The sequence below is a fragment of the Gracilinanus agilis genome, chromosome 3 (genome assembly GCF_016433145.1).
Source record: "Gracilinanus agilis isolate LMUSP501 chromosome 3, AgileGrace, whole genome shotgun sequence".
Lineage (NCBI taxonomy): Eukaryota > Metazoa > Chordata > Mammalia > Didelphimorphia > Didelphidae > Gracilinanus > Gracilinanus agilis.
This window is the reverse complement of record NC_058132.1, coordinates 338,364,495-338,436,583: the sequence shown is the minus strand read 5'-3', so window position 1 is coordinate 338,436,583 and position 72,089 is coordinate 338,364,495. Positions and strand designations below refer to the sequence as shown.

The 72,089-nt window shown below is 39.8% G+C and overlaps 2 protein-coding genes across 2 annotated transcripts in view; both read right to left on the bottom strand.

Moving 5' to 3' along the window:
* Positions 1-19,007: 19,007 nt before the first annotated feature.
* MUC13 (mucin 13, cell surface associated) lies at positions 19,008-46,153 on the bottom strand. Its single transcript, XM_044669161.1, has 11 exons — positions 46,105-46,153; positions 40,487-40,864; positions 36,500-36,628; positions 35,229-35,332; positions 34,164-34,222; positions 31,984-32,132; positions 29,426-29,539; positions 26,743-26,863; positions 25,072-25,109; positions 22,936-23,020; positions 19,008-19,227 (listed from the first exon to the last, which is right to left on the bottom strand). The coding sequence occupies exons 1-11, from the start codon at positions 46,151-46,153 to the stop codon at positions 19,008-19,010; spliced, it is 1,446 nt and encodes a 481-aa protein (XP_044525096.1).
* A 24,071-nt stretch (positions 46,154-70,224) lies between these two features.
* HEG1 (heart development protein with EGF like domains 1) overlaps positions 70,225-72,089 on the bottom strand; it is a 65,956-nt gene continuing 64,091 nt past the window's right edge. Inside the window, exon 15 of the mRNA XM_044669160.1 lies at positions 70,225-70,594. Within this exon, the coding sequence (XP_044525095.1) occupies positions 70,445-70,594 (150 nt within the window). The 3' untranslated portion in view covers positions 70,225-70,444. The remainder of the gene's footprint in view (positions 70,595-72,089) is intronic.

Sequence of the window (72,089 nt, the reverse complement as noted above, 5' to 3'; positions counted from 1 at the left end):
GGGCTCAGTACTGAGGAAGAGGAAGAATTGTTGTTCAGTCATTTCTGTCATGTCTAACTTTGTGTGACCCTATTTAGGATTTTCCTAGCAAAGATAGGGGAGTAGTTTGCCATTTCCTTCTCCAGTTCATTTGACAGTGAGGAAACTGAGGCAAACAGAACTAAGTGACTTGCCCAGGGTCACACAGCTAGCAAGTGTCTGAGACCAGATTTGAACCCAGGAAGATAAGTTTTTCCTGATCTGTCCAAGAGGACAGGACTAAACTGTATTTAGGGAGCTGCTTATGCATCCCAAGCAAAAGCTCACATTTTTACACCAGTAGTTTACCAGTGATGGCAAAAGTTTATGAACTGTGGAACACTATGATTTTAAAGAATGAAACTCATGGGTGTCCCAAAGAGCAAAGGAAAGAAACATGGTATGTTTAAAGAGGACATAGCATTTTACTAATAATGATTAGCATTTTAAAAAATCATAAAAGACATCATCAAGGGCATTTATGACCAGGAAAGTATGCAGGCTGGTTATGTAACAAAAATGAGGGAAATGGATGGACTGCCCAAGAATCACTGGTATCCATGGAATGTTCAAAACCCTAGTGAAAGACCTCTAGTAAATTTTGTATGTCTCTTTGTAGTTTCTCTATTGAGGAATTATGAAATGATGAAGACAAAAATCAGACTAGATGAGAACACGTAGTTACATTTATTATCTTCATGGATAGAAAGATTACCCAGGTTAACGAGCTCATGGCTCCATTGAAGAATAACCCATTGATTTTATAATTTCCTCCTTGAAAACAATGATTGACTTTTTTTTAAACTCTTACCTTCTGTCTTAGAATCAATACTAAGTAACAGTTCCAAGGTAGAAGAATGTTAAGGGCTAGGGAATTGGAGTTAAGTGACTTGCCCAGGGTCCCACAGGTAGGAAGTATCTGAGGGTCAGATTTGAACCCAGGACCTCCTATCTTCAGGCGTGCCTCTCTCTCCACGGAGCCACTCAGCTGCCCTTATGATGTTTAACTGCCATGTGGACTTCCCTCCTTGATAATATTATCTTTGAATACTTCTGTCACAGCACACTTGGAAAAAACATCTCCTGAGAATAGATAATCCTAACACTAAGGTCATAGATCTAGAAGGGACCTCAGAAGTTGTCTAGTTAACTTCTCTCATTTTATAGATGAGGAAACAGGCCCTAGGAAGTTAAGTTCATGTAGGAATGAATATCAGAGGCAGGATTTGAACACAGTCCTCTGACTGGGGTGGGAGGGGGTCAGTGATTTTTTGCCACTGCACCATGTTGCCTCTGGGTTCCAGATTCTATTTCAAGTTCTGGAGAGATTCATTTCTAAGATTCCACCACTAGTTTAGTTCTACTGAGGGAGGAGGCCCTAGCAATCCACCTTCTGTTGAACTAGCTCCATGATTTTGCTCACCGAATCTCATTGCCTTGGGTGAAAGCAGCCTGCCCAAACTGCCTCGCTTTCCCTCCCTCCTTCCCTCCTCTCTCTCTTCCCATCTCCTACCCTCTCTTATCCTCCTCCTTCTTTTATCCTTTCTTTCCCTCCCCTCACATCTCCTCCTCTCTTCTCTCTGCATTATTGAATTTTTGTTTTTGAGTTACTTTTCAGTCTGACTCTTTGGAACTCATTTGGGTTTTTCTTGGCAAAGACACTGGAATGGTTTGCCATTTTCTTCTCTAGCTCATTTTACAGATGAGGAAATGGAGGCAAACAGGGTGAAATGACCATGCCCAGAGTCACACAGTGACTGAAAGTGTCTGAGGCTAGATTTGAACTCAGGAAAATGAATCTTCCTGACTCAAAGCCCAGCACTCTATCCTCTACCCCTCCTCATCATTGAAATGGGGGTGTCTAATCCACATGGACCACAAGCATTGCCATTTTGCCTTTTGTATTGCTTCTACAAAGTACACTATGAATAAGAGGAGGTTTTGAGGGCTCTGATTTTCTTATAACCATTTGTTCCTGATAAGAAAAACTTTTCTCTCAACCTTTCAGAAGGAAATAAGACATTTTCTTGGCTAAGTGGATCCTCCTTGGAGCGGTTCTCTGAGAGAATCATTGTAATGGGATGATGAATTTGTTTGCTCATTGATACCAATACTTTGGTTTTGAATGAGTGTGAAAGCAGATTTTCTTCACTTCTTACACTGAAATAGAAATGCAGAAAAAGGCTGTTGAGCCATATCTAGGGCTGAAACATTCAAATTTCAAGTCTGAAAGCTGTGGATAACCTTAGCCTTCTCATCCAATGACTTAGTATGGCTAATAAAAAGGGGCGGGGGAAACTAAGCAAATATACTTTCTATAGATGGAAGCAATAATTTACATACAGATTGGTGTATTTTCCTTAAACAGGCAAAGGGTCAGAAGAGTACGAGTGGGTGGAATGAATCAATTGACCACGTTTGACTATAGAGACAGGTAAGGAAATCTTGGTGAAAAAAATTTTTTTTTATTATTAGACATTTATTAATATTCGTTTTTAACCTGTTTACATACTTTATGCCCCTACTTTCCCCTTCACCCCCCGCTCTCCCCCCACCCATGGCCAACGCACATTTCCACTGGTTGTAACATGTGTCCTTGTTCAGGATCTATTTCCCATTCATATCCGCCTCAGCCCATGCATTCAAGCAATTGTTTATCTTATATGTTTCCTCTCCTGCAGTCCTTCCTCTGAATGTGGGTAGCATCTTTACCATAAATCCCTCAGAGCTGTCTTGTGTCATTGCAGTGCTGCTGGTACAGGAGCCCATTACATTTGATTTTCCATAGTATATCAGTCTCTGTGTACAATGTTCTTCTGGCTCTGCTCCTTTCGCTCTGCATCACTTCCTAGAGGTCTCTCCAATTTGCATGGAATTCCTCCAGTTTATTATTCCTTTAAGCACAATAGTATTCCATCACCCGCATATACCACAATTTGTTCAGCCATTCCCGATTGAAGGATATCCCCTCATTTTCCAGTTTTTTGCCACTACAAAAAGCGCAGCTATAAATATTTTCATACAAGTCTGTTTATCTATGATCTCTTTGGGGTACAAACCCAGCAATGGTATGGCTGGATCAAAGAGCAGGCATTCTTTTATAGTCCCTTTGAGCATAGTTCCAAATTGCCATCCAGAATGGTTGGATCAGTTCACAACTCCCACCAGCAATGCATTAATGTCCCAATTTTGCCACATCCCCTCCAACATTCATTACTCTCCCCTTCTTTCATTTTAGCCACTCTGCTAGGTGTGAGGTGATACCTCAGAGTTGTTTTGATTTGCATTTCTCTAATTATTAGAGATTTAGAACACTTTCTCATGTGCTTATTGATACTTTTGATTTCTTTACCTGAAAATTGCCTATTCGTGTCTCTTGCCCATTTATCAATTGGGGAATGGCTTGATTTTTTATACAATTGCTTTAACTCCTTGTATATTTGAGTGATTAGACCCCTGTCAGAGTTTTTTGTTATAAAGATTTTTTCCCAATTTGTTGTTTCCCTTCTGATTTTGACTACATTGTTTTTGTTTGTACAAAAGCTTTTTAGCTTAATATAATCAAAACCATTAAATTTACATTTTGTAATTTTCTCTAACTCTTGCTTGGTTTTAAAATCTTTCCTTTCCCAGAGATCTGACAAGTATACTATTCTGTGTTCACTTAACTTATTTATAGTTTCCCTCTTTATATTCAAGTCATTCACCCATTCTGAATTTATCTTGATGTAGGGTGTGAGATGTTGATCTAAACCTAATCTCTCCCATATTGTTTTCCAAATTTCCCAGCAGTTTTTGTCAAATAGTGGATTCATGTCCCAAAAGTTGGGCTCTTTGGGTTTATCATACACTGTCTTGCTGACATCATTAACCCCGAGTCTATTCCACTGATCCTCCCTTCTATCTCTTAGCCATACCATATTAATTTAATGACTGCTGCTTTATAGTATAGTTTGATATCTGGTACTGCTAGGCCCCCTTCCTTCACATTTTTTTTCATTATTTCCTTTGATATTCTTGATCTTTTGTTATTCCAAATGAAATTTGTTATAGTTTTTCCTAATTCAGTAAAGAAGTTTTTTGGTAATTTGATAGGTATGGCGCTAAATAGGTAACTTGGTGAAAATTTAAAGGACATGAACAATGTTTCCCTCTCCTCTCCTTTTCTCTTCCCCCCTTTTTCTCTCTTTTTCTCTCCTCTATCACTCCATTCCCTCTGTCCCTGGGTCTCTATCTCTCTGTCTCTGTCTCTAAATCTATCTCTTTCTATCTCTGTATGGGTATGTCTCTCTGTTTCTCTCCCTCCTTTCCTCTTCTCTTTCCCCCTCCTCTGCTTTGAGGTCCTAATTGCTATAATACCAGCAAAAACAACAGCAGAAAATCAGCATGGACAGTGGGCTTCCTTGCAATCAGACTCCAGGGTTCCCTTGAGGAAGTGACTGTTGACTTGGGTCATCCTCTACCGTGTGATGAGATGATTTCATTTCTCCTCTTTTGTATGGGATGAGAAATTCCTGAAGACTCTGATTTCTTGACCAAAGTGAAGCTGAGAATTCAAATCTTAATGAAAATGGGGCTAACTCCTGGATGGTAGGGATTTGAGGCCTCTTTCCCAATTAATTGAATACCACTTGTTAGTTTTATTGTTGTTTCTTTTGGGGGGCAATTTAGTAAATGTACTCAAACCTATAATGTGAATGAGTGTATTTTCCTTTTAATATGCATATTTACAGATCTACATATAGAAATATTCCTTTGAGATTGCCCTATTGCAAAAATGAATAATATGGAAATAGGTATAAGTGATAACATTTGTATAACCCAATGGAAGTGCTTATTGGATCCAGGAGGGGGAAGGTAGAGGGGAGGGAAAGAAAATGAATCATGGAAACATGGAAAAGTATTTTTGAAATAAAAAATTAATTTAAATAAATAAATATTCCCTTGAATTCCACATGGAGTTGGGAAGGAGATAAGAATTTTGACAAACATGGGGGCAATTGAACCATTTCAATAAAGTTGTGAAAAGACACATGAGTTATGGTAAGACCTGAACCTCCCTGGGCCTCAATTTCCTTATCAGTAAAATGAAAAGGTTTAATTAGACAGTCACTAGGGTTCCTTCCAACTCTGGGGCTGTGCACCTTTGAATCTATGCCCTTTCTATTTTAAATCTTAGGCTAAATGAGAAGAGATAAAAGCTGAGCAAGAACCTCAGAAGCTGGGAGCTGTCCCTAGAACTGTTTCCCCCAGAGCAGTGGTATGAAAAGATTAGCAAGGCTGGAAACTGGAAAAGAGGTCCTCTCTCTTGTGTGTGGTAGATCTCAGGTAGGCAGTTTATTTTTGCCAATACATTCAGTTACTGTTCAGTCATATCCAACTCTTCATGATCCCTTTTACGGTTTTCTTGGCAAAGATATTGGAGTGGTTTATCATTTTCTTCTCCAACTCATTGGACAGATGAGGAAAATGAGGCAAATAGAGAAGTGACTCACCCAGGGTCGCACAGCTAGTAAGTGTTTCAGATCAGATTTGAACCCAGGAAGATGTAAGATGAGTGTATTTTCCAAGGCAGAAGAGTAGAAAAGGAGGTTAAGTGACCTGCCCAGTGTCACAAAGATAGAAAGTGTGTGAAGTAGGAGAAAGAACACTATCCACATCCAGAGAAAGAACTGTGGCAGTAGAAATGCAGAAGAAAAACATCTGCTTGATCACATGGGTCGATGGGGATATGATTGGAGATGTTGACTCTAAACCAGTAATTCCCAAACTGGGTGCCACCGCCCCCTGGTGGGTACTGCAGCAATCCAGGGGAGCAGTGATGGCCACAGGTGCATTTATCTTTCCTATTAATTGCTATTAAAATTTTTAAATATTTATTTCCAGGGGTGCTGAGTAATATTTTTTTCTGGAAAGGGGGAGGTAGGCCAAAAAAGTTTGGGAATCACTGCTCTAAACGATCACCCTAGTGCAAATATCAATAATATGGAAATAGGTCTTGATCAATGACACATGTAAAACCCAGTGGAATTGAGCATTGGCTATGGGAGAGGGGGTGGGAGGAGGGGAGGGAAAGAGTATGAATCATGTAACCATAGCAAAAAATATTTTAATTAATTAATTAAAGATTTCAAATAAAAAAAAGTGTCTGAGATCACATTTGAACTTTGGCTCTCAAGCCATTGAGCCACCTACCTGCCCACCTCAGAGACTGCATTTTGAGTAACAGTTTGAGCCTTAGCACACAGTCAAATCTCAGAAAATATTTATTATGTGCCAGGTACTTTTCTGAGAACTGAAAACACAAATACAAGTGCAATAAATAATCTCTTGACATCAAGATTTTCAGAGTTTAATGGCAAAGACATTTGAAAGGGAGCTGAAATGGGGTTCAGGGGTGTGTGGGACTGAGAGGAGTAAAGGAAGGAACAGGCTAGCCTGGGCACGTCCTCAAAATTCCACTTGATCTGGGATAAACTCACTAATCAGGCAAGGAGCGTGCAGGGGAAGAAGCATCTTCCAGGGTGAGGAGGCTGCTGGATCATGGCGGCCCAGATGGAAGAGTCAGGTGCCGAGAGTGCCCAGGTCACGCAGGTCCTCCTGTGGAGAGGAGCAGTCCTGTACCTTATACATATATTATCAGTTTTCTATATGTGAAGATCCTGATGGGATTCAGTAAAGAGCATTGCCAAATACGGCATGGATTTTTGTGATTAAATACCATCTTGGTTAATGGAAAATAATAGAAGAAATATCATCCCTCGGGGAAGGGGTGGCAAAATACTTGAAAGCATGGCTGCAAATGACAGAAGGGAGCACTAAGCTCGAGGGATCTGTGGCCTGGAATCAGAGAGGAAGAAACCTTGGGTCCTACCCACACAAAGAAGGGGGGCAGAGTTTTCTGTCAGCCTCGCACACTTCCTTACAGTTTGTTAGACTTAGAAATGTGGAAGAGAATTTCAGAGACAATCATAGGCCTCCTATCCTCATTTCTGAAGGCTTTTCTTACTTAAATCCATCAGCCTGGATGTCTTTATCTTCTGTCTGTCCTCCATCCAAGGTACCTTGTTGGACCTCCTGAGTATCTACACAGCTTTTCTGTCATTCTAGACAGTAAGATGGTGCAGTGGATAGTCAATAAGACTCATCTTTGTGAGTTCAAATCTGACCTGATACTTCCTAGCTGTGTGATCCTAGCCAAGTCATTTAATTCTGTTTGCCTCAGTTTCCTCATCTGTAAAATGAGCTAGAGAAGAAAATGGCAAACCTCTGCAGAATTCCTGCCAAGAAAACCCCAAATGGGGTCACAACTGTAAAATGACTGAACAGCAACATCTGGTGCAGGGGATAATAGAGCTCTGGACTTGGAATCTTGCCTCAAAAAACAAAACAAAACTGTATGACTCTACACAAGTCATCTAACTTTTTTCTACCTCAGTAAAATGAGGAAAATAATATCTACCTCACAAAGATATAGCAAATATGTAAAGCAAACTCAACAATGCTAAACAGATGTTAGCTATTATTATTCAGTGCCTCTTAATTGTCCAGGAACTTTTTGCCAAATTTTTTTTATAATTGAACTTTGGTTTCAAATGTCCGTCTTCCATTCTTGACGCATGGCCTCATTTTTTCCTTTTTTTTTTTTTTTTCATTATGAACTGGATTTTAAAGTACTGATTTTTTAATAGTCAATTCTACACTTGAAAATGAATTTCAACATACAGAAAGCCCCATGTCCTTTTCTTTCTATTGTCGTTTTTTATCCATTCACACTCTTCATGAGCAAAATTTGAGCCCACTGTTCCAAGAGACTAAGGTAAGAGTGTACCTTTGAGGTGATGGACAAGGATGTTTATACTTTTTTTCTTATTATATCTTTGAGGTAAATAGCCCTTTGTAAAAGCGAGTCAAATTTAAGTCATTAAGAGCTACTAGGCCACAGGCATGAGAAGTGAGGGGAAACATAGATGGCGAGGGCAGGAGCCAATAGCATTTGCTAAGACATCATCTAATCCATCAGTTTACTCCAGAACCCTGAGAGGCCGATGTAGTTGACCTCCCTCCTGAAAAGTGTGATCAGAGAAGATTTGCCCCACATAGGATTTGCCTGTTCTCAATTTTATGATTTGGGTTGGATTTTCTTTTCTCTAAATATTTTTTTTTCCCTGAAGCACTTTGGCCAATGTGTTAAGTGGAGAGTGTGTGCCAACCTTCTGGGATAGTTAATTGAGTGATTTTTTTCCTAGTTCCTGGATATCACCATCCTTGAACCAAAAAAGTCACATTCCTAGGAAATAAATTGCAATCTTTTGTTTTATACTCATCTCTACCTGACCTGAGAGAGCTAAAGGCTTTATTTATTTATTTAATGAAGGGGGATGAGTGTGGATATGTGATTTTGTCAGTGCAAAAGAACTGGGTAAAAATCCCCTCCATGAAGATGTGAGAAAATAAGTACGATAATGCACTGTTGGTAGAGTGTTCATGGGGCCAACTGTTCTGGAGATCAAGTTGGAACTATGTCCAAAGGCAGACATAATTATGCATACCCTTGGATTTAGCAATACTGTTGCTAGATCAGTGTCCCAAGGAAACCAAATGCAGAAATATTTCTTTCTTTAGATGGTGGCAAAGAATTGGGAACTGAGGAAATATCCATCAATTGGGAAATAACTGGACAAGTCATGGTATATAAATGTGATAGAATATTATTGTGTGACACATGTAAAACTCAGTGGAATTGCATGTTGGCTATCAGAGGGGGGGTGGGAGGAAGTGAGGGCAAGAACATGATTCATGTAACCATGGAAAAATTTTCTTAATTAATCAATTAAAAAAATCTTATTAAAAAAGAGTATTATTGTGCTGCAAGAAATAATGGAGGAGGCAGCTGAGATTGAGAGCCAGACCTGGAAACAAGAGGTCCTGGGTTCAAATCTGGCCTCAGATACTGCCTAGCTGTTTGATCCTGGGCAAGTCACTTATCCCCCAGGGCCTAGTTTTTTATGGCTCTTCTACCTTAGAACTGATGCTTACTATTGATTCTAAGACAGAAGGTAAGAGTTTAAAAAAAGAAAGAAAGAAAGAATGATGGAGGTGATTGTTTCAGAAAAAGCTGGGAAGACATTAATGGATGCAAAATGAAGTAAACAGAACCATCTATGCACTAAAAGCAATATAACAAAGATAATCAATGATGAAGGACTCAGTAACTCTATGACCCACCATAACTCAAAGGGCTCATGATGTAAAATGCTATCCACTGCCAGAGAGAGAACTGTTAGAATCAGAGTACGGACTGAAGTATATTTTTTTCCTTCATTTTTTTTTTTTTTGCCTCACTACCTTAGAACATAGCTGATGTGGAAATGATTTTTACATGACTTCACATGTATAATGGGGATTATATTTCTTGCCTTTTCCACAGGCAGGGGAAGGGTTGAAAAGAGGGAGAGGACTTGGAAGTGAAAATTAATTAAAAAAAAAGAAACTCCTTCCAGTAATGTGGTATGGAAACCATCCTTTAATTTAAAGGCTTTAAAACACAGTTATTGGTATCTTTTGTTTTTATTTCACCTTCATTTCCATTTGTTCCCTACTATATTGGTCTCCACTCCCAAGAGAGAGCCATCCCAGGCGCTGGAAACTAGGAGTCCACAGGCCAAGTTCAAAGCAGGCAACGGGCTACATTTGGCCAACAGACCATAGTTTGCTGACCATTGCCCTATAGATAATACTCTATAGATAGCAATGGTCATAACTATTCATAGGAGTAATAATAATAAAATTAATAGAGAATAAAAGAGAGAAAAGAGGTCAAAAACAAAAAACATCCACCACGTCCGATGGTCTAGATACCATTCCAACCCCACAGACCTCCATTTCTACAAAGAGAGGGACATTCTCATCTCTTCTTCAGGGCCAAGGCTGGTCCAAATAACTACTTAATCATTCTATTTTTATTTCTTTTAATTTTTGCTCATAATGGGATGCGGGAGAAGGGACCATGGGGGCTAGTTCACAAGAGAGATTGTTGATAAGCAGAGTATCCCAAAACTGGGGGATGTTCTCGAGGCTCTAGGCAGCCAGGGCTAGCCTCTTGGCTCCAGTTTTTTTCTGCCTGACCTATTCAAATGAAAAGCAAGGACTAGAAGCCCATTAATGCAAGGCTTTGCTATTGCTTCCATCACTTATTTTTCCTGATTTTAGGGGGAGAAGATTAGAGATAGCTATGACACCGTAAGCTTTGAAAAGTCAGGAGAGAGAATGACTAAGTAGCTCAGCAGTAGTTTGTAACCTGTTAGTTATTTATCCTCAGCCTGCTTCAGCCCATCTACCAAGGTGATTTTATTGGTTATAGCTGTTAAACTCATGCTACAGTTTCTTGGAGCAGCAGGTCAGAGCTGGGTGAGAGAGAGTCACCAAAAGTGGATGAGCAGCCCTGAAAAGGGCTCAGCAAGCCCCCCTACCACAGGTGCTGGTCCTTGCCACATGCTCAATACTCCCTGGAGTACTTTTAGAACCTTAGACGAGCAATGTAGGCACCCTCACTGTAAGTCATTACCTATTATTGTGACCATTCTGTATATTGTTTTCCTGGTTCTGCTTCTTCTTTGCATCAGTTTATAAGTCTTCCCATGTTTCTCTCTCTCTCTCTCTCTCTCTCTCTCTCTCTCTCTCTCTCTCTCTCTACTACTACTACTACTACTACTACTACTACTCTCTCTCTCTCTCCTTCTCTCTCTCTATATAGATATAGATATAGAAATAGATGTATTATACTCATCATTTCTTATAGTGCAGTAATATTCTGTTATGGTCACGCACCACAATTTGCTTAGCCATTGCTTAGCGATGAGTAGTTTCTTTCCAGTTCTTTACCACCAACAAAAAAATGTCACTATAAATATTTTGGTGCATATGGAATCTTTTTCATTTTTCTATTGATATCCTTGCGGTACATGCCTAGAGGGAGGATCTCTGGGTTAAAGGGCATAGATATGTATGTATACATATATACACATATTTATAATATATTATATATTTTATAGTATATAGTAAAATATATTTTTTAATCATATCTTACTTTCTCTCTGGAATGTCTGGATCCCCAGCTCCCCTAACAGTGTATTCATGTGCTTGTCCTCCCACAACCTATCCATCATTGACTATTAGCTTCTTTGGTCGTCTTGGCCAATTTTCAGGACATGAGATGATTCCTAAAGCTTAAGGATTTGATCTGGAATGATGGCAAGAGATTTCACGTTGGAGCCAGGAAAACCTGGGAAGAACCCTGCTTCTGACACTAGCTGTCTAACTGGGCATGTCTCAGTGCCCACGGCACTAAAGAATTAGTGGGTGAAATTCTAACTAGCCAGCTAGCTAACCAGGGCTGGTGAACTCCAATGCCCTCTTGTGGTAGAAGACAGGAAACCTCTCTCTCTGTTAGAAGACTTAAGACAACACTTTCTCACGCTGGTTTCCATACAGAATGTGGTTCTGCAGACTTGACAGGCTCCTCTTGCTTCATCCAGGGGATCCACATACCCAAAACATCGTTCGGTGATATTACACCAGCACAACATCTCACCTGCCACCTTAATGTAATTTTCTAATTTAGATTCCTTCTGCCCTGAGCATCAATCTGGGCTGTCCTAGGAGAGCTTCATGGTTAAAGGACACCCCTCATAGGCTCTGAGAAATATTTATAGAATTGAATTAGGGCGGGGCGGAGGAGAAGGGGCTATAGGGAGGCTTTCTGTAAATGTGTAACTTGGTTTTGCTGCTTAAAGTAAGGTAACATGTGTAATCCCAAAGTTCAAAACAGGAACCATGATTATGTATTAAAAACCCAAATACACAATAAGTGTTCCCTCTCAGAGTTAGCCTAGAACAAGTTCTTTGCTTCCTGAAGCTGGGTAATAAGTCTATAGGCTTCAGAGTAGTCTCTAGGATAAGGCAATCAGAGCTTTCTCCCAGATGTCAAAATTTAGAGGTGGCTCTCAAAGCTCATATTCTCCTTCAGCCTCTAGAAACCCCTGGGCTGGCGTTTAGTGGCGTGCATGCTCAGTTAAAATAGGAAGCTATCAGCTAACCAGTTCTCTTCGCTAGCATTTATTCCTCAGGAGAATGCTTCTTCAAATGCTTTTCTTGATCCCTCTTTAATTCTAATTATTTCTCTCTATTGATTATTTCTCATTTATTTTATATATAGCTTGTTTGTACGTTGTTGTTTGTTTATTGTCTCCCTCTTTAGACTGTGAGCTCCTGGCAAAGTACCTGGCACATAGTAGTGTAAGAAGTAAAATTAATGTAGAGTGATAAAATTAAAAATATCATGGTTTCAAAGGGTTTATTGAAAGCCATTTAGAAAAATGAAGCCACATGCCTATTAAGATTTAGTTCAAAAGTCAAGCCAACCAAGCCAACTCTGCCCACCAAGCTGCTTCAGCAGGAAGAAAAGTGTGTACCAATCCCGTCCTGAGCCTTTATACCTCTCTCTACTTCATTACACTTCCTGTCCACTTCATTACGCAAGAGGAATCATGGGAAATGTAGTTTTGAAAGAGTCCTAAATGTCCACAGGAAGTTTTGATCAGGGACCTCAAAATTAGTTCAAGTACTCCCAAATTTCCAGTGTTCACTGACCTACTGCCTTCTTCCTTCCCCCGGTAGCTTTTTCCTCCCTAGCCGCAGACTCAAATGTCCTGGGTTCACAATTCATGGTAGTCAGGGTTCTGGGCTCTCTTTCTCCCTGCCCCACCACTATCTCTCACCTCAGGGTGATGTCCCATTTCCAGATAGCAGCTGAATTTGTCTCACTGCTGTAGTAGTGGAATTGAAAATATGGTAATCAATATTAATAAATAGGTTGCAAAAGAGGTTTTGCAAACTCTTAGGTCCTCATGCAGATTGAAGAGTGCGAGCAAGGTTTGGAATGGAAGACATGCGGGGACAATTCTGTTTGGCAGTGAGGAACATTGGCTGGCTGGGGAAGACAGTTTTGGTTGGGGCACTGGCACCAACTGGACTGGCTGTGTGTGTTTTCTTAAGCTAAACAGACTGGAAACCCTGATTTATTCTGCATTGAGAAGGAATTCAAGAATAGGAAAAGAAAGGCGAACCCCAAGAAGATCTTTGTAGTAGCAAAATCCTTAGCAGGACTCTTTTCTCAAAACATCTTTGGTCTGAGAGAGATATTTGAAACATCTTAAAGGTTTCCTGATTCCTGTCTTTAGAAATCATCAAGAAGAAGGCAGTGAGTAAAGACAATCCTTTGCTTTTTCTGGCAATTTGAGATTTTCTCATTGCCAGGTAACTGGTAGGCCCAGACATTAGATCTACCAGGGCCAATCTGTTTGGAGACAAGGTATAGGCATTAGTCAGATCAGCATTTCATTTGGGTTTTGAATAGTTAGTTGACAAGGAGAGAGTATAACTTGTAAGATCAAAAGGCTGGGCCATGAGGTCCAATTAGAGGGATGGGGGAAGTTTAGCAACCTTAGTTTGACAGGGGCTCCTTGTATATTATCTTTTTATGCCTATTTACCTATTTTATACAAATAAATATATTTTTATAGCACCCCTTGCTCTCCAAACTAGTTGTGTGTACTGGCCTAGTCAGGACAGTAACTGAGGCTTAATTAGCAAACCCTCAGTATCAACCTCTCAGACTGACTTTATATCTTCAATTGTAATCTTATTTTTCACTGCTCACCCTGGGTAGATGGGTTTGGTGGTCCTTTACTCAGGCACAAATGCAGCACAGAAAGCCAAAGTGGTAGCAACCAATGCTCTGTATCAAAGATATTTTATTATATTCTGGGGCCCAGATAACAGCCTAGAAAAGGAGTTTTGGTCCCCATACACCTTGATTTTCAATAAGTCTTTCTGGGTCCCCTTTTCAATATGAAAGGAAATAAAGCCTGGAGCTTAACACACACACACACACACACACACACACACACACACACACACATATACATAAGAAGAAATTTTCCCAGATGCCCTATTCAATATGAAAGAAAATAAGTTCTAGAATTCACCAAGCACATATGGATAAATAAAATAAAGAGATTAAATTCTGTAAGATCATAGTTTATCACATTGTCTAGACCAGTGATTCCCAAAGTGCTGCAGCGATCCAGTAAGGCAGTGATGGCCACAGGTGCATTTATCTTTCCTATTAATTGCTATTAAAATTTAAAAAAATTAATTTCCAGGGGGCTAAGTAATATTTTTTTCTGGAAAGGGGGAGGTAGGCCAAAAAAGTTTGGGAACCACTGGTCTAAACTCTACTTGGCAAACTTCTCTGCCCCTGAGGCAGAACAAGTCTGCTCCACATAATACAAAACAAAAACACTATGATCAAAACAAGGTCTAAACAAAAATAAGAAAATAAAAACTTTAAATAAAGACTTTGTTGAGTCTGACTATCTCCATTCATGTCAAGGCTGCAACAACATAGCCTTACAACACTCGGTGAATGACATCTGTGTATTTAGTAAATAGATACTAGTCATTTCAATCAGTTGTAGCTTCTAAACAGTAGAAATCTCAGAGAAAGACAAGCTCTACATCCAGCCTCTTCATGTGGAGTCTCTTCCTCTATTGGATATCAGTTGGATAGTCCTAGAACTCAAAATCTGGGCCACAGTTCATTGATGCGTGGTGGTCAGCTTCTGGTTTTTATTAGCCTGAATAAAATTAAGGGAAGGGGGGGAAAGCAGATATAGTTCAATCTGATGTTGATTAAGTGGCTATCTTGTGTAGAATAATATGCCACAAGTCAGGGGAGACAACCTGTCCTCTTCAACCTGGAATATTCTGGAAGAAGCATGATGGAAGTATGTTCTGCTAGGTAACTGAAGGAATAAGTGTCTTTTTATTGAATGATAATCTAAAGTCTCCAGTAAGAAAAGCCAGTGATCTGGGCTACTTGCAGTTTCAATGAGGAGAACCAAGGTATTGTTCAGATAATTCAGTTCACCCTCAGAGTATGGCACAACTGCACATGCTTTGATTTTTGCTCAAATTTCTGCTTAGTAGAGATTGACTCCTCTTAGCTTTTGCAGTTGTCTCCCTGAGCTAAGAGACATCGTGTCCCTCCTGCCACAAGTTCCTGCTGGCCCCCAGCTTCCTCCTGAGTTGCTTTGTATAAGACTGCCCTGGGAATGCCACAAGGACACTGGCAGTATTTTTCCACCCAGTTTTCTTTTGGTGACTTTAAATCCTTTTGTCTGAGAGGGCCCTAAATAACTCATGTTTGGTGGGAGTTTCCAATGCTGCCCATGTATGGAGAGGTGCCCTGACGTCAGGAGTCTGCAAGTCTGTGATACCTGCATTCACTAGTGTAAAGGGATTCTGAATGACATCTTCTCTTATGAATCCTTCTAACAATCAGTCAATAAGTGTTTTTTTTAAACTCTTAACTTCTGTCTGGGAGTCAATACTGCGTATTAGATCCAAGGCAGAAGAGTGGTAAGGGTAGGCAATGGGGGTCAAGTGACTTGCCCAGGGTCACACAGCTGGGAAGTGTCTGAGGCCAGATTTGAACCTAGGACCTCCCAGTCTCTAGGCATGGCTCTCAATCCACTGAGCTACCCAGCTGCCCCCAATAAGCATCTATTAAGGACCCACTATGTGCCAAACATTGGAGATCAAATTTAGATGTCAGACAGCCTCTGTCCTCAAGGTGATTTATATTATATTACAATTCCATTCTATACAACTTATTCACAGTCAAATCAATAAAGGATATATAGGTGTATCTATATACATGTGAATAAATAGACACATGCATACATATATCCATATGTTCGTGCATACACACATACATAGTAATATATATCTCACATTTGGAGATATATTTGGAGAATATTTGGAGTATTGTACTCCAATTGGAGAAGACCATAATAGTTGGGGAAATCAAAAGAGCCCCTGAAGGACTCTGAGCTGAGCTTTAAAGAGAGCTAGTATTCCAAGAAATGGAAATGATGAGGGAGTGTCCCAGCATGGGAGATTGCCTATGCAAGGTCACAGTTGGGAGATAGAATGTGATTTATGGGGAATAACATGGAGCCTATTTTGGCGGGAGCAAAGAGTGTGTGAGGGGCAGAAAAGAAAAGAATTCACATTTTATCCTAAGGATAATGGTGTCATTGATGGAGTCAAAGATCATTGCATATAGAGGTAACATGGTGGTTCCTGTGCTTTAAAGCTAACAATTTGACAGTTGTGTGAAGGATGGATTGGAGAAAAAAAAGAATGGATGTAAGGAATCTAGTTAGGAGGCTCCTGCAATTGTTCAGGCAAGGGGTGATGAGAGCCTGGATGTGGATGGTTGAGATGTGAGCAGAGAGAAGAGGATAGATTTGAGAGCTGTTGAGGAGATGGAATTGACAGGACAACAACTGATTGAATAACAGGAGAGGGAGAGAAGAATAGAAGAGAATTCTTAGCTTGAACCTGAGTTCTCAGAACCTGAGCAACTAGAAGAATGATTGAAAGCTTTCAAAAGAAATAGAGAAGTTAGAGAAAGGGGTAGAGTTTTTTGGGGGGGGGAAGAAGATGTATTCTGTTTCGGAACTTGACTTTGAGAAGCTGATGGGACACAGAACACCTCCTTGATCATTACCTTGACATGGAAGAGGGGCTTGCATATCTCAGTGAAACTCTGAGCCAGGCAGGGCAGAGTTATCTGAATAGACAGGCTATGGAGGACATTTATGACAAAAGGTGATCCATTGGAGAAAGAAATGTCAAACCACTCCAGTACCTTTGCTAAGAAAACTCCATGGACAGTATTAAAATGATAAATGATATGACACTGGAAGGTGAATCCCTCAAGCTGGAAGGGATCCATCATGTTACTGGAGAAGATCAGAAGACAATTAGAAGTAGCTCTAGAAAGAATGAAGTGGCTGAGTCAAAGCCGAAAGGAAGCTCAGCTGTAGATGGGTCTGAAGACAAAAGCAAAGCCTAATGTTGCAAAGATCAATATTGCCTAGGAACCTGGAATGTAAGATCTATGAACCTTGCAAGGTAAGCTGGATGTGGTAAAAGAGGAGAAGGGAAAATTAAAAATCATCATCTTGGGTGAAGGTGAACTTAAATGGACAAGAATGGGTGGATTTAATTCAGATAATCATTACGTATATTACTGTGGGCAAGGATTCTTTAAGAGAAATGGAATAGCCCTTGTAGTCAATAAAAAAGTGAGAAAAACAGTACTGAGATATAATCTAAAAAGTGATAGAATAATGTCTGTTCAAATCCAGGGTAAAATGTTCAATATTACAGCAATACAAGTCTATGCTCCAACCACTGATGCCAAAGAAATCAAAGTTTGGGGGAAAGAAGATGTGTTCTGTTTTGGAAATGTTGACTTTGAGAAGCTGGGACATAGAACCCCTCCTGGATCACTTAGTTCTATTAAGACTTACTGGGGGCAGCTGGGTGGCTCAGTGGATTGAGAGCCAGGTCTAGAGACGGGAGGTCCTGAGTTCAAATCTGACCTCAGACACTTCCCAGCTGTGTGACCCTGGACAAGTCACTTAATCCCCATTGCCTAGCCCTTACCACTCTTCTGCCTTAGAATCCATACACAGTATTGATTCTAAGTTGGAAGGTAAAGGTTTTAGAGGGGGAAAAAAAGACTTACAAAATATTCTAGAAATAACACCCCCAAAAGATGCCACATTTATCATAAGGGAATGGAATGCTAAGGTAGAAAATTAAAAAAAAAAACTGGAATAACAGGCAAGTTTGGCAGGCAGTTGGAGAGATGTGGGACTAGAACTCAGTAGAGAGACAGACAGACAGATAAGGTAGGGTTGGATAAATAGATCTGGGAATCATCTGCATGGAAATGATCATTGAATCCAATGAAAGTCATGAGAACACCAAGAAAGAGCTCTACACCAAAAGAGGCCTGGAGGGGAACACTTTTGTATAAAAAATGGAGCTATGAGTGAAGAAACTACAGAGGAGACCAAGAAGGAATGTCCTCATGGGAAGGAAGAAAACTACAACAAAGCAATGTCATAAAAGTACAGAGAGAAGAGGGAATGTGTTCAATACTATCTAATGCAGCAAAGAAGTCATTAAAGATGAGGACAGAAAAGAGGCTTCTAGTCTTAATGAGAAAAGGTTCACTGGTGACCTGGGAGAAAGCAGTTTTCATCTGAATAATAATGATAAGAGACAAGCAGGAAATGAGAAGGTGGGAGGCAACTAATTAAACAGGTCCCTTTGTTTTGTTTTGTTCTAACTGATTTGGACTTTGGCTGGGAAGAGGAGAGATTTCAGATGAGAGCTTGTGGAGATGGTCAGACCACCTAAGGAGAGGAGATCTGGCCTTATTTATTGGCCATGGCTAAGGGAGAGTTGAAAAGTAGGGAGAGAAAAGTGATGTTCAATAGGGTAAAGCCACTGAAGCTAATGGAAGGGGATGGAATTAAGAGCACAAATAGAAGAGCTAGTATTGGCCAGAAGGCCTTCTCCTCTAAGACTGGAGAAATGGAAGGGTGTTGGGGATATGAGATGTGTTTGATGCTGAGTTAGAAAACCTTCCTTCCCTCTATAAATGTAACTCTTTCATAGAGTTACTTCCCATCTCTCTTTTAAAAAACTAGCCCTTACTTTCTGTCTTTAGTAACAACTCTAAGAAGAGAAAGGGCTAGGCAGATGGAGTCAAGTGATAGGATCACACAGTCAGGAAGCTTCTGAGGCCAGATTTGAACCCGTGTCTTCCCCACACCAGGCCTGGCTCTCAATTTAAGTATCCCAGTTGTAATGTCTATTAGTTAGAATATGAACATCAATTAGCTTGTGCATTAGGCTAAAGCACTCAGAAAACAGAAGGCTGTGACCAGAGAAGTCCCCAAATTAAAGACATTGGACTGGACCCTAGCCTTTCTCTCTCCCACTCTAAAGCACATACTTTACCTTGAAAGGCCAAACTGGAATGAATGGCAAATGCTTACCTAATAATCTCGTGCAGGCATAGATTTTGGGGAATAGTGGTCTTCATAGGGATTACTTCTCCCATTGCTTTGGGTGCTGCCATATTGATTAGCAGTGACCTTGGGGAAGAGGCTCCCATTGGAGGCTCCTAGGTTGCTGAATCCTAGAGTCCCCAACCTCATATTGGAGTCATTACTGATCAGACTGTCCTCTTCGTTGCTCTTCCTCTTCTTCTTTGAACTGTAATGAGAAATCTACCCTTAGAGGTCTTGGAAAGTAGAATATAAAAACAATGTAAAGGTTGAAAAAAAAACATTGAAAGATTTCAGAGGCCTATGCAGCTAAGCATTGCAGCGGAGAGTGTGTTGGACTTGAAGTCAAGAAGACTTGAATCCAAACCCTTCTTTAGATATTTACTAGCTATGTGACTGTGGAGCAGCTACACAGTGCAGTGGATAGATAGATATGGAGTCAGGAAGACTCACCTTCACGAGTTCAAAGCTAGCTTCAGACACTAGCTATGTGTGTCTGGGCAAGTCACATGACCCCATTTGCCTCAGTTTCCTCACCTGTAAAATGAGGTGGAGAAGGGAATGGCGAACCACTCCAGTATCTTTGCTAAGAAAACCCCAAATGGGGTCATGAAGAGTCAGAACCAACTGAACAACATGCGACTGAATCACTTAACTTCTCTTCAACTCAATTTCCTCATTTATAAATGAGGGATAATCAGAGTGTCTAGCTCACAAGGGACTCTAAAGAAATAACATATATAAACATATATGTGTGTCTGTATATATATGTATATATAATACATTTATATAGTTTACAAACCATAAAATTCTATATGAATATTAGCTGTTATTAATATCAGTGCAAAGATTAATTATGACCTCTGAGAACTGACGGTGAAATATAGCTTCTGGTTATTGGCAGTCAGCAAACTGAAACGCCACAATGAGGCAGATATGACCAGTCACAGCCAATGCATCAATTGGTTTTCCTTAATTGTACCCCTTTGTTACAAGGAAGGACTCTAGTGGGGAAAGGCAGAGTCATTGGAAATGGATGGCCATTAAAAAATGAGCATCAATAAAACCTTTTTATTTTTAAGAAAGGGTAATGTATAGTGACAGAATGTCAGAGAAGGAATGAACCTCTGTGATCAATGATTTCAATCCTTCATTTTAAAGCCCAGACAGAAAAGGGGGCTTATGATTGACCCCCAAAGCTAATGAGTGGTAGATCTGGGACTGGAACCCAGGTCTCAGACTAGTGGTCTTTTCAGTATACCATGGTGCTGTTCATATACATATTTTTAAAGAGTTCCGTAAGAAAGACTCAATTCAGTTCTGAAGGACTTGTGACAAAGAATGCTATCTACCTCCAGAGAAAGAACTGTTGCATACTATCTCCCACATTCATTTATTTACAGTTTTATTTTGAGCTTTTGGTTGCATACCAGTATTCTCCTATAACAATGGCCAATTTGGAAGTATTTTTTGCATGATAACACATGTATGCATAACCCAGATCAAATTGTTAACTATTTCTGAGAGTGGGGGGGGGGAAGGAAGGAGACAATTTCAACCTTGTAAGTTTAGAAAATGTATGTTGAAAATTATTATTACATGTAATTGAGAGAATAAAATATTTATTATATTATATATATATTATATATTATAAAAAACAAAAATTAAATTAATTTTTTAAAGATCCGATTCCTGACTCGTCACAATGGATTATTTGTTTGTCTTATTTTTCAGAGGTGGTAAAGTGCAACAAAAAGAGGGAAAGGTAACTTCAGTATGAATCTCAGTTCTGACACAGCCTATGTGACCCTGAGTAAGTCATTTATCTCCTCTGAGACTCAGTTTCTTTAGTTTTCAAATGAGAGGATTAGAATAGATGAGAGGAAAGAAGGAAGGAAGGAAGGAAGGAAGGAAGGAAGGAAGGAAGGAAGGAAGGAAGGAAGGAAGGAAGGAAGGAAATAAAGGAGAAATTTCATGAAAAAATGTGAATTGAGATGATAGCTTCCATTTTTTTTCAGGCTGTGTTACAGTAGGTTTGACATGAGAGAGTACAGGTTCCTGGACTCTGCTATCATCATAGTATCATAGATTTTGAGCTAAAAGGGACTTAGGAAATCATTTAGTTCACCCTTCCCTTTCCCTCATTGTATACATGAGGAATCTGAGTATCAGTGAGCTGAAGTAACTTGCCCAATGCCTACAAGTAATAGGCAGCAAAGAGGGCATGTGATGTTGCATCCTTTTGCCCTTAGAGTCAGGTCTTTTACCACTCCACCATTTTACCTGGTAATGAGATCCAGCTATTTAATGAGATATTTCATGTGGCATAAGAGGTGCTTTATACGTCAATATTCCAAGCATCTGTGATTTCCCCAGTGCCTCCAGGAATATAGATCAAATCCCCTGTATAACTTGGTAGATGGTCTTCAAGAGTTGCTATGATTAAAAAATCCACCATTCTGTAGTTGGCTGAATTATGAGCCTCTCTAGACTTAACTAGGCTAGACCCTGGACCAGAGTCATAACTAGGAGTCTCTGTATCCAGGGCAAGCTTCCCAATCTGTACACAGGGCAAGTGAGCAAGAGGCCCCTAGGAGTGGGGTGGGGGTGGAGGGGAGTTCCTAGATTCCAATCTTGCCTCAGACACTTCTTAACTGTGTGGTCCTGGGCAATTTATTTAATCCTGTTTGCCTAGCCTCTGCCCTTCTCTCTTAGAGTTGTTACTAAGACAGAAAGTAAGGGTTTAAAAACCACCAACAAAATCCCATTGTGGTCAAGGTCACAAGCTTTCAAATTCTCTACCTAGGCTGACAATAGAGCCAGTCTCATAGAAAAAGCCCAGGAATTTTCTGTTGCTCCTTTAGGGTGAGAATAGAAATAAGAATTTCCCCCCACCCTCCAAAAGGAATCAGTGGCCCCCACCAACAAATATATTTTTAAATGAATGAATATTTTTTAAAATCTTTCCTAAAGTATGCTAAATTCATGGATTTTGCCATTTTATACTGAAAGATAATTCTGTAAAGCAAATATACTGCATGGTTCTGAACCTCCAGAACACACCAAAGTCTAAGAAAGCCAGAAAGGGCCCTTTTTTGGCAGAGAATCAACTGTTTGCTAGAGAGCACCACGGGGAGCCATTGTATAGTCTGGAGTAAGGGAAAGAAAAATGGAGATAGAAATTCTGCTAGAGTTTTGAGCCTAGGATAGGCTTTTCTTTGTCAACTAAATGAAAATGCTGATAAATAACATGACATTAGAGGGTAGAGGGAAGGAATACAGCACTCAGAATTGAAATTTTTAGTCCTGGTTCTAACATATTGTGGCTCACTTGACCTCATCTGAAAAAAAAAAAGAGTCAATAGTAATTGTACTGCCTACTTCATTTAATTGGGGCGGACAGGCAGCACACTGGATAGAGCACTGGGCCTGGGACTGGGAAGAACAGCATTCAAACCCAGCCTCAGACATTTATGAGTTATATGATCCTGGGTAAGTCACTTTAACCCTGTTGGCCTCAGTTTCCTCATCTGTCAAATGAGCTGGAGAAGGAAATGACAAACCACCCCAATATCTTTGCCAACTAAATCCTAAATGGGGATATGAAGAGTCAGACAAGACTGGAAAACAAATGAACAACAACAACAAATACTTTGTCTAGTAGGTATGAGGAAAATGCATGGCCCAATGGAAAGATCACTGACTCTGGAGTCCCAGGTGTTTGAATCACATCTCTCATGCATACTGTGTGACCTAGAGCAAATTGCTAAATCTTTCTGAGCCAAGGTGGGATGGAGGTTTGGGATAAAATGAGAGGGCTGAGCTTCCGAGATCCCTTTCTGGATCTATAATATGAAAACAACAAATCAACCAAAGCCATTAGTTGTTACAGAGCTAAAAAGGAACAGTCTTTTACCTGACTACAACAATCAGAGAGATTATTGTGCCCAGGAGGATGGCCCCACCGACAGAACATACCACAGTGAGGACCAGCAGATAGTCTGAAAGAGAGAAAGGCAGCCTCATCAGTAAATACCTTTGACCTACAGATTCGCTTCTCTTCAACCTGCTCCTCTGTGCCACATTGGCCAGGAAAGCAAAACTAATTGTAGTAGCCACAGAGCAGTGGAAATTCTGACACCAAATACCATAGAAGAGAGTTATTCCAAAATGGCTCCAGTAAGTAATTTGACAGAATTGGAATATGTGGTTTTTATACCAGAATTTCTCAATATCTTGGGAGCACAGATTTCAAACTAAGACGCTTTTTAAAAAAATGAAATCCTTATCTCTGTCTTAGAATCAAAAGGGGATATTGGTTCCAAGGCAGAAGAATGGAAAGGGAAAGTGACTCACACAGCCAGGAAGTGTCTGAGATCAAATTCGAACCCAACACCTTTCTAGGTCTGGTTTTCAATTCACTGAGCTGCCTAGCTGCCCCTGAGAAGGGCACTTTTAGTCTGCCTCCCTCACATTATAGATGACAGTTCTGAGATTTGGAAATGTCTCTGTGGCTATCCCAGGTTATAGAGCAGGAAAGGAGCAAAGCTGGAACTCTAACCCAGCTCTTCTGCATCCAAGTTAAACGTTCCTTTCATCACACCAGACTGTTTCACTTGTTCCTAGTCAAGTCCTCCATGTTTCTAATAGAGCCCTAGTGAGTGGTGATGGAAGGAAACAGACTGTGGAGAAAATCCTTCCTGTCCCCAAGAAAAGAGCCACCCTGGCTTATACTGAAGTCTTGGTTTCGCTACAAAATGCTCAGGTGACCACAATAATGTTCTGGAGATGACATTGTTTGGTCGTGACAATTGTGTCCAATTTTTGGTGACCCCATTGGGGGTTTTCTTGGCAGAGATACCAGAGTGGTTTGCCATTTCCTTCTCCAGCTCATTTTACAGATGAGGAAACTGAGGAAAACAGGATCACACAGCTAGTGAGTATCTGGGCTAGATTCGAACTCAGAAAGATGAGTCTACTTGACTCCGAGCCCAGTGCTCTATGCATGGTACCACCTAGCTGCTGAGATTATGGGGATACTCACCTCCAGTCTGTCTTATCGAAGGCAACCAGAAAAGTTTTCTTTAAGCATAGTATGGATTCTGTTATTCTCCATTCAAAACCTTTGTTATTTCCTCATTTTCAAAATGAGCCCCAGATGCTTTGTCTCCCAAAATCCCTTACATGATGACTTTGCTGAATAGCCTCTGCCTCTGGCATCTTTGCTCATGTTGTATGGCTCTAGAATGTTCTTCCCCACCATCTCTATTCCAAATTCTGCTTATCATTCATTGCTCTTTTACGAGTCTGATTTCCCTGAAATGAATAAGCTGCCTCCCCCTTTAGAAACCTCATTCTCTGTTTATGCCTCTTATGATACTCTATATTATCTTTATCACAACTATTTGTATTTGGCTATAAGCTATTTGGGGGCAGCTAGGTGGCACAGTATATAGAGTATAAGACCTGGAGTCAGGAAGACTTGAGTTCAAATTTGGCCTCAGACACTTCTAGCAGGATGACACTCTTTGCCTCAGTTTCCTCATCTGTAAAATGAGCTAGGAAAGGAAATGGCAAACCACTCCAGTATCTTTGCCAAGAAAACCCCAAGTGGGATCATGAAGAGTCAGACAGGACTGAAACTATTGAACAACAAAAAAACAAGTCCTTGACGTCAGGAAATGGATATTATTCTATCAATCAATCAAATAGCCTTTGTTAAGTACCTACTATGTGCTAGGCACTGTATTAAGAGCTGGGGATACTGGCGTGTTTTTTTTTTAAGTCACTGTTCTCAGGGAACTTCTAGTCTGATAAGGCAGCTGTTATGCAAACAACTATGTATAAACAAAATGTATATAAGATAAAGGAAAGCACAAAGATCATTCATCTTTGTATCTCCTGCTTTTCATTGTGCCTTGCACAGAACTCATTTTGCTGACTTGTGTTTAACTCATTAGCACCTACTGGGAGGCTGTAGAGGCCAGACTCTAAAAGGGCACAGTATTCATGATTCTCCCATAGTAAATAATAAATTAATCATTATACTTACTGTTCTTGCAGTCTACCCCACTATATCCAAAACTGCACCTAAATAGGAATAAAAAATAGTCAAACCAAGTTTAAAAGCTTCTGGCGTTAGTCATGTCAAAGTTCTCCTCCCTCCTCCATCCTACCCTTTTTCCCTCTGAGTAGCCGACCAATCCTCTGCACCTCTGGCTAAAAAGCCTGGTCAATGCAAACATCCCCCAAATCTCTTGAGATGAACCCCTCCACTTTAAAATAATAAATTCTGTCAACCCTTTAGAAACTCTGAGTTCCTATTCTGCTCTAATATTTTCTTTCTTTCCTTCTTTCTTTTCTTCTTTCTTTCCTTCTTTCTTTCCTTCTTTCTTTCCTTCTTTCTTTTCTTCTTTCTTTCCTTCTTTCTTCCTTCCTTCCTTTCTTCCTTCCTTCCTTCCTTCCTTCCTTCCTTCCTTCCTTCCTTTCTTTCTTTCTTTCTTTCTTTCTTTCTTTCTTTCTTTCTTTCTTTCTTTCTTTCTTTCTTTCTTCCTTCCTTTCTCTCTCTTCCTTCCTTTCTTTCTTCCTTTCTTCTCTTCTTCCTTCCTTTCTTCTCTTTTTCTTTCTTTCCTTCCTTCCTTCCTTCCTTCCTTTCTTTTTCTTTTTCTTCCTTCCTTTCTTCCCTCCTTCCTTCTTTTAATCATGTTTTGGTTCAGCTACAGGAGGCCAGTCAGAGCTGGACAATAGGGATTAAAGAAGTTAATCAAGGTCACCCAGCTAAGAAGTGTCTAGGTCACATTTGAACCCAGTATCTCCTGTCTCTGAGCTTGGCTCTCAAACCACTGAGCCATCTAGTTACCCCCTGATTAATAACTCACTGTCCCCAAGAAAACTTCTGAATATCCTGGCAGTTTCCAAGTGTCCCTGTTTTCAGACAGAGATAATCTCAAGGATATTTCTACAATCTTTTTTTTTTTTAAATAATCCCTCAATTCCTTCAACACTCCCTTCTTGTTGTTTGGCTATTCTGTGTATCCAGACTGTATACCTGCCCTACCACTATGCCCTATAACAGTGGTTCCCAAGCTTTTTTGGCCTACCACCTCCTTTCCAGAAAAAAATATTACTTAGCGCCCCCTGTCACATACTATCACCGCCCCCTTACAGTTATTCACTGCCCCCAAATGCACCTGTGGCCATCACCGCCCTCCTGGATCGCTGCAACACCCACGGGGGGGGGGGGGGGGGGCGGCGTCCACTTTGGGAATCATTGCCCTATAAGAATCTCCTTCTCCCCTTCTTCCCTAGGCATCCCTATCTGAATAAGGCATCATGTTGTCCCAAATTGCAATTCCTCAACCCTGAATAAATGCCTCACCTTATGTATACTGATCTCCTAGTTGGCCTGAGGTTTTTTCCAAGTTGGCAGATCATAAAGAATCATGGAATGCCAAAGCTCACAGGAACCTTTGGGTTTCCCTAGTCCTATGCCCTTTGTGCAGGTAAGGACCAGAGGAAATGATTTATGGGCCAATGTCACACAGCTAGCTTAAGGCAGAACTGGGTCTGGAACCCAGGACTCCTGAGTCTTGGACTTCTGCTTCCCAGCCCTGAGTTCTCTTGGCTTCATAATCTGTTGTATCTATTGACCAACACCAACTTGATTGATCCCTCTTTTTGCCCGCCCACCTCTGGAGAAATAGCAGAAGATTATTCTACTTACTCCTGACATTTGCCATCATCCTTCCTGATGTAGCCCGGCAGGCACTGGCATTTTGGAAGTAGAGCATTGGGATCTTTAATACATTGCTGATGGTTTTTTTCCTCACAATCAGCGGAACAAACTGGAGAAGGCATTGCAAAAACAAGATTTTAAAGATAACACGGGCAATAACACTTTTATCCCTCAGATCTCACGTTCCCACAGTAGTTTTTAGAATTAGTTTTTTGGTTTTTTTGGTCAGGACCGGTGTTTTCCGGCGACTTGCAGTGAGGACACGCTCCTCTCAGTGCAGATCTTGTGGTCTTACACAGGAGAGCTCTTAGAGCAAGTGGTCTAACCTAAAGAACACTTGTTGGAATGTTCCAGAAACTCTGAATCACTTTCTAATATATAAATACAAAAATTGGTGGCTTATCCTTGGAAAAGAAAAAACAACCATTCATCTCTTTATTCTCTTATGTACATGTGAATGTGAATGGCTATGATTAAGTTTCTTGCCTATTAAGGATGAGGAATGAGAAGGTTTACTAAAAAGTCGAGGGGTACAGTAACCAAAAAAAAGAAAAAAGTCAAGAACTGCTGTCTTAGAAAATGTCTTTGTTAGAGTGTCTTTCATAACGGTGTGTTTTGGGTTTCATTTTGGCATTTTGGTTATGTATGAGTTGCTCTTACAATAATGAACAATATGGAAGTGGGTTTTTGCATGACAATAAAAAAATGAAAAATTAAGTTAAAATTTTTAAAAATGTCTTTTGGGGGATAACTAGCTAACACAGGGGACAGAACTCCAAGTCTAAAAATGGGAGGTCCTGGGCTCTAATCTGGCCTCAGTCACCTCCTAGTTGTGGGACCCTGGGCAAGTCACTTAACCCCATTGTCTAGCCATTACTACTCTTCTGCCTTGGAACTACTACTTAGCATTGATTCTATGAGAGAAAGTGAGAGTTTAAAAAAAAAAAAAGAAGAAATTTTCCTTTTTTTTCTGGTCTTAATTTTTTTAAATTAAGAAACAATTTTTCTCTTCTCTCTCTTCTTCCTTCCATATTAAAAACAAAACAAAAAATCTTTGTAATAAATATGCATAATAATTTGTTGGATATTTTTCCTATAGAGTTTCCTGGGTCCCTGAGAGGTGACTTGCTCAGGGTCATGCAGTCAGTATGTATCAGAAGTGAAATTTGAACCCAAGCTTTCCTGAGTCTGAGGTTAGCTCTCTAATTAGAGAAAGCACTGAATTCAGAGCGAGGAAGACCTGAATTTAAACTCCCACCTTAAGGGAAGCCAGATGGCACAATGGATAGAGTGCCAACTGTTGTAAGGAAGATTAGTTAGTAATAGTATGGACCTAGCAGGAAGGGCTAGAGAATTCCAAGATGGAATGAAGGAGCAGGAAGTAGGGCTTGTTCTCTGAGAGAGACTCCATTAGTGGTTGGCACAAACTGTTGTTATCCCTGGGAGATCTCAGACCTGCATCCTGATTCCCTGGGATCTTGAGTGGTGGTGGCTTTTAGCAAGTGCACAAGACCTGCAGAGCTGCACCAAGTGGAGGAGGGGTTTGGGACCTGGTGGACAGCATCTCAAGCACACTCTCTCTACTTGGATACCTTGGACCACCTTGGCTTTTGGCATTCTGTGATCATCTGTGGATTACTGTGAGAACCCTCAAAACCACCCTCAGGCCCTTTAGCTGTGCTGGTCAAAACTGGCTGGAACCAGGTTTGAAGCAGCCTTCCCAGAGACTCCATTACTGCTTTTTTGAGCCCTGCCTGGCCTAGGTCAATTAGAGTTAGTGTAGACAAGTTCTCCCCTTGCCCCTGTGTTTTGTCCTTTAGGGTATTAAGTGTAGAATCCCCTATCCCACCTTTATAAGTAAATCATAATTAAAACTATTAAAAAACCCTTTACCTTGCCTGCTGGTTCCAAAGACCCTGGCCTAGGGTGAGCAGAGTGACAGTAATTCAACTGCCATTCTTGATTCTTGGTCTCCTTGTCCTGGTTAGTCCTGTCTCTCATTCAACCCAGTGTGTGTACCCACAAACCATTAGGACACATTTACATCCCTGGTGCCCCAATCTCTTTAACAGTTTGGCACCCCAGATGGGACACGAACCCACAATCCCTGGCTCACAACACAACCCTGGAATCAGGAGAACTTGGGTTCAAATATGGCCTTAGATACTTCCTACCTGTGTGATCCTAGACAAGTCACTCAACCTTCTCTGCCTAGTCTTTTGTCCTTCTGTCTTAGAGTTGTTATTAAGACAGAAAATAAGGATCTTCTGGCAAATCACTCGACCTTTTTCAGCCTCAGTTTCTTTATCTAGAAAATGGGAATAATAGTAGCACCTACATTAGAGAGCATCGTATGAGATCATCTATGCAAAGTATTCTGCAAACCTTAATGTTCTATATTGATGCTAGTTACTAAGGTGACAATGCTAAGCTGCCTCCCATTCAGAAACTGAGGCAAAATGATTTGTCCAGGATCACCCAGCTAGTAAGTGCCTGAGGCCAGATTCGAAGTGACTGAGTTCAGTGCCCTATCCTCTATTCCATGCTTTCAACATCTAAAATAAAATCAGACAGAAACATCAATAAAACCAGCAGGGCCAACATGAAAGGAGAAAAAGGTTAGCCATAGAGAAATGGCTTTACTTGTTTACTATTTTTACTATTACTTTACCTGAGCAGAAAGAAGAAGGAGAGATTTGCGGTCTTGCCAGGTCTGCTCGGCATGTACATTTTAAACCATCTGTGCAATCATTGACGCAACCAGTCAGGTCACAGGTATTCTTCTCTAAAGAAGGAAAGTCAACAAATCAGTACTTATTCAGAAAGTGGTCGTGTTCATTTCTTTCATTGCAAAAGGAGCCCTTTGTGGGGGGTAGACAAATTGTCATGTTTAAAAATATATGACTGTGAGGCAGCTAAGTAATGCAGTGGAGAAAGCACTAGGCTTGGAGTAGGGAGGACATGGGTTCAGATATGGCCCCAGACTTCTAGCTGTATGACGTTGGGCAAGTCACTTACCCTCAAGTGCTTAGCCCTTGCCACTCTTCTGCCTTAGAACTGATACTGAGACAGAAGGTACGGGTTAAAAAAATACATGACTGAACTTTTTCATAGTGGGGGAAAGTTAATATGTGCCCATCCACTGGAGACTAGCTAAACAAGTTGCTGCCCAGGAACATATAGACTATAGATTAAGAAAATCCATTTTACACCATGTTAATGATTAATAAGATGGAAATGGAAGCACGGCAAGACTTGTAGGAACTTATTGTAGAGGGAAGAAAATGGAACGAGGAAAACAATGTTGGTGTTGCTTAGATGTGTCCAACTCTTTGTGACCCCATCTGAGGTCTTCTTGGCCAAGATCCTGGGGCGATTCACCATTTCCTTCTCTAGGTCACTTTTTATAGATGAGGAAACTGAGGCAAACAGGGTTCAGTGACTTGCCCAGGGTCATATAGCTAGAAAGGGTCTGAGACTGGATTTGAACTCAGGAAGATGGGTCTCCCTGATTACAAGCCTAACACTACACTATGGCATCACTTGGCTGCCTGGTCCCTAATAAATGCTTACTGATCAATTGATTTTTGGAAAGAACCACAACACCACAATAGAAAATGGATGCCATAAAATTATAATAACCAAACTTGGTCCTCAGGAAGAGATATGAGAAGGTACATTCCCCATCTTCTGGACAAGAGTTGAGGGACTATGAATGTGAACAACTGAATACTGCAAAGAATTTTTGTTAGGATTTTTCAATATATTGGTTGCTTTGGCTGAACTGGTTTTATATTTTCATTTTTTATTCCTTGTAAGGGGTGGCTCTTTGGGAGAAGGAGAAGAAAATTTGGAGAAATTTGTAGGTGGTGTGTCAACAAACAATTTTAATAAACATTCATCTTAAAAATATAAAATGCATTTTAAAAACACACCTGAGAGACTCTTCCTTATTTGTCATTTCATTTAAAAGCATCCTTATGGAGGCTATGATCTTAACATAGACCAGATGGCACAGGAGATAGAGCCCCAGGTCTGGAGTCAGGAAGATCTGTTTAAATCTGGCCTCAGACACTTACTAGCTGGGTGACCCTGGGCAAGTCACTTAACCTGTTGGCTTCAGTTTCCTCATCTATAAAATGGGAATAACATTAGCACTTACTTCCCAGGGTTATTGTGAGAAGCAAATGAGATTTTATATATTTATACATATATATTATATAAACATATATAAAAAATATATTGCATATACATAAAATATATATTATATACGCATGCATGTAATATATGTATATGTAACACATAGACATATAATATAACACATTACATAAGAATGTACATAAATGTGTAATTAGATATTTAATACAATTAGATATTTCAAATATATTTAAAACTATGTATGTAAATATATGATTATAATAACATAGATATAAAGCATGTAGTACTGTGCCTGTACACAGTAAATGCTATATTAATGTTAGCCATGGCAGTTAGGTGGTGCATTGGATAAAGCACTGGATGTGGAGTCAGGAAGACATCTTTCTGAGTTCAAACCCAGCCTCAGACACTTAGTAGCCATGTAACCCTGAGCAAGTCACTTCACTCTGATGCCTCAGTTTCTTCATGTGTAAAATGATCTGGAGAAGAAAATGGCAAATCACTCCAGTATCTTTACCAAGAAAACCCCAAATGGGGTCAGAAGAGTCAGACAGGACTGCCAACAACAAAAATTAACATTTTTATGTTTCAAAGTAGATCTTTCAAACTGTCTTTTCAGTTTTATTTTTGACAGGTCATGTCGGAGATAATAAAATGTACTATGATTGTGCCACGTGCTTAAGAGTAGGACAGAAGGCAAGGCAAGTTGGCAAAAATCTCAACATGCTTTTTTTCTCCAATAGAAAGCTCTGTCTGTCAGGGTATGGCCATCTCTTTTCTTCTTTCTCTCCCTGTCCCATGGCCATTTTCTTACTCTCTCAATGAGGATGTGTGTAAAAGAGCCAAAGGGCAGAAAAAATGTCATTTTGTTTCTTCCTGGACAAGTGGGAGAATTCAAAGAAAAGAAGAAAAAGGGAATATTTGGCTAAAATGAAACATGGATATTCTTTGTGGCTTTCATTTTAAGGCTTGGAGTTTCCTTGGAAAACTTATTTCCACACCTAATGCAAATATGTCTTGTAAATCGGCAGATCTTTTGGTGATTTTTAAGGGAAATTCTGCCATACTTACCCTGGTAAGAAAAAGTATTATTAATGCTCATTTGTTTATTAATGGCTTCCATAACGTCATTCTCGTTAGTTTTGGAATTTTTTTCAAATATGTTTGTGACTGTTACAACAGCTTGGCCTTGACTGCGAATTACAGATCTGGTCGTTGTCCTGGAATGAAGTGAGGAGGATAAATATTTAGTCAATCACAGATTATGCTGGTGGACCCTTATAGAAAAGCTACTACTCCCATCCCTGAAATCCAATTCCATTTTCTATGCAACCAAACCTAGAACTCCTTAGTTTAGCATTAATGCTAAAAATCAATAGGTTGGAGCTCATCCAGAGGAAGGCAATCAGAACAGCAAAGGGGCCCAACTTCACACCATATGTAGAAGGGAAGAAATTAGGGATATTTCATCTGAAAAAACAAAGGCTCAGAGTTGGAGGGACAAGCATTGGGGTGGTGAGGTAGACATGACATCTGTGTATTTGAAGAATTGTCACAAGGAAGATGGATTTAACTTGTTTTGCTTGGTCCTCAAGGACCACTTGGGAGAAAGGGTAGAAACACAGTATATGTTGCTGTTCAATTGTTTCAATCATTTCCAACTCTTTGTGACTCCATTTGGGGTTTTCTTGACAAAGATATTGGAGTGGTTTGCCAATTCCTATTCTAGTTCATTTTATAGATGAAGAAACTGAGGCAAATAAGGCTAAGTGAGTAGATTAGGGTCACTTAGCTAGTAAGTGTCTGAGGCTAGATTTGAACTTGAGTCTTCCTGACTCCAGACATGGTACTCTATCCATTGTATCATCTAACTGCCCAGAAATATAGCATAGCAGAGTAGAAAGAATATTGAATTTGGAATCTGGGGACCCAGTTTCAAATCTTGACTCTGCCATGTGACCTTGGGCACTAAACCTCTCTGGGATTTGGTTTCCTCAATTTTAAACTCATCTCAGTGATCTCTAAGGATCCTTCTGTCTCTAAATCTATGATGCTCTAAGTTACAAAGAAAAAATGTATATTTACCCTTACATCAAGGAAGTTACAGTAGGAAGTTTTCCCTAATAATTAAAGCTGCTATCAAAATGTAGAATGGACTGCCTTGGGAGAACTTTCAGTTCAGGCTTTCAAGAGAGAGCTGGAGGTCTGTTTATTGGGGATGTTCCGTTCTTGTACTTCTTGTTCTTGTACGCTCTTGTTCTTATTGGGGATGTTCTTATTCAAGTACAGGCTAGACCAGTAGACCTTCCTTTAAAACATCTCCCTGTCTACAACTACTATTGTGGTTGGACCATGGATCTCTCCAGATTAGCCCAGACATCATGCCATAAGATCAAAGATCTAGGGCCAGAAATGATTTCCAGGGCTATCTAGTCTCCTTCCTCCTAACATTTTACAAGTGAGGAAAGAGAATCTAAATGAGGTTAAATGACTGGACTATTATCATACAGAATGTGTGAAAGGTGAAATTTGAACACAAATCCTTTGACTCTAGAACCCATTTACTTTCTTCCATACTATACCATCTCTAGGTGAGTGTCCAAACAATTTATTTTGTTATCCCCTACATGATAAGCTTTATTTCTACCCTAGCAAATAACTACATCTCCCAAAAAGAATCTCCATTCACTGGATCATTCCTTTATTAACATTCAGCATTTAACAAAGATCTCAATGGATAGAATGCCAGCCCTAGAGTCAGTAAGACTCATCTTCCTCAGTTCAAATCTGGCTGCAGACACTAAGCATGTTTTTTAGCCCTGTTTTGCCTCAGTTTCCTTATCTGTCAAATAAGCTGGAGAAGGAAATGGCAAACTACACTGATATCTTTGTCAAGAAAATCCCAGATGGAGTCATGAAGAGTTTTGCATGACTGAAATGATTGAAAACAAAGACTTGTTTTCAAGGATGGGGTAGTGGGGAGAAGCAGTAATTTAAAAACTATTTTTGTTTGTTTGGGCAGGAAGCCATGAATCAAACAATCTGTTCCTGCTGTGTACAGAACAAATCGTAGTCCCTTTTTAGAAAGAGTTTTCAAAACCAAGTTGTTCCTCCCACATCCCCACATCCAAGCAGTGGCATCAAGGGAAGACTAAAATTGTTCTCTTGTGGCAAGAATGACAGAGAATTTAGGCAGCACAGACCTTTGGGAAAAATTAGGACAGAGGCAGAACTCCCTCTCCCCAACTTACTGTAGGTCAAGAATTATTGTTTGTTGAAATGTATTGTCTTTGGCAAATGCATCTTTAAACTGTAAAATAGAAGAAGAATTTTGTTCATGTCTATGGTCAGGTAAAAAAGTGAAATTTGGGTACCAACAGAAATGAGTTTGGAAATTAGCCTAAACATACATTATTTGTCAGCATCTAGACATTCATCCAGCTGTTTTTTAAAGAATCCTCTCCTCCTTCTTCTCCTCCTTTTTGTTTGATCTCTTCCACAATATGATTAATATGAGAAAATGTTATACATGATTGCACATGCAAAATCTATTACTTACCTTCTTGGGGGGTGGTGCAAAGAAAAAGGAAGGATGGGAAGGAGGGAGAGAAGTTGGAACTCAGATAGATAGATAGATAGATAGATAGATAGATAGATAGATAGATAGATAGATAGATAGATAGATAGATGGATGGATAGATGGATGGGTGATAGATAGAGATAGATAGATTATAGATAGATGGATGGATGGATAGATAGATGGATAGATAGATAGATGGATAGATAGATGGATAGATAGATAGATAGATAGATAGATATAGAGATATACATATAGCATATACATACTCAAAATAACTTACAATGGAACTGAGAGAAAGCAAGAGCTTTTAGAACTTTTTTAAAAAGCATGTGGTAGAATTTTCTTCTGTCTGTTTTTTCCTTCTTTCTTTTGGAAATCAAGTCATTTAATTTTTAAAACATCATCTAATAGCTCTGATATCCATTCTTTAGTGATTTTCTCAACTGAGTTTTGTTTCCTATAAGGAAGCAGGATATAGTGGCTGAAGAATCCCAGGCCTAATCACAGATGCATAATATTTGTGTGACTCTGGGCAAGTACACAACTTCCCTGAACCTCAGTTTCTTCATCTGCCTCACAGGGCTACTGTAAGTATCAAATGAGAAAATGCATGTTTCAGTGCTTCACAGTCTTTAAAAGGCCAGATAAAATGTCGAGCTATTACTATTACCATTGCAAGAACAAAATTCACTGAAAGACCTCTAAGAGTATTTGTGAAGATTGAAGAAGAACTTACGAAATTTTCTACATCAAAATAGAAAATCTGATAGTTTTGAGACTTTTCATCATCTAGGCCTGATATGTCCGTTGATACTGTAATTGTCCCAAGGAATGTTTTTCCTGAAAACAAAACAAATATATGAATGACATATTACTTAAATAAAGAACTTTTAATCTTCTCCAAAAGGGTGTTTAGCCTAGGGTAGTGAGTAGAAGTGGACATGATGGGCTTCTTCAAGTTACTGAAGGGCTATCAGGTGAAGTCAGGATGACCTGAGTTCAAATGTGGCCCTAGACACTTACTAACTGTGACCTGGGCATGTCACTTAACCCTGTTTATCTACATTTCTTCATCTGTCAAATGAACTAGGGAAGAAAATAACAAACCACTCTAGTATCTTTGCCAAGAAAACCCCAAATAGGTTAGACATGACTGAAATGACTGAACGACACTAAAGGAAGCCCAAACTCTAGTTCAACAGAAAGTTGACTGGCTAAGGCAGAGTTGGACCATGGTACATCTGAGACATCCTTGGACTAGGAGTCAAGAGATTTAAATTCTCAGCCCAACACTGTCACTAATTAACTATGTAGCCTTGGTAGAGTCATTTCTTCGGGGCCTCAGTTGCCTTATCAGACTGAATTTAATAATCTCTAAGTTTCCTTCTTGCTCTAACAATCTATTATCTATGATTCTGCTTCAGTTTCAAAGGAAAATTTCCTTGGGCTCCTGGAGCTTTAAAAAGTCAATTTTTTTTAAAAAGGAAAAAAGTTTGTTAGGGCAGATGGATACCATGTAAGGTTTAGTCATTTTGACTTGGTAGCAGAGAGTTCTATAACTCAAAAGTTAAATTATTATTTTTGTCCTAGTCTTTGACCTGGCTGTTTAGTCCAAGGAAGACACTTTTTACCTTTCTTTGATAACTCAGTACCAGAAGGGGCTACTTAGACTGCTTTTGTGAATGGGGTTTCTCTACAATGGTCAAGCAACCAGGAAGCAGCAGCATGGATAGATATGGCAGAGAAAGGGAAGCTCTCTTTTAGAAAAGAAGACCCAGGGTTCAAGTCCTGCCCCTGACATAAACTGTGTAGCCAAAAGTCACTGAACTTCTCCATGTCCTAGAAAACTTACTAAAACCATACATAAACTGAAAAAAAAAATCTACATTGGTAGAGGGGATTTTTATACCAGGAGTTCTCTACATTGGTCAAATCAGAGGTGAGTGAGTGTGTGTGTTTTAATAAGATTTGGCTTTTCAAGTACCATTAGGACAGGGTACAACCTACCTTCATAACACATTGACTCGTTATAGTTATAGTAATGCCCTTCTGAACACTGGCAATAGGCTTCATCATTCAGTTCTATACAAGAGGAAGCACCTCCACAGCCCTTCTTTATACAAGGACTTTCAGGAGCTAGGATACAAAATGGAAGAGGTGAAGGACCAACTGTGGCATCATCCTATAAGGTTAAATTTTGGATATTGCAATACCAGTACATTCCTCCATCTCTATAAATGCCCAGGCCCACAGTCCTGCCCCAGTTGTCTTAGCTCTCAGAAGGGAAGGTCACATACACATACAAGGCTTTGTTGACTCCTTTTTTGCCATTTGGCTTTAACTGCCACTTTCACCTTGCACTAGCAGGTTATAGGTCACACCAAGAGATCTGGGTTTGGAGGGGAAGTTGAGATCCCAGGAGTCTAGGGTCAGAACGATTGCCTCTAACTCAGAGGCTTTGGATGTAACACCATGCAATAAGCTTCAAAAATTAGGAGTTAGAGCCTGTATGTAATAAAGAATAAAACAATTTCAGTTTCTGATCCTCACCAGGAATTTTTGGATAGGAAAGGCCTCCTAAAATCTTCTTGTTCTTCCCTATATTTCTAGGCAGATTTCATTCATTTATATTTAATTTTGTTTAATTTTTTCCATATTGTTCATTTTTGTGAGTAATCCTACAAAACCAAAACCCCAAAACATAAACCCAAATGAGCAATTGAAAAATCATAAGCTTTCATCTGCATTCTGACTCCAACAGTTCTTTCTCCAGAGGTGGAGAGCATTCTTTGTCTTAAGTCCCTCAGAATTGTCTGGATCTTTTAGCTAAATTTTTCACAGCTGATCATTCCACAATATTGCTGTTACTATATACATTGTTCTCCTGGTTCTGCTCACTTATTTTGCATTAGTTCATGTAGGTCTTTCCATCTCTTTCTGAAATCATCCTGTTCATCATTCCTTATAGCACAATAGTATTTCATCACCATCATGTACCACAATTTGTTTAGCCATTGATTCCCCAATTGACAGACATCCCTTCAGTTTCCAATTCTTTGCCATCCCCAAAAGAGCAGATATAAATATTTTTGTACAAGTAGATCTTCCCTGCCTTTTTTTCAACTCTATGTGATACAGACCTAGTAGTGGTGTTACTGGATCAAAAGGTATACATTCATTTATAGCCCTTTGGGCATAATTTAAAATTACTCTCCAGAATGGTCAAATCAAATCACAACTCCGCCAGCAATGCATTAGAGTCCCAATTTTGCCACATCCCCTCCAACATTTATCATTTTCCTTTACTATCATATTAGCTAGTCTGATAGGTCTGAAGTGGAACCTCAGAGTTGTTTTAGTTTTAATTTCTCTAATCAAAAGGAACTCAGAACATTTTTCATATGATTGTTGATAGCTTTGATTTCTTCATCTGTAAATTGCTTGTTCATATCCTTTGATCATTTGTGAACTGGGAAATGACTTGCATTCTTATAAATTTGATTTAGTTCTTTATATATTAGAAAAATTAGATCTTTATCATAGAAACTTGTTATAAACTTTTTCCCCCCAGTTTGTTGCTTCCCTTCTAATCTTTGTTGCATTGGTTTTGTTTGAACAAAACTTTTTTAATTTAACATAATCACAATTATTCATTTTGCATCTTGTAATGTTCTCTTACTTGTTTGGTCATAAATTATTCCCTTCTCCATAAATCTGACAGGTAAACTGTCCTATGTTCCCCTAACTTACTCATAATGTCACTCTTTATGTCTTGATTATATATCCATTTTGACCTTATTTTGGTATAGGTTGTGAGATATTATATCTAATTTTTGCCATACTGTTTTCTGATTTTCCCAACACTTTTTGCCAAATAATGAGTTCTTATCCCAAAAGCTGGGATCTTTGGGTTTATCAAACACTAGATTGTTAAGGTCACTTACCTTTACCCCTAGTGTATTCTACTGATCCACCTTTCTATTTCTTAGCCAGTAGCAGATCAGTTTGATGATTACTGCTTTATAGTACAGTTTAAGATCTGGTACCACTAGTCCAACATCCTTTTTATTTTTTCCTTAGTTTTATTTCACTTTTTAAACCCTTACTTTCTCTCTTATTAACAATTCTAAGACAGAAAGGGCAAGCAAGGGTTAAGCAAATGGAGTTAAGTAACTTGCCCAGACCCAGAGTCACACAACCAGGAAGTGCCTGAGGGCAGATTTGAATTTAAGTCCTATTGATTCCAGGTCTGGCTCTCTACCCACTGTGCTACCTAATTACTCCAGCTGATTTCATTTAGACTACTGGGCAAAGCTTTATCCAATTCAAATATAGTTACTAACAGATTAGATCTTTAAAATAATAAAACTGATGTTCTTTTTTTCTCTCTGTCTCTTTGTCTTTTTGTTGGTATCTCTGTCTGTCTCTCTGCCTATGTCTTTCTGAGGATATGCTGAAAAATTGAGTTTTTTATAGACTACAAAAGACAGGTTCCCTGATAGGTACACTGAAAACCAATGGGGCAATGTTGACTTTTCTTCTTTCTCCTGGTGTTGATTAAAGAAATGACAAATAAGAAAGGAAACAGAGAGTCGGGTCTGTAGGGGATGGGAGGTGGAAGAAGGGTGAGAAGGTATTCCAACATGCTGTAGAGAAAGGGTTTAGATGTGACTTTGATCTTGGTCAAGCTACAACTCCCCAGATCTCAGTTTTCTCAACCATAAAAGAAGGAGGCTAGACTAGAACTAGATGACTTTTGAGGCCCCTTCTAACTCTAAATCCATGAGAGCCAATAACTCTGTCCTTTGGGTCTTGGGGAAAAAAGCAAATATATGGAAAAGCCTTTGGGCTATCAAGGCAGAGAGTTGGCCCAATGAATAGAGTAGTGGACTTGCTGCCAGAATGCTTCAGTTGAGGTTCTGCCTCAAATACTTCTGGCTGTGGGCAAACCATCAGACTTTTCACAAATCAGTTTCCTCAACTTTAAAATGAAAGGTTTGGATTTGATGGCATCTAAATTCCTCCTAGCTCTAAATCTATTGGGGAGAAGGGAGATAATATTCTTCCAAAGTTATCCCAAAGTGTTACATCATCAGAGTGGGAAGAGCTAAAAAGAATCAGGTTCTAGCCTTTACTCTGTCACTAGCTGATAATGTATGCCAGACAAGTTGCTTGACTTCTCTGGGCCTTGGCTTGTTCTTCTGGAAAATAAATCGGTTGGACTAGATGGACCCCTAAGGGCCCTTTAATTGGCTGATTCTAACAGTATCTCTTCTCTCGTGAGAAATTCCACCAAAATTCAGAGGGTTGAAAAGCATTGTATTAGTCATACACTAAGTCACTGCCTATAGGTTTGCCTTCTTTCCTCCTCAGCCTTCATAGTAGAAAATGAGAGCCTCAGCCACTTCCCAGCTGTGTGACCCTGGGCAAGTCAATTGACCCCCATTGCCCACCCTTACCAATCTTCCACCTATGAGACAATACACCGAAGTACAAGGGTTTAAAAAAAAAAAAAGAAAAAAAGAAAATGAGAGCCAATGGGAGCAGGGATAGGAAGAAATTCATTTAGGAAAATAAAGGTGCCAGCCATAACCATAAGGCTATATGTCAAGACTTCTTGGCTCCCTTTTGGGGTCAGTAGTTAGAGAAGCACTTTGGATGGTGCTATGTCCAAAGCTTCTGAGTTAGAGATAATTGTTCTGTCTCGACTCCTGGAATTGAAGTTTTCTCCCCAAACCCAAATATCATGGCATGACCTATGACCTACCAGCACAAGGTGAAAGTGGCAGGCCATATTTCAGACCTGGCAGGACTATAACCAGTTTGTCTGCCAGACCTATTCAGGCCTTCTCTGAAACTAAATCATAGCTACAAAGGCCCCACGGTCAAAGAAGTCACGGCACAAAAATAAGGGCAGAGGCGGATGGATACCTCAACCTTCATTCTCATCTTTTCAGGTTAACCTCTAATCCAGTCTCAAGGCAAGATACTTACTGGTCTGAGGGCTGGTTGCTGTGGATGCTGGGGGCTGACTGGTGCCCTCAGTCTGAGGGCTAGTTTCTGTGGATCCTGGGGATTGAGTGGTGCCCTCGGTCAGAGGGCTAGTTTCTGTGGATCCTGGGGACTGAGTGGTGCCCTTGGTCAGTGGGGTAGTTTCTGTGGATCCTGGGGACTGAGTGGTGCCCTTGGTCAGAGGGCTGGTCTGATTGTTCCTCTGATTGGTGCTCTGATAGCTGGTTTCCACAGACGTTAGGTTCAGGGTATCCCCAGTCTGATCCTTGGTTTCCATGGATGCTGGGGTCAGGATGGCATCCAAACCTTGGTCATTGTTTGGTGTGAGTGTTGTAGCATTTGTCTTGGCCTGATTGTTGCCTGGTGGGACAGAAATACCAAATTTGAATTCAAAAGGTAGATTGCAGGAGGAATATTTTGGTTATTGGGCCTTACTTGACCCAACTTGAACTGAATTTACACAAGAATCTCTGCTCTTCAAGAATTCACAAGACAGATACATTTTTGTGCAGATGGGAGCTGAGAATATCTACTTAGTTTCATCTAGCATTAAGTTATATCATATGGCAAGAAGGTAGCTGTGGCTAATTTATATAGACAATTTCCTATCCTCTAATCTCCTTTTTTAAAAAATACATTGCATCCATGCTTTTTGTCTTTACATCACAGTCCTTTCAGGGGCCCTCCCCACCCCTTCCTGCACACTGAACTCTCCCCTGCTGAAAAAGAAAAACAGTTGGGCAAAAAATACATAATATTTTATTTTTTTAAATATGTAATTATATCTATCTCTCGTCTAATAGTCCTTTGCTCTCTAATACTAGGAGAATATATATAGTGTATGTTTCCTTATTTGCTCTGCAGTATCTTCTTTGGATTTTCAAATACTCAGATTTTGACTTCTTTCCACTAAAAAAAATCCCTCTTTTTACATTAGTGTAGACATTAGGCATTTCATTCTCTTAGTTCTGCTTATTTTGTCACATATCAATTCATTAAACTTCTCTAGATTCCTCACATTCATCATTGTTTACCACACAATAATATTCTACTACATTCAGTATACCATTACTTTTTCCACTATTCCCTCAGTCAGTGGGTATCTACTTTTGTTCCCAATTCTTTGCTATCAAAAAAAAAAAATGAACCTGAAACCTTTGTTTCTATCTTTGATGCCCTTGAGGTATATATGTATATATTGTCCCTTCCCAAATGCCACCACCTCATGGCTCCTCTTATGCAATAAGGACCCTTAGTAGCCTCATTTCAGTTATATAACTCTCATTCTCAGAAACCTATGATGGCTCCCACTTCCTCTTAATTTTATTATAACCCTTAATTGCGCCACCTTCCGTTCCCAGTTCCAAATGTTCTTACTTCTCCTGCCTCCTTGTTCATATTTCCTTTTCCAAAAGGCATAAAGGCTGACCTATTTATAATTCTCCTTCATGATTGGTTGGTTTTGACCAATCCAGAGCTTGATTAAGTGGGTAAAGGAAAAATATTTTGGATGCTATGCAGAGGATATGACGAAGGTGAATTTTGACCCAAACTAGGTTGGCAAATCAGTCTTTCAGATTAACTGCATTCGGCCTCTGCAGCAAAGAACAAGAGGTGGTACCATATATGTCTATAGTTGCAAAAATACAACATGGAAACAGGAGGGATCTATAGGTGAAAATTCACTAAAAAGCTTCAAAAAATTTTTTCCTCCATCCATCGAGATGGGACATTGTACACTGTCAAAAGAAGTTAGGACTTTTCTATGTTATTGAAAAGGGAAAATCTTAAAAATGCCCCCAACTTCCAAACTTCAGGTAGGAAACCATTGGAGTAAAGAGGCCATTTTCTTCTTTTTTGTAGCCCCTGCACCTAGCACTGTGCCTTGAACAGAACAGATGCTTAATAAATATCCGTCAGATGGAAAATACTTTATATAAGAAATCCTGGCAATGTTTATCAGTTTTAAAATCTATTTAATTTTTTAAAATAAGAATAGGGCTATCCAATTAATTCATTGTCTCTGACAATTAGGCCAAGCGTCATTGTTGAACAGAATGGTTCCCTCCTTCAGGAGTTCTGGTGGGGAAGCTGGATATGGAAAAGATTCTTTCTTGTTCAAGCATGGGCTTGACTAGATGATGCCAGATTTCTTTTTGATTCTGAGAGACTATAATCCTTTCACCTCCTATCCCATAAGTATGTGGTGAGGAAAGGGCATTGTAAACCTCTAAGTGCTAGAAAATGATGAACTTTTCTCATTATATTTGTTATTATTATTAAGTTCAGGAGCCTATTTCTGAAGCCAAAGTCACAGTTCCTTCTTCAAACACAAGAAAAACCTGTAGAATTTATTCTACAGCAGGTGAAAAGAAATACATTTTTACCTTAGAAATAAATAAATGCTTCAGTCTGAAAAGAAATTGCTCATGGTAGGTATGAAAACAAAAATGGGCCCAAGGCAAATCCCAAATGAGAAAAACCCTGACATTACCCTTCTTTTGAAGTTCCTTTTCCCTTTTCACCATCGATCTTTCCAGTCTCTTGGCCATCTTTGCATTATCCTTACTCTTCCCTCTCCCTCACCTCACATATTCAATCAGTTGCCAAATCTTGTTTTTTCTGCTCCATCAGCTCTCATTTCTATCCCTTCTCATTCACAGAGATACTACCCTAGTTTAGGCCCTAATTGCCACTCACCTGTCTACTTCAATAATCTCCTAACTGGTCTTCTGGCCTCATTCTATTGCTTCTCTCCACATGGCTGCTAAGAATTACTTTCCTAAAGCAAAAGTCCAGTGATTTCCTATTAAATCTAGAAATCTCATTCATGCTTTCCATGATCCAGTTAAATTGTCCATCTTGGAGGGAGAGGGGGGAGAACACAGCCAGGCAGCTCAGTGGATTGAGAGCCAGACCCAGAAATGGGAGGTCCTAAGTTCAAATCTAGCCTCAGACACTTCCTAGCTGTGTGGCCCTGGGCAAGTCATTTAACCCCCATTGCCTTGCCCTAGCCCTTAGCACTCTTCTGCCTTGGAACTAATGCATAATATTGATTCTGAGATAGAGGATAAGGGTTTTTAAATTAAAAAATGTGTGCATATATAGACATATATATATATATATATAAATGAACAAATAAATAGAGATGGCAAGACAAATAAATAAATTGTCCATCTTGCTCTTTTGCAAACTTAGCACTCTGTCTCCTGTCTTTATACCTCTTGCATAGGCCATGCCTCATGCCTGTAATTCTCTCCTTTCCCAATCAATCAATCTTTATTAATCACCTACTATGTGTCAGGCACCATGCCAGATACCACTGCCTTTTTTTTTTTTTAAACCCTCACCTTCCATCTTAGAATCAATATTATGTATTGGTTCCAAGGCAGAAGAGTGGTAAGGGTTGGGCAGGTGACGAGCTCAGAGTCACACAGGTAGGAAGTGTGACTGAGACCAGATATGAACCCCAGGACCTCCAAACTCCACATCCAGCACTCTATCCATTGTGCTACCTAATTGCTCTGGGCATGATACTACTTTGCAACATCTTATACAGAGAGGACTCAGGATACAAAACAAATTAGATACAAATTACAAACACATAATCCAGAATATTTAAACCAGAAGAATATAGGTGATCCAGCAGGCATAGCAAACCTTAAGTACCATAGGAGTAAGGCTATGAGGAATATCATCCATTTTCCAGCTTTGCTTCTAGCTCCCAGCCCAGTTTATCTTTGGGGACCTTAGGCAAGTTTTTTCACATTTCTTAGTCTGAGTTTTTCATTTGTAGAATAGAAGGGTTGAATTAGATCATCTCTAAAGTCATTCTTGGCTCTAAATTCTATAATCCCTTTTTTCCAGATCTCTAGACCAACCACAAGGAAGTAAAATCTTTACTGTGTGGGTTGTTCACACCTTACTCTTGAGTTCAGAGTGTACCCATCTGAGGAGTAATATTTTTTGATGTCACATTCAGCCAACTTCAATCTTTGGGTTTCTTTCAGCCCGCCAGCTATTCTAAAGCTATTATCCTTTTCCACCCTTCAGTTTTCAAGACTTTTCTATAATAAATCATTCCTTGAAGCCCTATGCTCTGCTTCAACCACTAACTTCTCTAAAACAGGTATCCATGCTTTTTGTATCTTATCAAACTTCTTGATTTTTGGAAACTATTTCTCTGTTTCCCTGAATCAATTATAGGATTTAGGGTTGAAGAGCAGAATTAAGATTCAAATCCAAGTCCTGGGAATGGAAATCAAAGGTATTTTCCATGGCACCTTCTGCTGCCTCTAAAGTCACCAGACCAGACTTTCAATTCAAATTAGCTTGATAAAACATCCGCATGTCTAATTTACATGTACATTTATGCCTGTCTCAGTAAGAGGATAAGAATACTTAATGATAATACATAATGGCATTGTGTTTCTGTTTTGTTAATATTTTTTCAAACTTCCTTGTAAACCTTTAAAACCTTTATGGTTACAGCAATCAGTAATTCCCCTCCTTTATCAAACTGCTCTTATGGAATGAGCTCTCTCTGATAATATTGATTAGCTTAAGGTTATTTTTTAAAAACTTGTTAATAGTTAGATTGTCTTTAGCTGTAGTATGAAATCCACAAGTAGTTTGGGAAGGGAGTTTTAAACAACTGTAATGAGGGTTCGCTCTGATTAATACTAGGGCAGAAAGTCCACAAGATAAGATGTGAAGTCAGGAGAGCAATCTCTGACACAGTACCTGTCTATTGGGTTGGCAGAGCAGAGAACTGAACCTCAAGTCAGGAAAATCAGAACTCAGATCCTGTCTCAGATACTTATTTGCTATATTAAGTGATATAATGATATTATAAGTAATTACTAAATAATGTTATACATTATATATAATTGCACAAAGATTATGTCTGAGTATTATAAGTAACATAATAAATAGCAAGTTGCTTAATTTTTGTGATTCTCAGTTTCCTCATCTGTAAAATGGGAGATAATAATAATGCCTCACAGTGTAGTTGTGAAGACCAAATATGGTAACATATATGAAGCATTCTGAAGACCTTAACAGGCTATATATGAGTTATATATCATCATCATCATCATCATCATCATCATCATCAGTGGTCATGGGCAAGTCACACCTTTTCTGATTTTCAGTTTGCTTATCTGTAAAATAGGATAACAATCCTCACACTACATACTTCACAAGATTTGGGTAGGAAAAATACTCTATAACCTTAAAATTCTATCTAAACATGAGCTCTGCTGTTTTTATCATTCATGGAGCCATCCTCGAATCTGGTACAGTGATATTGGTTAATATCCTGGAAGCATGGAAGGGGCTGCTCAACTGATTACCTTGGAGACTCTCCATGACAAAATTCTCATATGCTAAATCTCATAATTCTAGATAAAAAATAAATCTCTTCTGCCACCACCTTGAATAATCCTTTTGCCACAGAGTGAAATATTCTGTGACAGCGTTCAAGATGGAGGAGAGTATGGTTCTTCTCTAGCTCTCCCTGTCTATCTGTCCACCATGTTTGGCCACAGTCCCTTTCCAATAATAGCTAAAGGTCCTTAAAGAAAAATGAAGTTCCTTACCAGAAGCCATGAAAAGAAGAAGGCAGGAGAGTAAAAAGAAGGTTTTCATTTTGGATGTGTTCCTCTGACAATCCTAGAAGGAAATGGTGATTCTCTCAACCTCCCTTTGCTTTTACAATGCTATAGCGGTCCAAAGTCTAGTAGCTAACTGACGTCAAACTTGCAAAAAGCAATTTATGATTAGTGTTTGGCCACTGAGCACAGAATTGCCCTGGAATTGAGAAATAAAAGAGATGTACTTGTATTTACATGCTTCCTACTCAGAGTTCAAAGGACCAATAGCCTTGAAAAAAATAGAAGATGCAGTTTCCTTCTTTAAAGTGGGAAATTGTGGCAAAGAGAAGTTAAATGAATTTGTCTGAAGCCACATCATGAAGCAGAGGAGTCTGGAATATTACTATTATTATGAATTATTAAAATTCCAATACATTTGCAAGTATTTATTAAATTAATGCCAGATGAAGTAGTGTTACCAAGAATAAAATAATGATGTAATAATAACAATAATAATATCAACAACCCCTCAAGGCCCAATTCCTTAGCCATATCATGGAGATAGGGGCAGACACTGGCAAAGTAAAGGAATGCCAACCAAAGTGGTTTCTAATGTGACCCTGGGCAAATCATTTAATCCCTTCTCCCCCATTACCTAGCCTTTATAGTTCTTTTGCCTTGGAACCAATACACAGTATTGATTTTAAGACAGAAAGTGAAGGAGGTTTTTATGTTAATTTAATTTTAATTTTATCATCATGCAAAACACTTCTATATTGGTCATTGATTTAAGAGAAAACTCATACATTACCAAAACCTCCAAATAAAATCATAAATACACTGATATGAAAGATGGTATGTTTTGTATGCCTTGATCTGCATCCATCTGACTCCAATAGTTCTTTCTCTGGAGGTCGAGAGCATTCCCCATCATAAGTCTTTCAGAATTGTAAGGGCTTGTTTTTCTAAATGATTTAAAGTAGAGTCTGTGTGCTCTGAGGCTATTAAAGTTATCAACCAATCAAGTATCTTAGAATCAATATTATGTAATGGTTCTAAGACAGAAGAGTGGCAAGGGCTAGGCAATGGGGGTTAAATGATTTGCCCAGGGTCACACAGCTGGGAAGTGTCTGAGGCCAGATTTGAACCCATGACCTCCTGTCTCTAAGCCTGGCTCTCAATCCACTGAGCTACCCAGCTGCCCCCCAATCAAGTATTTATTAAGTATTTGACCCAGGCACCATGTGAGTTACTGGGGATACAAACATAATGAATGAACAATTCCAATTCACAATGAACTTACATTCTACATTAAAACACATTTATTAAGTTAATATACACATACCCACATATATCTTTGTATATTTGAAGAATAGTTACATACAAGGTACTGTGGAAGAGTACTAGCAGTTTAGGGGAATTCAGAGAAGGCTGCATGCAGAAGATGGTGCCTCAATTACCTCTTTAAGGAAGAGAGGGACTTTATGAGGTGGGAGTGAGGAGGGAAGAGATTTCAAAGAAGAGAGTAAGCCAGTGCAGACATATGGGAATGGGAGATGGAGTGTGGCAAGTTTGAAACAGACCAGTGTGGCTAGATTACTACAATAGGAGGCTGAAAAGGGGAAGTAATGCCCAATGAGGCTGTAAAGATGTTCTTAGGCTAAAACAAAAAGCTGAACAAAGGACTTTATAATTTGTTCTAGAGGCAAGAGGAAACCTCCCAAGTTGTTTAAATGGGGGAATGACATTTACTCTCCTTGGCAATAGTGTGTAGGATGAACTAGGACAGTCAGAAACTTGAGGTAGAGAGTCCAATTAGGAGGCTCTTGCATGAATCCAGGCATGAGGGTATGAGGGCTTGAACTCAGCTGGTAGTTTTATAAGTGGAAAGGAAAGGCTGGACATGAAGGTAGAACTGGCAAAATCTGACAGTGATTGGATATGTAGGATGAGAATGAAGAGTCATGAGGGTAAAGCCAAGATGGAGGAATAAAGGCAGGGATTTGTGTGAGCTTTCCCAAATTCTCCTCCAAACAATTGTTAAAATAAGGCCTCATAAAGAATTCTGAAGCAACAGAACCATTAAAAGACTGGAGTGAAACAATCTTCCATCCTAAGACAATTTAGAAGCAGTCAGGAAAGGTCTTTGACACTGGGGTAAGACTAGAGCACAGTCCAGGGCAGGACATACTCAATAAGCCAGCAGGAAGCCACAGGAGCTACAGAATCAGCAGCTTCCAATTCAAGACAATAAGGGATTAATGTATTGCTGATGGAGTTGTGAATTGATCCAACCATTCTGGATGGTAATTTGGAACTATGCCCAAAGAGCGCTAAAATAATGCCTGCCCTTCGATCCAGCCATAGCATTGCTGGGTTTATACCCCAAAGTGATCATAAGGAGAAAGACTTATACAAAAATATTTATAGCCATGCTCTTTGTGGTGGCAAAAAACTGGAAAATGAGGGTATGCCCTTCAATTGGAGAATGGCTGAACAAATTGTTGTATATGCTGGTGACAGAATACTACTGCGCTCAAAGGAATAAAGAACTGGAGGAATTCCACATGAACTGGAATGACCTCCAGGAATTGATGCAGAGTAAAAGGAGCAGAACCAGGAGAACATTGCACACAGAGACTGATACACAGTGGTACAATCAAATGTAATGGATATCTGTACTAGCAGCAATGCAATGACCCAGGACAATTCGGAGGGATTTATGGAAAAGAACGCTACCCACATTCAGAGGAAGAACTACAGGAGTGGAAACACAGAAGAAACACAACTGCTTGAGCACATGGGTTGATGTGGACAATATTAGGATGTAGACTCTTAATGACTACCCTTGAACAATTATGAATAATATGGAAATATGTCTTGATTGATGACACAGGAAGAAACCAGTGGAAATATGCGTTGGCTACTGGAGTTTAGGGGGGTGGGGGGAAGAGAGAAAGAACATGAATCATGTAACCATGGCAAAAATTTTTCTGAAAAATTAAAAAAAATGTAAGGGAGTCAGACAATTGGTCAGAAGGAGATTGGAAGAGATCCTTTGTTGGCACAAGGAGCAAAACTGTATTGCATTGCCCATGCACAATTCTAGGTTCAACTCCCAGGAGAAGTAAGGATGCTATCAGGAGTAAGGGCATTGGTCACAGTTCGAGGGTAGAGAAGAATGGTTGTGGTCATTCACAGACCAGAGCACAGGCCAGGAGGACAGTGAACATACATATTGCTAAAATGTATAGTTTAGAGGGGGCAATTAGGTGGTTCAATAGATTAAAAGCCAGGACTAGAAGCAAGAGATCCTGGCTTTAAATATGACCTCAAACATTTCCTACCTGTGTGACCCTGGGAAAGTCACTTTAATCTCCATTGTCTAGCACTTCCCACTCTTCTGCCTTAGAACCAATATATAGTATTGATTCTAAGATGGAAGGTAAGGGTTAAAAAAAAAAGGTGACAGACAATGAAGTAATATAAATATTAAATACATATATACCAAATGCAATAGCATTTAGATTCTTAAAGGAAAAGTTAAATGAGTGATAGGAGGAAATAGACAGTAAAACTATGTAATAGTAAATTTAGGACTCTGGTTCTTAGAATTTAATAAAGTTTATTAGAATTACTTGGATAGGTAAAAAACCAGAAATAGATAGAAAGAGAGAGATTAAAGGCTTGGCTAGCTTTCCACATGCTGGATCCAGTGGCACCCTCAGCAGCAGCTTCCTTCACAGGACATCAGAGAAAGGGAAAGCAAATACTTCCTCATTCAACCCTTTTATCTTCTTTTTCATGCCCGGTTCAAATTCAGAGTCATGTCTGGATCAAGTTCAAAGTCACATAGACAACATAGGTGATATAGGTGTATGCAGGTGATGTGATTCCAGGAAGGGGAAAGGGAAATTTTCCTTCACACAATCCCCCCTCTGATTCTTTGGAAGACCAGCATGTTAAATCTCTTCACCCAGGTTTTCTAGAAGATTAACATGACAGGTCTCCCCAGTGAATCATTATACTCATGGAGTCTATACCTTTACATAGGCTACATGACTCTGAGAAGGGGAAAGAGAAATTTTCCTTCACACAACTATTTCAATAGGCAACCTAAACTTTCCCCTCTCAGAACTAGATAAATCCTTTTTTTTTCTTAAACCCTTACCTTCTGTCTTGGAGCCAATACTGTGTATTGGCCCCAAGGCAGAAGAGTGGTAAGGGTAGGCAATGGGTGTCAAGTGACTTGCCCAGGGTCACACAGCTGGGAAGTGTCTGAGGCCAGATTTGAACCCAGGACCTCCCATCTCTAGGCCTGGCTCTCAATCCACTGAACTACCCAGCTGCCCCCAGAACTAGATAAATCTTAACCAAAAATAAATAAGAAAGAAATTAAGGAGATGAATAGAATTTTATAAATGTTAAATATAATAGACCTGCAGAGAAAATTGAATGAGAATAGAAAGGAATATACCTTTTTTAAATGGTACATGGCATCTACACAAAATTGACCATGTATTAGAGCATAAACAACTCCACAATAAAATGGAAGAAAAGCAGAAATACTAAATGCATTTTTCCAGGCCATAATGCAATAAAATTGCATTCAATAAAGGGTTCTAGAAACATTAAGAATTGATTGAAAACAAAATAATTTAATGCTAAAGAATGAGTGGGTCAAAGAATAAATCATAGAAATAATAATTTCATTAATGAAAATTATAATGGTGAGATAACACATCAAAATTTATGAGATTTAGCCAAAACAATACTCAGGGAAATTTTTATCTCTGAATGCTTATATCATTAAAAGAGATAAAGAGTAAATCAGTAAATTGAGAATGCAACTAAAAAACAAACAAATTAAAAATCTTCAATTAAGCACCAAATTGGAAATCCTAAAAATCAAAGGAAAGATTTATACAATTGAAAGAAAGGAAACCATTGAACTAATAAATAAAATTAGGAACTGGTTTTGTGAAAAAAAATCCAATAAAATCTAGTTTTTGAGAAACCCAAGGATCTAAACTATTATTGGTACAAGAACTCATTATTTGACAACAATTGCTGAGTAAACTAAAAGGCAGTTTGGCAGAAATTAAATATGGAAAACTATCCTACATCACATACCAAGATAAAGTCAAAATGGGTAATCATTAGACATAAAAGATGATGTCATAAGCTATTTAAGAGAACATGGAATAATTTACCTGTCAGATCTATGGATAAGGGAAGAATTTATTACCAATCAAGAAATAGAGAGCATTATAGGATGTAATATGGATAATTTTGCTTACATTAAATTAAAAGGGTTTGTACAAGCAATTTTAATGCAGCCAGGATTAGAAGGAAAGCAGAAAACACAAATAAATAAATGATTGCCCAAGAAATGGTGCAGGAGAGAGGATAAGGAAGTGTAAAAATGTAAAGAAAAGTAAAGATTACCAAGATGGCAGATGGACCTAGGACCCTGGAAGGATAGTAATGCCTTCTACTAATGTGGGGAAATTTGGAAGAAGTGAGGTTTTAGAGGGAAAAATAATGAGTTCAAAGGATTTTATGATATGTTTGGGACATTAAATTGAAATACCAAGTAGGCAACTATTGATATGAGATGCAAGGAAGAGACTGGGGCTAGATAAAGGCATAACTCATTTTAATGCACTTTTCAGATACTGAGTTATTTAGCTTTTTTTTTTTTTTTTTTTTTTTTACAAATTGAAGGTTTGTGACAACCCTCACTTTAGCAAGTCTATTGGTGTCATTTTTTTCAATAGCATGTGCTCACAGCATATCTCTGGGTCACATTTTGATGATTCTCACAATATTTCTAAATTTTTCATTATTATTATATCTGTTGTGGTGATTCACAATCAATGATCGTTGATGCTAATATTGAAATCAGAGTGCCATGAACTGAGTTAAGTAGTTAATCCATGGGAGTTGCTGAGGTTGCCAAAGGTATAGAAAGAGAAGCGAAAGATAGTTTAGAAGCCTCAAGAAACCTCCATAGTATGATATAAATAATGAGCTAAGAAAGAAGACCAAAGAGTAGTTAGACATATAGGAAGGGAGACAGGACAGAGCAGTGTCATAAGGACTCAGAGAGGAAAGAGGAGAAAGTGTTTAACAAGGTCAAATGTAGAAGATAGAACTTCAGATATAGCAATAAATGGGTGGTAACTTTGGAGAGAAAAGTTTTAATTGAGTAATAAAATCTTTTAAAAAGCAGATTACATAGAGTTGAGGATTGAACGAGAGGAGAGGAAGTACAAGAAGCAGCACAGGCAACTTTTTCAAGGATTTTGCATAGGAAAGGAGGCAGCCTCAACTCAGTGGGTTGAGTACTGGGCTTGGAGTCAGGAAGATTCAACTTCATGAATTCAAATCTAGCCTCGGATATTAGCTGTGTGAACCCAGGCAAATTACTTAACCCTGATAGCCTCAGTTTCTTCATCTGTAATCTGAGCCAGAGAAAGAAATAGCAAACCATTCCAGTATCTTTGCCAAGAAAACTCCAAATGGAGTCACAAAGAATCAGACAGGAATGAAAGATTAAACAACAGCTTGAGAAGAAGGTATGGTCAAGTGAAGAGTTTTGCTTTGTTTGAGAGGATTTTAATCTTTTTATTTATTTATTTTAAAAATATTTTTCCATGTTTACATGATTCGTTAGGTTTTGCGGGGGGTTTTTGAGGATGAGGGATACTTAAGCATATTTGAAGCCAGCAAGGAAGGCAGCAATTTGTAAAAAAAAAAAAGGCTAAAAATTTGAGAAAGAAGAGGATAATTGAGGATACAATCTACTGGAAAAGATAGGAGGGGATGAGATCAAGAACAGATGCAGAGGGGTAGCTACGTGGCTCAGGGGATAGAGAGTCAAGTTTGGAGATGGGAGATCCTGGGTTCAAATGTGACCTCAGATACTTCCTAGCTATGTGGCCCTGAGTAAGTCACTTAACTCTCATTACCTAGTCCTTACTATTTTTCTCCTTTGGACCAATACACAATATTACTTCTGAGATGGAAGTTAAGGGGTTTTGTCAATGGAGGGGCTGGTAAGTGACTCAGTAAAGAGCCAGACCCAGAGATGGGAGGTTCTGGTTTCAATTTGGCCTCAGAAACTTTCTGACTATGTGTGATCCTGGACAAGTCACTTAACCCAGATTGCCTAGCCCTTGCCACTCTTCTGTCTTAGAATTGGTACTAAGACAGAAGGTAAGGGTAATATTTTTTTAGACAGACAGACAGACAGACACAGAGAGAAAGATGGAGGGAGAGAGAGAGAGAGAGAGAGTAGTAGAGAGAGGTTTGGCCTTAGGAAGAGCAATAATATCAAAGGGTTTGAAGATGAAAGGGGAGAAGAGAGAGCTCATGGAAAATGGCTATAATTCTTTTTATCAATAAAATAAGTAGCTATGGAGGCCTAGCAATAACCCTGAGGTGCCATCCATTTGGACTCTAGAAACACCACTGTTTGGGTTAGCTGAGACTGCTCTAGTGAATCTAAGAAATAAAAAGTGCAGTATTGGGGCAGCCACATGGCTCAGTGGTTAGAATTCCAGAACTGGAGTCGAGAGAACCTGGGTTCAAATCTGGCCTCAGACACTTCCTAGGTATGTGAACTCAAACTTTGCCCTTCTGTCTTAGAGCTCTTACTAAGACAGAAAGTAAGAGTTTAAAATTAAAAAAAAAGTGTGGCATAGGATTATGGTTTAGAAACCTCATTAGGAACCATTGTGAGAACCAACTTGGCACAAAAAACAGCAGATCAAACAACCCTCTTATATGTTCTGGCATCGTAAGAAGTCATGATACAATTTTTTTAACCTTCACCTTCCATCTTAGAATCAATACTGTGTATCGTTCCAAGGCAGAAGAATGGTAAGGGCCAGACAACGGGGGTTAAGTGGTTTTCTCAGGGTCACACAGCTTGAGTTATCATACATTTCAACAAGTCAGAAATTCCAATGTTGAACCTGCTAGAAATGCTTCAGTGCCGATGGCTCTGACCACTAAAGCAGGAAAGCAATAAGTGAACATGAAGAGGACTAAAGTCAGGAATATTTTCATCATGTACCATAACTTTATTAATACAAAAAATTGGAAATAGATCTTGCCATTTACAGACAAGGACTTCACACTACTTTCTTTCCTAATGGCACCCTCAGCTACTAGTCTCCCCACAATGTATTTATTACTGACCAATGCTCTCCCTCCTCCTTACTGGCTTCTTTGTTTTCCTTCAGGTCCCAATTAAGATCCCATCTTCTTCAATCCCTTTCTCAACCCCTCTTCTTTTTAGTACCTTCCCTCTATTAATTTTTCTTGTTTGTACAAAACTGTTTCTGTTTCTCCCCCATATTATTTATTGGTTTTAAAATGTTTAAAAAGCAGATTTCCAATGCCTACTAAAAAGGAAAATAAGTCAAAGGGAAGAAGAGAACTTCTAGCAACATTGCTGCTTACTGACTTGGAGTTGGCCTCCTGTTTGCTGACAAACCTCCTTTCCTGAAGGCCTGAATGCTCTTTGGCCCCCTTCTCAAGTTTCACGCTCAAGGAGCAAAGTTGGATTTGCCCAAAGGATATCCATGTTTGTGGCCAAAGGATATGGAATAGGAATGATGGACCTTGCTCCTAAATGACTTGATAAGTTATGATTAGTCTACTAAATATAGACTGCATGACAGTCCACAGTTCATTCAGAATGATGATATATTAGAACAAGAAGAAATCACAAAGGTCACCCAGTCTAATATCAATCTGGGGTTTTCCCTCTGATTTCATAGAGGAAGAAAATGATGACCAGGAAGCTCCATCAAGTCCCCACCTCCATGCCTTTACCTATGAAAAAAATAAAATGAAACAAACAAAAAGCCCAAGCTCTGTTATGACTTTCATAGTGCAGCGGTCCTCTTTCCCATACCTTTCACTCCTAAACTTTTAGAAAAGTAACCTCAACTTCCTTTCCACCTCTTGCTCTCAAACATTTGTGGTCTTAAAGCCACAGAAATTATTTTTTCAAAGCCACAAATTATCTCCCTTCCTAATATAATGGCTTCTTTTCCTCTCCAACATATTTCAACACTGTTGACCACTCTCTCATTCTCAGTAATCTCTCCTCCATAAGATCATAGATATAGAGCAGTTGTTCCCAAACTTTTTTGGCCTACCGCCCCCTTTGCAGAAAAAATATTACTTAGCTTCCTGGAAATTCATTTTTAAAAATTTTAATAGCAATTAATAGGAAAGATAAATGCACCTGTGGCCATCACGCTGGATGGCTGCAGCACCCACCAGGGGGCAGTAGCACCCACTTTGGGAATCACTGATATAGAGCAAAAAGGGACCCTAGAAGTCATCTAGTCTAACACTTTCATTTTATAGGTGAAGAACTGGGAGAAAGAGAAGATAAAGTGACTTGCCCAGGGCCACGTAGCCAGTGTGTATCAGAGGCAGAATTTGAACTCAGATCTTTCTGATCCAGGCAGGGCTCTATCAATCAACCAATTGGTCAATCAGCACATATTTACTAAGCACCTTCTATGTGCCTATACTAGACACTGGAGATACAGTGACAGTCACAAAAAAGAAATAGTCCCACCCTCAAGGAGCTTACATCCTTCTAGTGTAGGCCAGTGGTGTCAAACTCAAGTAGAAACAGGGGCCATTAATCCATACATAAAGATATCCATGAGCCATATTAGTTTTTTTTCTTTAAAACCCATACTCTGCCCCAGTAGCAACTCTAGGATAGAAGGGCAGGCATGAGGCAATGGGGGTTAAGTGACTTGCCCAGAATCACACAGCTAGGTTGTGCCTGAAGTCAAATTTGAACTCAGGTCCTCCTGATTCTAAGCCTGGAACTCTGTCCATTGTACTACCTACTTGCCCCTAACTTAGTTTAAAAATATTATCTCTATATCTTATTGAATTTTTGTTTCATTAAGTATTCCCCAATTATGTTTATTCTGATTTAGGCTAAACTTAGGAGAGTCACAGGCCATATGATTCATGTTTCACCCCTTTAAAGTAGATAATATGCACATATCAGCAAAGACAAAATATTTATGAAATGAATACAAGACAATTTTGAGGAAGGACCTACATAGCATCTCATGGAATGAAGAAAGGCTTCATCTAAAAGGCAGAATCTAAATTTAGCTTTGAGAGAACTGAGTATTCTAAGATGTAGAGCTAGGGAAGAAGTACTTTCCAGGCATCAAAAAAAGCCTGTACACATTGGCATGGAGCTAGGAGGCTGAATGTCATATGTGAGACTTAGCCAAGTAGGCCAATTTAACTGGATCAAAGGGTGCATGAAGGTGAATAATGCACATTATGTCTGTAAAGGTAGGAGGGAGCCAGTATGTGAAGGACTTTAAATTTTAGATAAATGAGTTTGTATTTGGTCCTAGGTGTCATAGGGAATCAGTGGAGTTTGTTGAGCTGGAGAATGACCTGTTTCAAGAATATCACTATCAGCTGTTTGGATGAGCTGTTGGGGCTGCCCTACAACCAGAGCCCATTCCTCAAAAACTCTGAGCCAGCAGTAACTATACACTGTGGGTTTTAAACACTTCAGTCAGAAAGAAATAAAGAACTGGAGGAATTCCATGTGAACTGGAAAGACCTCCAGGAATTGATGCAGAGTGAAAGGAGCAGAGCCAGAAGACCATTGTACACGGAGTCTGATACACTGTGGTAAAGTAGAATGTAATGGACTTCTGTACTAGCAGCAATGCAATGACCCAGGACAATTCTGAGGGACTTATGGAAAAGAATGCTACCCACATTCAGAGGAAGAACTATAGCAGTGGAAACACAGAAGAAAAACATTGGCTCAGTCACATGATTTGATGGGGATTTTGGCTCAATCACATGATTTGATGGGGATATGATTGGGGATGTTGACTCTAAATGATCAGTCTTTTGCAAATAGTAATAATATGGAAATAGGTCTTGATCAATGATACATGTAAAACCCAGTGGAATTGCTTGTTGGTTATGGGAGGGGGAAGGGAGGAGAGGAGGAAAAGAACATGATTCATGTAACCATGGAAAGATATTCTTAATTAATTAATTAATTGATTGATTGATTGATTAAAATAAAAAAAAATACTTCAGCCAACACAGAGCAGAGTCCCCAAAGCAGGAGCCATCATTACTATATCATGGGCTAATAGAATCACTGTGCCATTATGAGACGTGGACTTCCAGAGCCCTGTGTCCAGTTCTGTTTGCAATAACATGGCATGATGTTTCTAAGGCCCAGGATTTAGAGGGAGAAGATCTAGGTTCCAATCCTGACCATCACTGATTAGCTGTGTTACCTGGCACAGATTACTTCACCTCTCTTGGAGGTTGGTTCCCTCATGTGTAAAGTGAAGAGGTATCAGATGACCTCTAGGCTTCCCTTCAGCTCTAAGGTTACAAACCCATGACGGAAGCGAATTTAATAATGGCAAGCAAAGAAACATAGAACTACCAGTTACCACCAGGATAGTAGCAATCGTCTAGGAATTTATTGAATTCAATCCATTCTGCCCTTTGATCTTGTCCTCTTGTAGACTTAGGATATCTCAAGTGAAACTTCATAGAAACTGAGCTTGTGGGGATTTTCTCACCTTTCCACTCCCGGGACCTCTACCCTAGTTCAGATTCTCATTATCTCTTATCTGGTTTATTGCTAAAGCTATACTTGAGCCAAAATGATGCTCCTTTTTTTTTTTAACCCTTACCTTCTCTTAGAATTATACTTATCATCCATTCTAAGACAGAAGAGCAGTAAGGGCTACCAATGGGGATTAAGTGACTTCCCTAGGGTCACACAACTAGCAAATATCTGAGGCTAGATTTGAACCCAGGTCCTCCCATCTCCAGGCCTGGTATTCTATCCACTGAGTGACCTAGGTGCCCTTTGAAGAGATATTCCTTAAGCATAGATCTGACCACATCATTCCTCTGCTCCCTAAATTGCCATGCCTCCCCACTTGCTATTGAGCCGTTTAAATTGTGTCAAACACTTCATGATCCCATTTGGGGTTTTCTTAGAAAAGAAACTGGAGTACATGGTCATTTTTTTCCAGCTCATTTTATAGATGAGAAATCAGGCCAACAATATGAAGTGATTTTCCCAGGGTCACATAGCTAGTAAGATATGAACTCATAAAGATGAGTTTTCCTGACTCCAGACCCATGGTACTATCCACTGTGCCACCTAGATTCCCTGTCTCTCTGTTACTTCCAAAATAAAATATAAAACCTTCTGTTTGGCATTTAAATCTTTCATATGCTGGCTGCAACCTATAGTATATTTACAGGCTTATTGTACATTTTGCTCCCCTTCATGCATTCTCCTGTCCAGCCTGGCTGGCCCTCTTTGTTGCTCTTCACACATGGCCTTCTATCACCCACTTTTGTACCTTTGCTTATATTCTCCTCCATTCCTAGAATGCATTCTCCTCACCACAGATCCTTAGAATCTCTAGTTTCCTTCAAAACTCAGTCTCAGAGCTACCTCCTGGGGCAGTTAGGTGGCAGGCCTAGAGTCAGAAGGACCCGAGTTCAAACTTGGCCTCAGACACCTCCTAGCTGTATGACCCTAAGCAAGTCCCTTAACCCCAATTACCTAATCTTTACTGCTCTTCTGTCTTAGAACTGAAGGTAAGGGTTTAAAAAAAAACCAAATGAATATCACTTTGGCTGGAATGGAGCAAGACTCAAGATAGGAAGTCACTTAATCCTATTTGCCTAGCTCTTGTTTGCCCTTTTTCCCTAGAGTTGTTACAAAGATAGAAAAGTAAAGGTTTTAATAATATATATTTTTAAAAAGAGCTACCTCATGCATGAGGCCTTTCCTGAAGCACTTAGCTGTTAGTGTCTTTCCCCAGAAATTACGTTGTATTTATTCTCTTTTTAATATTAATTTGGTTTTATTTTTGTTACATTCGAATTTCAAGCTGTTTCCCTCCTTCCAAACCCCACATATATGTCAAATGTTGGCCTTTTTAGTGTTTATATGTATATAGAATTGTGAATAAAAATTAATCTGGGAGACTTTATACTAAATTTATAAGTATTCATTTATTTAAACCAATACCCAGTATTGGTTCTAAGACAGAAGAGTGGTAAGGGCTAGGCAATGGAGGTTAAGTGACTTGTCCAGGGTCACATAGCTAGGAAGTGTCTGAGGCCAGATTTGAACCCAGGACCTCCCATCTCTGGGCCTTGCTCTCAATCCACTGAGCCACCCAGCTGCCCCCTATAAGTATTTAAAAGTAAGTAAACAGAAGTAAACAGAAAGAAAGAGAGAAATAAGGTTTCCAGCCTTTCTAAATTAAAGTAAGAGCAAGTCCCAGATTCCAGCCCTGTGCAGGGTTCCCTCCACTTGCTAGAAATTAAAGCAAGGTAAGAGCTGCCAGGACAACTCAAGACCAGAGGAGGGGACAGGAGCCAAGAAAGAAACCAAGTTCCTGAGCTGGTTTTTCAAGCCTCATCCAAGCTTCTCCCCCAGATCCTTCAAATGGCCAATAGGACTTTCAGTGGTCCTGCTGGCAGTCCAAACACATGACTCTGTGATTCCTATGTGGAGTGTTTCCAGATTAGATTGCATTGGAGGTCCCCTAGATATTTAATTTACACAATTTCCACCACCACCACCCAGATTCTTTGGGAGACCAGCATGTTAAATCTCCCCACTCTTGGTTTTCCAGGAGATTAACATGCCGACCTCTCCAATGAATATGGAGTCCATACATTTAGGATTTCTTCATCAGGGTGCATAAGAACATAAAAGATATTGTATATTTCATGGAGGGAGTTACTACAATTTTAGTCATTAAAATAAAGAGAGAAAAAAATTATTGATAGGTGCACTAAGAACCATTGGGGCATTTCCTTTTTTTAGCATAAGTGTTTACAATGAAGATAAATGGTGGGGCTCAATCCAGTTCATTATGTCCAAAGGTTCGTCTTGAATCTCATAATGTAATGTTTGACTTCTACAAACCTCTTTACAGCATCTCCAGAAGATCTTTCCTGGTCCAGGGTATTAGAGATTATCTTTTTCCTAAAATTGCCTTAAAAAGATCTTAGACTTTGAACTTTTAGGATAATTACACAATCCCCTCCTCAGGAGATTATACATCAGCAACAGAATTGACATAGGATGTATGGGTAAAATAAAAGTTAAGTTACTGATTTAAAAAAATAAATAATATCTGAATCAATTCTCCCAAAATCAAGAGAAAGAGAATTAAATCTTAAAATGTATATGTTAAAATCATATGTTCATATTTATATAAGTATAAATTAAAATAATAACAAGTCTTTGACCCACAAACAAGGCCTAATCAAGGTAGTTCATATCCTACAAGCATATACAGGACAGGTGCAGCAATATTGCAGTTACCCACCATTTTATAATGAATTTCTGGGACAAGATGGATACCACTTTGAGTGACAAGATCATCAGTTGGAGACCTCAGAATGTACCCAGGTGCCGTGAGCCAGGGCAAAAGTAATTTGGAACCAACTCTATAAATACTCATCATGCACAGCACAAGAGGGCTCATTCTGGAGCAATCTTGGGTGGTGGGAGGTTCAAGAGAGGGAGGGTAGGCCCTATATCTGCAATTCAACTTCCTTGCCTGAGAGACCTAGAGAGCTAGTATATCTACTATCAATAGAGCTGAGGGAGAGCAGTACCTCTGTCATTCAAGAAGATCAACAGCCTTCCATAATCTGTGGCTTGGCTCCGGCCAAGTCAAGCCAAAGTTAGTGAGAGGGTGAAGAATCTCCAGCCTCTACCTGAGCCAGCAACCTCTATAGTTTTGATCATCTACTTAGATAATTAGCAATAGCACTCCCAAATCCTCTTTCCTTTCCCTCGTTCATAACCCTATTAAGCCAGAATTAAATATAATTGTTTGATACTAAGTCAAAGATTGAAGTTTCTTTCCTGAGTGGTGAATCTAAAGCCATTGGGAAGGGGAGGAGAGTCACGCAGACTCATAGCATTATCCAATCAGGGCACCAATAGCCCATATCAATATTCAAACCAACCCCAGGTTTGAGGAACTAGAGAAGTTGACAATACACACGACTTCTCAGTGATTCCCTGCCTGAGCAGCTGTTGAAAGGAGACAGCTGGCAGGCTCAGTCCAGCAGAGCCTGTCAGGTGGGGAGAGGCATAGCCCTTCTACCAGTAGCACTCACACAGAGGTCTGTGAGTGAGTGTGCCTGTGTTTTCTCTCCCATCATCTTTTTAACAACCATCAGTCATGACTATAGAAAATTGCCAAATTAAAAAAGAAAGGAGGGACAAAAGGCTGACAAAAAGGGAAACATGATCCCCTGGTCTGATTTCTATGTCAATCAGAGGGATAGCAAGCCAGAGTTAAAGCCAAAAAGAGATATATTTTAGTCTCTTATCTTAAAGGCAAAAAACAGGGAAGTCCAGTCTCAGGACTTGCTGAACAGTCACTTCCCCAAGTTCCCTGAGACAAGTCCTCTACTTTGGCATTGATATTCATCACCCTCACAGGGGTTATTGGCATCCTTGATCCTGTTCTTTTCCGCACTTAAAAATGGCTATTTAGCAGTCCCTTTTTCTGGAATCAGACACAAATATCAGTTAAAGTGCCGAGAGAGAGAGAGAGAAAGAGAGAGAGAGAGAAAGAGAGAGAGAGATAGAGAGAGAGAGAGAGAGAGAGAGAGAGAGAGAGATGAAGCGATATATTTTCACATATAAGTTCTTTTTCTGGAGATGGATAGCATCTTTCTTTATGTCCTTTAAAGTTGATTTGACTATCCACAAGACTCATAATAACTCAGTCATTCTCACTAACTCTTTGAACACTGTTGCTATTACTACATACAATAAGCTCTTGGTTCTGCTCTTGTTATTATTCATTATTTCATGCAAATCTTTCCATGCTCTTCTAAAATCTATCTGCTCATCATTTCTTACAGTATTTTGTGTACTTATTTATTTGTGAGTTGTTATTTATGTATTTTATTATGATTTTTATGCATTTATTTATTCTTTACTATACCGGGTACATGTTGCCTACTCTCATTGACTGAGATGATCGTGTTCTCTTTTGCCCCTCTTCTTGATGCTCTTCTTAGACTTTCCTTGCTTCTTTCCCAATTCATCGGGAGAGTGATTACCCCAGTTCATTCACAGCCTGGGTATCAGGAACTGAACTGGTGAGAGAAAGACTTCCTTCCCTCCCCAGCTCTCCCTCTTTCACACTGCCTCTGAGAGATGGGTCCAGGACCGTTTCTGTTCTGTGTGGTTTGTCCCCCTCACTTTGGAGTTGCCAGAGGTGATTCTCACAGGACCCAGGAGTTTAAGCCATGACAGCCTTGGAGCCAGGATTGCAGGTGGGAGGGTACAACTCCCCAAGCTGGCATGGAAGCCCTGAGAAGCCAGAGTGCCTAGGACCTCAGCCTCAGGGAGTGGGGAGGAGGAGGCGTTGGACTTGTAACTGGGACTCCAGCCTCTCTGGGAATCCAGCTGAGCCATGGACTTCAGTCCTTCCTCTGCCAGAGACTGAGGTGTGTAAACAGGGGTGGGGTGAGTAGTGTGGAGATGGGGGAGAGCTAAGAATAAACCTCTTACCTGTTGGGAAATGTCTGTATATTTGTGATTATACCTTCTGAAGTAAACATTCTTTTGTCAATACTTATAGAACTCTCAAGGGTTAAATGGTACTAGGGAGCAAGGAAGCCCTCCAACCTCCTACACTAGAGGCAACACCATCAATGAGGGTTAAAGCCATTTTCAGAGAGCCTAGCCAGTGTAGAGAACCTTTTAGAGACAAATTGCTGAGCCCTGCTTCCGCCCCAACCCCCCAAGACAGACTGCTGTGCCCCACCCCAGTGCTGGAAATGCCCCACCCACCCCTTACCCCACAAAGGGGAGGGAGTGAATATTCCCATTGGGCTGCTGGGTGGATGAGTGGGGGAAGTGAAGAATGTCCTCATGGAGTGTAGAGAGGGAGAGGGCAGTACCTGAGGGTTCTGCTCCCCTCCAGCTCTGTTGCATGTGAACCACCCACCTTTCCCCCTGTGCATTCCCATTGGCTGCTGGGCAGAGGGGCAGGATGTGAAAAAATGTCTTCAGGCATGGTGGAGAGGGGAGGGGAGCAATTCCACCGAGTGCCTCTGCCTTTCTAGTAATGAAATCTAGGGGGCCGGCCATGTGCCCATAGTGAGTGCTCTGTGTGCCATCTTTGGCACCTGTGCCATAGGTTCACCATCACTGGATTAGAGGCTACCTCCCCAATCCACTTAAGGGTATCAGAACTCTGGGGGAGGAATGGCTTGTAAAATGAGGTGGAGTGGGCTCCATGGCCCCTAAGCTTTCATGTACCACTAAATGTATACTCCTAGATAGATAGATGATGGATAGATAGATATAGATAGATAGATAGATAGATAGATAGATAGATAGATAGATAGATAGATGTTATACATAAGCTAGACACATGGAGAGACACAGAGGAAGACTTCTAGAATGCTGAATAATAAATAACTGGTATCAAAAATGAAAAAGGTGAAATCACAACCAATGAAGAAGAAATTAAAGCAATTATTGGGAGTTATTTTGCCCAGGTGTATGTCAGTTAATCTGACAATCTAAGTGAAATAAATGAATATTTATAAAAATTTTTAACTGCCCAGATGAACAAAAGAGAAAATAGAAGTTAAATAATCCCATCATAGAATGTTCAGTAGGTCATCTATGGAAGATCTTTGGAAGAACACAGGCAGAAATCAGACACATTAAAAACATAGGACCCTGGGCAATTCACAACCCCTATTGCCTAGTCCTTCATTCTTTTGCTTTGGAATTAATACACAATATTGATTCTAAGATGGAATGTAAAAGTTAAAAAAAAAGAAGGGACAACTGGGTAGCTCCATGGATTGAGCCAGACCTAAAGACAAGAGGTCCTGGGTTCAAATATGGCCTCAGACATTTCCTAGCTGTGTGACCCTGGGCAAGTCCCTTAACTCCCATTGTCTAGCCCTTACTGATCTACCTTGGAGCCAATACACAGTACTGATTCTAAGACAGAAGGTAAAAGCTTAAAAAAGAGAGAGGGGGAGGGACTATGATTAGTAAAGGAAGCTTAGAGCAATAGAAGAAGCAGTGGATTTCAAGTCAGAAGACTTTAGTTTGAATCCCAGATCTAGCTTTTGACTCCCATTGTGATGTGAACTTATGTAAGTCTCATAACCTGTTTGGGTCTCAGTTTCTTTCTCTGTAAAATAAGAGCTTTGGATCAGGTGGCCTTGAAAGTTCCTGATAGCTCTAAAATCTATAAATGTGCAGGGAGTGTCCCCATAGAGATGAGATGACAGATACACATATCTATTCAACACACAAGAGTTAACACTGAAGGTGATAGGAATTTTTTTTTATTGCATCATATTACTGACTAGAACGCCAGACATAGTGGATAGAAGTATAAAAATAACCCAATTCTTACAAATCACACTTCTCTGCTACAGTACTGAATTATTAGTGGAAGTTGCCATTATGATACAACATTAAATAACAAATATCCTCAGGAGGGATCTTAAAACGACAAACCAGGTGCTCATAGTTCATTGGTTTGCAAAAGGGGAAGCGAGAAAGTGGGGATCAGTTCCCCAAAGCACATCTACCAATGGTATGCTTAATTTAACTGGAAAGGTAATTAAGCAAGCAAACAAACAAACAAACAAAAAACCACAGCAACCCAGACCATCACATCAAGTTCTTACTACATGGACTGTCATGGAGGAAACAAGGTCAGATTTGGAGAGGTGGAGATGGGTTGGGGGTGCAGGTATGAACGGCAAGTCTCCATGGAGGGGAGAGGCCAAGAATGTGACTGCTGGTTCCCTCTCTCAAGGCTGTTTTTGAATTCAGAGTCTCTCCTCATTCAAGTCATCCCTTGACTCACAAATATCCTCTGGGGTGAGACACTAATTTCTAGAGTGATGAACTGTGACCCCATTGAGAGAAAAGGTTGTTTTAGTTAAACAAATTAATCCATATGACTTTTGTGAGTTGTATTATCCTATTTCTTTGGAGGATCAGAGAGCAAAGTTAAACATCCACATTTGCATGTCTTACAGAGTGTAAAATATGTATCTTCCTTTCTCTCCACATGTGTGTATTATATATATGTATAAATATATGCATGTATATATATACATGCACATATTATACACACACACAAATCATCTCTGGCTCCCAGGGGCCTCCTGGAGGAATGGATCATTCAATGAAAGAAGAAAAGAAATACCTTTTTCCTGCTGAAAACTGTAGTAGCATGGGAAGGGAATAGGACAGGTAAAAAACAAAGCACTTGGCATTGAAATTCACATTCTTCCTCACACTAAAAAAGAACTCCAACCTCTACCTCAACATACACACATACATATATACATGCACTACACGAGGAAAGATTTTTGCTGTGAATCGTTGATTAGGAAGAGAAATATGACACCAATGGCTGAATCGGGTGGTCCTTAGATGTCCAGGGTCCTGCATATTTGGGACAAGACAGGACACACTGAAAAGGAAGCTCCAAGAAAGCATCCATTGTCTTTCTGGAAGTCTGAAGAGTACTGATCTGCTCCCCACAAGGGTCTACAGCATCAGCTCAATAAAGAGGAAATACTGCTTGAATCATTGGAATCTGGCTTTTATTTTGCAGCCTGAGCACTTCATCGAGCTGTCCCTGTCAAAATTTTATACATAATAAGCCATTGGTACTGTAGCTGGATGGCTGCTGGGCTGAGATATGCCAAGAGTACCTAAACTGTGTAACACTGAATTCTCTTGGTCTAGCTGAGCCAAGGTCCCAGAGTTTAGTGTATACCTGCCCCACAGCCACACAAGGGAAGTGCCAAAGACCATATAAATTGTGACTATAAAATGATAGGCTGATATTTATTCTTAACACAACCAGATTTCTACGTGCCCAAGTGAGTTACATCCCCTTCAAAGTAGTCACCTTAAAGAGTGTACATTCATTCTAATGCTATTTATTACCATTGTTCAAACTCATAGTGAGCCTACCTGGGAGCTATTTTCAGAGGCAGCTCTTGAGTCTCCTCCCCAAAAGTAGTTTTGTTACCTGATACTCACCCCATATTTCTTACTGATGTTGGTACTACCCATCTTGTTCACCCATTTTATTCACTAGACTCTCCCCAAGACCTTTGGTTGTTTTTAAAAGTTACACCCACCTTTGAAGGATGAATATTTGCCACCACTGGGAACAGTCAAAAGAATGTGCTGGAAGCTCTGAAAGCAATTCAGAAAGGAGTTCCAAAATGGCTATAATCTTGGAATGAGTATTCATCCTCCCAAGGTGACTCTCCTCATTTGGTCACAGAAGTTTGTGTCTGTTAAAAAACACCCCCACCACAACACTATCTCTCGACAAATAAAGCTACATGCCAATATGCTTACTGGGTAGGCAACACTTAGGTTCCTGTTTTCATAATGGTATCAAATGACAAAACCAAGACGTAAAAATAAACTACTTGAAAACACCCTATGGAAAACATTAACAACGTGCCTACTTTTTATTCTTAAACACAATTATTTGGTTATTGCTGGATAGAATGCCAATAACGCGTTGCAGTTATTAAAAGTATTTCAAGATTGCTTCTATTAATTTCTTGGTAACAACTTCCTTTTACTTGAATGCCACAACTGTGCTCTTTGGAAGAGAAATCAAGAAAGCAGGCATTCTGACAAGAAGCAGATTCAGCTATCCTAGTCTCATCTCTGCTGAGTAAACAAGGACTGGGTCCGTGGAAGTCAGATGACATGAAGGAAGGGCTTCATTCGGAGGCAGAAGGGAAGCCTCTGGACCAGACAAAGGCTGCATTAATCTCGTGCTCAATTTCACCCTATAGGTTCATGATCCCATTTAATCCAGGTCTTGCCTTACAGATACATGCATCACAGACACAGCTTAGAATCTCATTTTATCCCCACATGACTGCTCCCAGCTTGCTCCCTCCTTTTCCCCCAATATGAGTCATAAATTCCAGAATAGGGGAGTGACACTGAGGGCAATCTGGGCAGTGGAGGGAAAGTCGCTGCATGCACCCCAAGAATGACTGTTCTTCCTGATACGGCCTCACCCTTGTTTGGGCAACCACGTGGAAAGAATTTAAACTGCTGTTGCCCAGTCTTGCTCTCCACATAGGCATGATCTGGGTCAATAAAAAGCAGCAGTCCCAGACTGACCCCACATTTCACCCCCAGTTTGCACACAGTAGGTACATAATCAATATTTGAGTTGTTAACTCTGTGACTAGAAAGCTTAGCAAATGTTCTTTTCTCCCTTCTCATGTAATACCTGTGTGCCCTTGGCCAAGTCACTTAATCTCTTTTGTACCACAGTTTCCTCCTCTGTAAAATGAGGGGAGAAGATTCGTTGGTCTCTTCGAGGATCCCTTCTGGTTCCAAAGCTATGCTCCCATGCTCAGACTGGAGAAAGGAGTTCTACGGTTCACAAATACTTCTCTCCACACAATTGCCATTCGGAGTAACCTTCCCTAGACCTTCCTGTCTCCCTGGGGCACTTGGTGATGTGTTGGGATACCATGCTAGGCAAACTTTCCAAAAAAAATCTTCCTCTATGAAGTCCTATCAGTGGAGAAAGAGTCCTTGTAGTCATAGTTCTCTCTTTTCGACTTAAGCTCAAAACGGATTCACAGACCCTTCAAGAATGGTTCTGAGATGGAGCAAAGTCATCTTTTGGTAGCTTGTCCCCCTGAGACAGGAGGCGATGATTTGCTCCATGTGTCAGAGGCCATCCAGGCCCCCTGAGTGCCCTGAAGCAGCAGGCTGTGCTTGCAATCCTCTAGGCTCTCCCCTACTTCTGCATCCCCTACTCGGCTTCTCTTACTCATTTCCATCATCACGATAACAGACCTTAGGATGCGGTGAAGTGACATAAATAGGGGGACCAGAGAGTGTAGTGACTCTAAGCTGGTCAGCAGGATGGAGGAAAGCAAGGCAGAATGCATTACTGTATGCTGACAAGTCATGGAAGATCTCACCCACAATTCAGAAGAAAGTTTTTAATGCCTTTAAAAAAAATCATTGCATTCATCAGTGAAACCTGAATTCTGCTTGCATCCTGCAGGGTGAGGGCCAATTTGTTTTAACGACTAAGGTGCATTGCACCCAACTAGCATTCTCTGCAATAGCAGAGCTATATTTATGAGAGTACAGACAGACAGACAGACAGAGAGACAGAGTCTGAGACAGAATCAAGGGACCAATGGAAAAACACATGCATTCATCCAAGCAGTGCTACTAGAATCATGTCATGCTCTAAAGAAAGCATTTTAAGTGGCTTGTCCTATTGTATTGCATTTTGAAGAGCTACGATAACCCAGCAGTAACCATCCCTCTGTTGAGCAGAAGTAACTGCTTCCAAAGTGCTTATGCCATTTCCAGAAAAAATATGTTGCCGGTAGACTTAACCTGAAGTGTTGGCAACAGTTTTCCAAAATCGTTCTTTCTTCACCTTAGCTGAACACTTAGATGTTATTTGGGAAATAGAATCAACATCATTTCATGGATATTCTTTCCAGACACTGGGTGCTGCTCAAGTGAGCGAGCAATGTAGGTCCTAAATTATGGGCATAAAAAATAGATCCGTAGGACATACTTTTCCAAAAAGCAGACACTGAAGTCTTTAGTTGTCTAGAAATCCTCAGCTATCTGATAACATTCCCTGAAATACTGCCTGGCTTCAGGGAAACTGCATAGTAGTATAAACAAGGGCAGACTGATGGACAAGAGAAAACAATTTACATGTTGCATCTTCAAGGAAGAAACAGCTTTCAATGATCAATTCTTTAACATTGAGCCCTACGGACAAGACTACTGATGCAGGCAGCCCAGACATGTAAGGAGAACTCACCTAGGGCCCCGCCAAGCCTACCTCATCTTTTATGAAGAGCTGGTATGGCTTCCAATGGCCTGGACATTTCAGTGAAATCTAGCTTGCTTGTTCAGCCAATTTCTCCAGCAGCTATCAATATCCAATTATAGGAGACAGTTGTTTCTGGTCTTTCCCCAAAGCAATGAAATATCCAATTCAACCCCACTCCCACACACCTTCCACCCCTATCCTAAAAAATATTCTTATAACCTATAAATAAGAGCTTTTCTCAGCAGAGGTGATCTCTGTCATATACATGAGCCCAGGGCAAAGCCAGTGGACATAAAAAGGATGGTTTTTCTTTGCTCCATTCTCATAGACTGGAAACAGACAGGAGATGGTTATTGCAGGTTTCTAGGTCTCTGTGCTCCTCTTCTAGGGACCTATGCTGTTGTCACCCTCAAAATTATATCCACAGGTCCCAACTGTAGATGAAGGGCAGGTGAACTAATACTTTGATTTCAAAGCTGATTCCATGACTTGTTACTCTTTCTAAAGGATATTGCTTTGATCCCAAATTGTTGAAAGAAACTCTTAAGCTCCAGAGGGGGAATCATTTTTGTAAAGGGTCAATGCCTTGATTTAAAAAAACAACAACAAAAAACCTATTTCACATAACAGTTTGTGGCACTTCACAACCTCACTTCCTGGGTCACCCTCTGTGATACAGTAAATCCTGGGCTCAGCTCATTTTCCATTTGGCTCGAAACTACAGAATAAGATCTAGAAGCATATTAGAAGTGTTACACCAAAATTTCTCTAGTGCCTCGGGGCAGTCATTGAGTTCACACTCATGAGAACATTGAGAACACACTCATGGTTCAGCACAGAGGCACTGAGGAAGACTGTAATTATGGAAATAAATTAGTTCAAAACAATCAATACTTTGCTGCAAGGTGACAACATCAATGACAACATCTAGTGGAGCTGTCCAGAGTAGCCACGATTCTGTTCTGGAACAGGTTGAGTGGTAAAGTGTATTTAAAAACCAATCTACCAACCAACCAAGTCTTTGAAATGGCATCTAACCATTTCCACTCATTCCTAGTGGTAGCATCCATGACATGTCACTCAAAGCAAATCTATTCTTACTGACCCATTATCACATTTCACAGTAACACATATGAACACTGAAGAGTAAAGAATGAGCAGCCTGTGATTTAGCTTCCCATTGGAGTAATTCCTTTCAGTCTTTGCCATCTTTGAATCTTGTGTCCCATCCTTGTCTGTCATGTAACCTTCCGCTTTGAATGGTCTGTGGAGCAGCAAGTGTTCAGGGTGTCTTCCTAGTTCCATTCTCTGAGTAGACAGAATTCATGTGTAAATAACACCGAGTGGGTTTCCCATTATCCATGGTGTTAAAAGTAGTCTCGCCTCCTGCTCTCATCACTGATGAAAGAAGGGTTATACTGTCCGGGAAAGATGCAAGAATGTCGAGATCCTGGCAAGCCAGTGTAGGTGGGATAGAGACCATTTCGTTCAAGTTCTGGGTTCCTGACGTTTGTGGGCTAGGTAAGAGATTGAAATAAAAGAAAGAGAGGAATTAATTTCTTATTCTTGAATTTAAATTAAATAATCCAATTATTTCAAACACTATTTTGCACTTTATGAAACTGAGTGGGAGATAAGGTAACAACGTGCAGGGCAGGTGGCTAGAAGTCAAGGCTTCTTCCTAGATCTACCACTACCATTTCCCCAAGCTGGCATCTCCAAGGAGATGTCTCCCTCTCTCTGTCTCGGCTCTTCTATTTTTAAAACGGAATTATGTCTTACATCATACAAGTAAAAACGTGCTATTATTACATATTCATCAAACGATCCTCATGAAGATCCTGTGATTTAGTTAGTGCAAATAGTATTCTGGCCAGTTTAGTGATGAGGAAACTGAGGCTCACAGAGTTTAAGAGACTTGCCCAAGGTCCCATGGCTAGTTAGTGGTAGAGATGGGACTCAAATCCAGGTCTTCTGACTCCAAATCCTGCGCTTTCCCACTATACCGCACTGTTCTCCTGGTACACCGTGCAGCTCTCCTGATAATATTGAGGTGACAATAACATTAGCATCCTTAAACACAACTAATGTTGGCAAAATACCATTAGGAAAAGCACTGGTGTAGACAGAAGGTGTGACAATGGCACCATATTTAGGGTTGGGGCTATTGGTCTGAGGAACTCCCGGGTGAGGAAACTCTTTCTACCAACATAGAGGACAGCCCCTTTTCTACAAGCTCTCTACAACTCAGAGAGTTGCCTAGGACATGAAGAGATAAGGTGACATGCCCAGGGTCACACAGTGTGTTGGATGTGAGATTTGAACTCACATCTTCCTGGCTGGCTCTCTTTCCACGCAGTCATGCTACCTTTCTTCTCTTAGGAATATCTTCCATTCACAGAGTTCCCTTCTACTCTTCTACTACAATGCATGCTACCTACTTTGGGCCATTTAGGATACAGATATCTTTTCCCATTCTCCAAAAGAGGAAATCGAAATACAAATAAATGAAGTGCTCACAAACTAAGTGGCAGAAATAGGACCAAAAGTCAAGAGACCTTGGTTTCCTTTTCAATGGATTAATTTTTTTAAACCCTTACCTTCCATTTTAGAATCAGTACTATGTATTGGTTCTAAGGCAGAAGGGCAGTAATGGCTAGGCAATAGGGGCTAAATGAATTGCCCAGGGTTGCTAGGCTAGTAAGTATCTGAGACCAGATTTGATAAAGGACTAATTAGTAGTTTTCAGGCTTCCTTTTACCACACTATTTCAGTGAGATCAAAGATCACGCAGACTATATCGATTCATCACATCTTCTCTCCCCCCCCTTTTTTTACCCTTTTTTTTTGCCCCTGTAAATTATCTCCCTAGAATGAATCAGGAAGCTGGTTCTGTATTTGAGAAGACAACAATAAGGTATGTTTTGTGTAAATGATTAATTTATGACCGAAACTAAAAACTCTAGAAATCATTCTATGATTAACATGAGTATTACCATAAGCAATTACATT

What these genes read in the sequence shown, in the direction of transcription:
- MUC13 (XM_044669161.1), bottom strand. Translation starts at nt 46,153, where the DNA reads ATGAAAACCTTCTTTTTACTCTCCTGCCTTCTTCTTTTCATGGCTTCT. An exon ending in TCTTCTTTTCATGGCTTCTG is followed by an intron (nt 40,865 to 46,104) that starts GTAAGGAACTTC and finishes CTGTCCCACCAG; the next exon opens with GCAACAATCAGGCCAAGACA. An exon ending in TCCTTCTTCTTTCTGCTCAG is followed by an intron (nt 26,864 to 29,425) that starts GTAAAGTAATAG and finishes TGCCTTCTCCAG; the next exon opens with TTTGTTCCGCTGATTGTGAG.